Source organism: Calonectris borealis, chromosome 3 (genome assembly GCF_964195595.1).
Source record: "Calonectris borealis chromosome 3, bCalBor7.hap1.2, whole genome shotgun sequence".
Classification (NCBI taxonomy): Eukaryota; Metazoa; Chordata; class Aves; order Procellariiformes; family Procellariidae; genus Calonectris; species Calonectris borealis.
Genome location: NC_134314.1, coordinates 82,031,350 through 82,103,438, shown reverse-complemented (window position 1 = coordinate 82,103,438; position 72,089 = coordinate 82,031,350). Strand labels below are relative to the sequence as shown.

The following is a 72,089-nucleotide window of genomic DNA, read 5'->3' as shown; positions in this document are numbered from 1 at the left end:
CAGAAATACATGTGACCCACATGGAAAAAAGAAGGGGTGAAAAATGAATAAAACGTCATTCACATTTGTTCCAGACTTGCAACAAAATGATCACACTTCTATTTCTGGTCGTGGATGAGGCTCATTTGTACATTGGATGTTCACGCTGGTAGAGGTAATGAGTTGTACCCTCCATACCGAGTATGTCACTGCTTGGCCACTCCAGTACATCAGGGGAGGAACAGGAGTCGGAACAGCGGATGGAAGGAGAAAGGCCAGGAGTAACCATGCACAGTGAAGGAGAGGACAGGACAAGACCTGGAGTGCTTGTTTCACATTCCTACTGTTCAAAGAATAAGAGAACTAGACCATGTTTTAAGCTAACGCAGGAACCCCACATCTTACCGTGACTGCCCTTTTCTTCTTATTTCTGACCTCTGCCTTTATAGAAATACATTTCTCAGACATCTGATAGCATTCTCCTGATCTGCCATCTCTTATTTCACCCTAGGCAGATTTTGCTGGCCAAGGGCTATGGAATCACAATTAGAAGTGTCTGAAACCATCTCCTAAACATGAAAATGTGTCATTCTCCAACTATTACTCATCTGTAAAACACAGGGTTTCTGCAGCAAAGTATTTGTGGTATATATGAGGGTGATCCCATGCTCTTAAAAAGAACTGGGCTGATAGAAACCATCTAAAAGGAAAGGCCCGGGCTTAGACCACACATTCTGGCCAAAAAGGAAATCTGGTACAGGAAATTTTTGCCAAGAACACAAGTGTAATACCAGGTTCTCTCATTCCAGGAAATGGATACTCATATTTATTAACATTTAAGGGAAACAAAGAGAGCCAAAGTCTGCTTTTTAGTATCTGTTCTAACTTCTATCAGTATTTGCACTGTGGAGTGCTGCTGACCACAGGGGAATGCCACACCACTTAGGCGGGATGCCTCGCAGCAGGTGAGTGTCAAATTATTTCAAAATCATTTTAGGACCGTATCCTTTGCCTCTGAAACTGGTGGAGCTGGCACTTCATTTCTGAAGCACACATGACAGAAATCACGGTCCAGGAGGGAAGAGAGTCAGGGGAGCCCAGCCACTGGATTGAGTCTCACACACAAGATAGGACCATAACTCTTCTGTCCACATGGGGTCTGGACAAATCAGTAGTTGACTTCAACCACCGCAGTAAAGGACAGAAATGAAGTCCAGCAAAGAGTGTAATACTCCTACATGCTGTCACAGCACCTTAAAGCTCCAGACACGTAGGCATAGCTGTCAGTGGGTTTTACCTAAGGAGTTTAAAGGAAGCTCTGACTTCTTGCCATTCGCAGGACATGCAAACCAGCCGTGGACCAGTTTTAAATTTGGGTGCGAGCCAAGACCATCCTTATCCTGGACCTGAGACAGTCAGTTCTTTATTTTCCTGTATTTGAGGTTAAGTGTAGACAACGCTGGGAGGGACACCTCTTCACACCCAACGCTCCCTGCACATTCTCAACTCAGTGACGACACCGCTGCTGCGAGTGAGCCCTGCTGACGAAAGGCTGCCTGCAGAGGGATAGAAAAGCAGCACGGGGAAGGCAGAGTGAAGGTATGAGGTTGTCGTGCACCAGGATACGTCATTCCCTACAGAACCGAGTAAATCAGCTTCCCACTTCATAGAATCTGCTATCTTCTCAACGGCTACTGCACTTGTTGGCACCTCAACTTGTGACCTTGACCTCCAGCTTAGGCAGACAAAAAGCTCCTGAAATGAATTAACGGTATTTTGGTACTGGTTGTTAAAAAGTTCTTGTCAGAGACAAAATCTAAGACTTTCATAGATTATTTCAAAAGATGGAAGTAGTAGACACTTGTTAGACAGCAGTTCCCTGAAAGAAAAGGACCATAATTTTTTCTTCTTAAAAGGATGGCTCATTGTATCTCAGGTTGCACAGCCCAGCACACCTCAGAGCCAGTAAGACTGAGGAGCTTTGCCCACATTCAAGAGATCTTCATGGGATCTAGCAAAGGATAAAATAGGCTAAGACACGGTTTGAGGATACAAACCTTCAAGGAGTTGATATCTGCGGTTTTTTGAAGCGTACTTGAAGCTAGGATGAAGGAGACAGTTGTCAAATTCTGTCCATTGTCACGGAAGGGAAGGAAGTTTGTGGCCTCCACCTCTGGTGCCCTCACATAGAGGACACGCAGAGGACCAAGTGAGAAGCAAAACACCACAGTTCAACAGTTTCCTGTCTGATGTGCCTGATTCATGTTTATCACCAACAAAATCTGAGAAATAACTTTGCTTTCTGTAGAATAAACAAGTTCTCACATGCTTGAAGAAAATGGGAGCAAAAGCATCAACTATTTCAATATTCAGGAAAGTAAATTATGAGTGGAAATTCTAGAGAAAAAGGCTTCAAGGCTATTTATCATCAACACAGATTAAAAGAGATCCATATCTGATCCAGCTGTTGTTTTCAGCACACAACAAAGCCTTCTTCCAGAAAGAAGGCAAATAAATAAACTTTTGTTCACCAGTGTTAAAGAACCTATTTGTAAGAAACGGGGCTTCATGCAACATATTTCATAGCTAAAAAAAGAAAAAAGAAAAGAGAAAGAGGGGCAAAAATCCAGTCATACACTTGACTTCAACAACCAGCTGCAGAATATATAAAAAAGAATCACAAACTACGTTTGCTATATGTAGGCAGCTTGTTGCAAAACAGCATCTGAATTTCAAAATGGAAGACACTGGTAGAAATGTGCCAGCGTACCTGACACGAGCATTGCTCAGAGCAGCTGACAGTAACCAGGCAGTCACAAACCTACCAAAAAAATGCATTTTAGAAGTGCTATCAGAATAGGACTTGCTGGTTATTGGGGTTTAACTGCACTCAAAAGCTGCCTGCCTTTTTTGTTTTTTACAAAGCACATATCTATAACAGGCCCAACATAAAAGTTATTGCTATATTGAATATTTGTTGTTTTAAAGCATTTTTAAGTAGGAGATAAAAGGGTCGATCCTCTGGCTTGGTGCCAAAGTTCTTAAGGCTAAGCAAAACAAATACTGTATCTGCCTTCAGGCAGATAAGTCAAGCTTCCCTATTAAAAGATGATGAATGAAGCTAACCGAACTCTCTTACCTGTCTTTCCTCCACATAAAATGTTTACCACTTTCTAAAGCACATGGCATTTTCTTCAATGAAAAGTTTAGTTATTTCAAGTCCAATCCTTGAGCTGCTGAGTACTGCTCAAACTCAGTATCCCTTTAAAAAAAAAGAACTAAAAAAAAAAAGAAAAATCAGACCTTAAATCCATGTGTATGTCGCACACTTGTGGATAAAGAGGGAGAATATTAAGCAAAGAGTGAGAACTTCTTGTAAACTGAATATCTAAACTATCTATCACTGAACTAAACAGGGAGGATCCAGTACATCAACTAACATCAAATCAGATGCTTAACGCAAGCCGAGCACTACAGCAGTCAAAGGGTGGTAGCCTCTCACACACTGCTGTCTTTCCACCTATTCCCCTCATGACGGCTCATAATTCATGGTGTATTTCAAAAATAGCCCATTTATATTACATTTATATTCAATCCCGGATTCTATTTCCAGATTTTCCTCTGCTCAGTTAACCTTATTTTCTACCACTATGAGCATTAGACATAAATGGAAAAATGCCAGCAATTGGAGGCTTGTTGGGAAAGAGGAAGCTCTGCTTGAAGGTTGCAGCCTCCAAAAGCCCTCAGCCGGAAGGCCTACGCTGCCTAGACACAGAAAATGATGAAGTAACAAATAGTCTCTTGGTGCTGGGCCCATGTGCGATGATAGCAAGTCAATCTTCAGCAAACAGGACAAAACTTCTTCCATGGGTGTGTTAAATGACCCTATTAGCCTGGAAGAGATGGAAAATATATGCATGACCTAGACGACACGACTCTAGAAAACAAAACAAGATAGAGAGGCAAGAGATACTGGGTTTCGCTAGGAGGAGGTGTTGGAAAACACCAAGGCCTGCAACCCCATCAAGGTTATCGAGCTGGTGTATTTCTGGAGTCTCTTTCAACTAGGAAGTCTTAACTCGACACTGTGAGGCTGATGGTGGACATGTAACGGCTGGTGTTAGCAATTGCGTGCACCCTCACCATGACAGCGTGATGCACACAGGTAGATGTCAAGCGAACTGGGTGCCACCCAACCCAACTCTGTGCTTGGGAGAGAAACGTTGTTTGGGGAATCAGGGAGCCTGATTCCTGTACTTCCACTTATTCCGTCAAGCTTTTTGAGACTTTTTAAAATACCTTCAGTTCTTTGACAAGTTGGGAGATTAAAAAAGCAGGTCTGGTGTCCTGGCACCGATCCTCTTTAGGAACTGCATTGCATGTACAGCTTCAGTTATTAACTCCACGACTGGCAACGCCGCAATGAGGATAAGATAATGGAAGAGAAGGAGCAGTGGCACTCAACTAACTCTAGACATATGCTAAGAGTCACACGTGGTGCTGCAGTGTTCTAGCACTACGAAATGACTGGATCGTGGCTACAGGATGCCACGGTCCTGTTACTGCACATCTATTTTCTGTCACAGCCCTCCCACACAGCCAACATACTGAAAGGTGTTTTGAAAATGTAAGAGATGCTTATATTTTGAGAACTTACAGTCCTGGGCTACAAGTTCAGGAGATGAGTTTGGTGTTAGAAAAGATGTATGGGAAACGGTGGGGGTGAGAAAGAGGGAACCAACTGTCCAGAGATACAAGACCACTACATACATCCTCTGGACCACCTTGTCAAAGTGGTCACGTGCACGAAAGTGGGGCTGAAATGGTGAGAGTCCTGGATGGGTAAATCAGTATCTTCTGCATTCATCCTTGTTTTGCTTTCTCCCAAGTCCTCCAAAGAACATGAGGTGGAAGAGATCAACTTTCCATGCTTAAGCAAGCACAGGTAGATCACTACAGATCTCAACATCAGTAAACAGGGAAGATGAGCTGTGGCTGGAAACATGAAGCTTTTGGAGCAGGTGTCAGCAAGAACATCATCAGACCAAAACACTCACACTGAAAGCACTGCAACATCAACAAGGGATTCTGAGGTATGCAGACTACTCTCTGTTTCCTTGCCTCAGGATACCATACACCATGAGACAGGGACAGCGGCCAGGACCAATCTAATTGCCCTGAGCATGGTTTGCGCAGCAGTTATGTCTTACAAAGACGGCACTAGTGCAGCTCAGCAAGCCGTCGGACAAGAAGACAGCAAGGTAATAAAGCTCTGTAGGCAAAGCATTTGCAAGCCTGGAAAGTTGAACTGAAATGGCAAGAGATCGGCTGCAGTGGCTCTGTAACAGCAGCACAAGGCGGAACAATTAGTGAGGCAGGGCAAATGTCCAAGAATCAGGTCGAATGCCAGCAAGGGAGCGGAGGGAGAAGAAGCTATCAGATGAGGAGCCAGGAAAGGCTCCAAGGCTCAACAGCGCAATTGGAAGAACTAAAATGGAAATGGAGGATGCCAAAACGAGTGGAATCTCTTTTCTTCAGAAATACGATTTATATTAACTTCAGCTTGGAAGTCAAGGAGGAAGTCAGTTGAGGCAGATGCTTCCAAAATTAAACACTTTGCATCAAGTATTTTGATGACCCATGCTTTCTTTGGTTAATGGCTACACAAATGCTAACAGCAACATTATTTGTATCATAGCTGTATTTTGGGGGAAGAGGGGAAAGAAAACAACTTTGCCAAATTTCAGATGGACTCTTTAGCTGTTTTGTCAAGCAGGAAATTATTATTTCCATACAGTGCAGCACAACAACCTACAACATGCTTGCTTTCCTTCCGGATCCACATAATTCAAAGCAGAAAGCACAGCAGAGCTGTTTGAGACTGGGAAAGCTGAACGTATTTACTTTCCACAGTCATTAACCTAAATCCTTTCGCAACTAACCTCAGGTTTAGGTTTCCTTTCAAAGACTGCTTGCACAACCAAATTTGCTGTCTTGCGTCCTTCTATACCTCTTTTTCACCAGGAGTTATGGTCTATTACCAGCAAACATTTACCCAGAATTTCTGGTATCACAGACTAAACAAAGCTGAGCTTGACCATATGTTCTCTAACTGTAGATACAATGTGTGCACAGCACATCGTCACACCTTCCTGACAGGTGAAACACAGGTAGCAATCTTCTAGCATAAAGCTGGTCAGGAACCATGATGCCAAGTATCTATGTGCTTCAAACGCTTCTTACAAATCCCATTGCAAGGGATATTGGTGAGGAGGCTAAAAGGAGCACTGTTCTCTTTAAATTGGATTGATGATTACAAATGCAGAAGCAGATTATTTTTTTCTGGTAGAAGCCACATAAGTTAATTAACAATAGGTCACTTTAAGATATTATATGAACATAGTGAAAGGTATCGGCTCTGTAATCATACCAAGATGTAAAAGAAACAAAACAAAGGAAATCTCATATGCAGAATAAGAGAGAGACAGTATCTCAAGAGCACCGTCAGGTCTTTGCAAGCATTGTTAGACCTTCCTCTTCAAGGGATCACACTTGGTAACATGACTCACTGCTCCGGACCAGGTACCCTTATACCTATGGATTTCTAGAAGGGCTGCCACACTTCGCCATTAGATAGACGGCTCTCAGAAGATTCAAAATCCATACTTTTTGCCATCTGCCTTTCCACACCCTTGTTTTTCCTGGCATGTGACATGGAACAGGCCGCATATTTTTAAGGTGTCAGAAATATCAAGAGCTGGAATGTTTTCAGTGTTGTATTTTTAACTGTGTCTAAAATTAGAAACAAAAAGGAAAAGATTTAATTCAGTGTAAACATTCCCTACAGCCCATTTTCAGCAAGGGACTATTTCCAGAGCTAGCCACGACCGTGCCCCGCTTTTCGGGGGAGCTGATACCGGCTTCTTCTGTAGGTCTCTGTTTTGCAAAATCCACTTCAGATATACTTCAGCTTATCTCAGACAAACTCCGATTCGGTGCCTTTCCTGCTGTTACAATCTGAGCAAATCCCCTCGCTTACGGGGTAACACCGTGCCCTCCTGCATAGTCGCGGAGGGGGAAAAGAAATAAATCTCATCACCAGGGCAACTCCCCACGTAGCCAACGGCTAGAAACGCCCGCTCCTCTCCACAGCCCAGCGCCGGCTCGGCGGCGGCACAGGCGGGCAGCCGCAGCCGGGAAGCCGGGGCACGGCTGCGGCCACCGCGCCCGTGCGGCGGCGCGGCGGCTGGGGAGCGCCCCTCGCCCCCAGGCCCAGCCATGGCGGACCCCCCTCAGGCAGCCGAACCGCCGCGCCCAGGCAGTGCCCACGGCCCCCGCCCGGGCGGCGAGGCGAGAGGGGCGGGCCCCGCCGGCGCCCCCCGTCCTGCCCCCCCGCCCGCGGCCGGCGCGGCGGTACCTCGTCGCCGAAGTGCACCACCTTCTGGCCCGTGTTGAGGCGGAGGCTGGGGTAGGAGGCGGGCGGCGCGGCGGCCCGGGCGGCGCCGCGGTGCGCGGCGTAGCGGGCCTGGACGTGCGGCTCCACCAGGCACTTGTCGATGATCTCGTCCTGCTGGCGGGGCGGCAGCCGCTCCCACTCGGGCCCGTAGCGCTCGCGGATCCGCTCCTTCTCCGCCATGATCTTTCGCGCCATGGGGCTCAGCGAGGAGAAGTAGCTGAACCGCTTGCGCTCCCGCTCGTCCAGCGGCCGGTTGCCGTTCATCACCGCCGTGCGGGAGGCGGCGATCGCCGCCGCCATGGAGGCCATAGCCACCCCGCCGCCGCCAGCCCCGCACACACCGAGCCGGGCGCACCCGCACGGCGGGAATGGGAACGGGAACGGGAACCGCCTCCTCCGCCCTCCTCCTCCCTTCCCTGCTCCGCTCCCCTCCTGCAAACACCGCCTCCCCTCGCTCCCTATAAAGGCCGGCCGCCGCCCCGCACACCCCGCCTCCCGCACGCCCAGCGCCCGCGGCAGCCCCCGACGGCCTCCCCCGCGGCGGGCGCCGGCCGCCCGGCGCTCTCGGGAGGGGGGAGGCGGCCTTTCTCCCTCTGCCTCGCAGCTGGCGAGGGAGGGAGGCCGCCTCCCGAGCTTGCTTCGGTATCGTTACCGCCGATAGCGCGGGGCTGACCGGGTCGCAGCCAGCGACAGGCGTCCCAGCCGGAGCCGAGTCCCAGGCTGCGGCCACGGCCATGCCCGCCCAAGCCCCCCTCTGTGCCCCTGCCCGTGGCGCTCGTCTCCCACAGCCCTTCCCCTCCTTTCCAGAGGAGGCAAGCAGTGCTGCTCCCACACTGCCGGCGCCGGGAGCACCAGGAAACGACTTGCCTCAGGTGGCAGAGCAGCACCGGAGCCCAGAACCTGCCTTTCCCAACTCCTAAATAAGTCTTTCTTGTTTCTCGACACGACAGAAGGTCCAGCAGCTCCTGACAGAAGAGCCATCATGCCTGGGATGGGCTATTTCATCCAACTCAACAGGTTCAGCGGCAAGTCGGCTCAAAGCCTCTGTATGACTCTGGTAAAATAAAAATGTTGCAGCCCAAGTGTAACAAATCCATACAGTAGGCATTAGTTGTATCGGTAAAATAGACTTCACATAGGCTGAGATAACTAGGTTTTTTGGTCTTGCGTGTGCTGCAAGAGGAAGAATGCTTTTTTCCAAATGTTCAATGAATTAGGAGAATGGGGGGTAGAAGGTAGTTGGTGAAGAATAATTGCAGCACAACACCAACATGTTAAAAGAATGTTTCATTGCCAAACTGTTCCAACTTTCCGAAATCGAGTTGCCAGTGTTATGACCAGCTCGTGTCAAGAGCGGGGTTCTGTTTAGCCTTAACTCTTTTCTCTGAGTCTATTTTTCTAATGTACTTACAGGGAAATCCTAACTAACTTACAGTTAAATCAACCTTCGCTCCAGCACCCTACTCCTTCTATTGGCCCTTCTCCACTCTTGGTGCTGTCTGAAGTAATTTTTATTGACCACAGGCAGCTGGAGTTACCCACCAGAACTCCCCAATACACCCAGTATTGCAGAGGAAAGCCCATCAGTGCTGTGAACATCTTTAAAAAATTCTTGACTAAGAATATCTTTCCTGGCATACGCAGGCGTTTCTACATGCCTTTTCCACAGCCACCTGATCGTAGCAAATTTTTTTAGTTGCAACTTGTATTACCCACACTTGGAACTCGGTATTTGGAAATTACAGAATACTCGGGATGAAATTGTATTCAATAAAATCATTCCAGGTATTTTCAAATGTTGAGTTCTCCCTACTTGCTATTCTGTGCCTTATTTTATTAACACACCCAAACCTTCCATAACCTGCAAATTTGTTAATCTACACTACTAACCTTAGCTTGCCTGGCAGCTCACCACCTTGTTTCTCCCTTTCAGATAGCTCCTCATTCACTGTACAAATGCTCTCTTTTCCTGCATCAAGTCCTAACTTTGCGTGTGATACCTCTGCAAATGCTTTGCCAAACTCCCAGAAGACCCCCAAAGTCTCCTGCGGGAGGAAGCATAATTCCTTTCCACAAAAACAAAGGAAGCTTACCAAAGACAGGTAAATATGTCAGAAGATTTATCTGAGACTATTTTGCTTTTTGTCCTAAGGGAATAGGAATTTCTATTATCTTCGCAAATATATTACAAAGTCGCACAAATATTGAGGTTCAGATTAATGGGTTTTCATTACTTAGCCTGTTTTTTTTTCCCCTCATTCTGCTTTCTTTAATATTATTCTTAATAGATAAACGGTTCGGGCTGCAAGACATTAATATTCCCATTTAAGAATTCAAATGATATCGCTAGACCAGCTGTCTAAGATGACACAGAAGAGGATGGAAAATGATAATTAGATTTCTCCACATATCTGGTTCTCAGGAGGTAATTACAGTTCTCCAAGTCATCACATACCAGCCCAGTTATATAATCCTGTTTTGTTTGTTAAACTTGTTTGAGAGCATTTGACTTGAGCTTGCTTTCTTTCTTAGTCATCTGTATCACGCCCAGAGAAACAAGCCTTTGAAACACGTATACAGACACACACTCACAGAGGTGTAATACATGTTACACCTACCCTCCCTTGATCTCCCATTAATACCATCTTTTTGCCTGTCAGCCGGGGGATGGGTATGAAGTCAGACACAGGAGTAAGAGACATGAGGAGAAGGAAATCCGGACAGCTGCACATGGTTTGTTTGTCCAGGGAATTTTCGTCTTCTTCCCCACTACCCCTTCTCTACTCCCTCTGGTCTAATCCCTAAAACAAGAAACATCTCATTTTATCGTTCCAAGAACTGTCTGGTCAGTGCCAACATAGATGTCCCCTTTCTCAATGAATAATACAAGGTATAACAAAACTTACAGACTTAAAGGAAAGATCATACTATTAGAATACAATTGAGGCACAAAGTTAGGCATCTCTTCCTGGCTACTGTACCTGTGTCTCCATTAGGTAGGCAGAAAATAACAATTCCTTTCCTCCACAATGAAATCTAATAGACATTTCTGTCCTCCACAATGAAATCTAAGGGAGATTTCTGAAACTTCTAGACCTTCAAATAGAAGACACCATAGAAGCAAATAGTGGCTTATTTCTAGTGGGGTAGGGGAAGGTACTCAAGCAAAAGAATGGTGGGAAAATACCTTTGTCACAACTGGACAGCAACCCAATTCTTTCAATGAAAACTCATAAGCCTCCTTTATCCTTACTTGGAAAGAAATACCTACTTCGTCCTTTTCATAAATTCTGATCAAGAAAGTTTAAAATGCATGCTAATTAATACCAGCCAGACAGGTGGTCAAATTTGCCTTTATTATGCTTTGGTTAATGAACCTTAGGTCTGCATATGAAATTCTGCTTTTTTTTTTTTCCTGATGAGTTTTACTTACTTACTATCCTTCCAAATGCTTAGCAACATTACAAAGTGCATTAGTGCTAACAACTAATGGCTAACAACTTGTATTCCGAACAGGTGTTTCCCCAGTTTTCTGGATTTCCTTGCGTCTGTTATGCATTCCCTGGTCAGATATATTTACCTGAACTTACTTAATAATTTCCCTGCAAACAAGCAGGAGAAGAGAAAAACAGGCTTTAGGAAAAATGGGCTCAGACGTAGGCACACCATTTCCTTTCTGATATTTGCAGAACAAATGTTGATTTCTACAGTTCAAGATATTGCACATTAGATCATTCTTCCCTTGGCTGGGAGCTGGGTCACTATTTTTTAATCAAATCTAACCATATTATCACTGTAGCTCCAATACAGTCCATGCAATTTTTGAAATAGATTCTTGACCTACTCTCACACATACCAGAATTAGGATTAAAAACATCTAACAAAAAAAATCTGCTTCCTATTCCTTCCCCTGCCTTCATACAACATTACTTCTGCTGTGCTTACAAGTCTGGTAACAGTATCATAAGTTAGCATGGCAAGTTGTTAATACCCTGCTTGTTCTTAGGGAGGAAGAGTTACTACACAGACAGCAACATTTGTTTCAGCAATAGATGGTAAAAGGTGTTAAGTGGAAGGAAAGCACATTCTTTCCCCATTGTTGCATTTTCAATGTACAATCTTAGAATATAAGAGTTCATGGAAAAAAAGTTCCCACAGGTATATATGCACGCTTTTGAAGTGAGTCTCCTCATTTTTTTCACTTACCACGTTTTGGTTCACAGTGCAGAGAGGTTTCAGAATACATGTTGTTTCATCCAAAAAACGTCCAAACTGGAAGATGCATTGCTAACATGCACTCCAAATGCAATGAGCAGCCAGTTCATAAACTAAACAAGCAGACAAAAGTAAAACCTCTGAAATGCATATAATGTGGGAAGTGAGCTACTCATACTGGATGGGATGCACGGCTTGCTAATGTAGACATAGTATGCATCCACTTTCCAGGATTCATTTTCTATCTCTATGAAAATCCTTCATACATGTAAACACTCAGATCTCTAGCTACGCATAGCTGTCCTATTCTGCTAGTGATCAAGGAAACAAATAGTGAAATCTAACTTTAAATCAACAGGGCTTTTCTTATAATGGATGTCAATACTGACAGCTGCTTTTAACTTAACTTGCGGCAGACACACACAGACACACACAGACACAGTCCACTTTGAAGCCAATAAATCCACCCTGTTTCCGGTCCCACTATTAAAGTAGGTCACCTCTATCAACATTTTTGATGCTTCGCATTTCTTTGTTCATTAAAGAGGGGATTGAAATTGTTATGTGCTGTAACCAGAGAAAAGCAACCACACCACTGCTACAGGTACACTTGGGGTATGCAGGATGTTTTCCCCTCTCCCTGGGTAAATAATTTATTCTTTAGCGTATCTCATATTACATGGTTAGGACCGATATCTGCAATTGCCCAACAAAGCCCTAACCTCTGGAAAATTGGAAGCAAGCAAAGTAAAGAATAGAGTATTTGTGTAAAAGATGACAGCAACAGAATCACAGTTTAGACCATCAATACTAAACAAGTTGAAAGCTATATCTAAAACAGAACAGTTTTGTACATTTTCTGAAATGCTGAATATTCAGGCAGAAAAAAAAGTTGATCAAAGCCACTGAGGAAACCAGACATTTGCCCCACCATTACTTGCTGTTTCTGAAATCACTTAATCTGATGAAGAGCTCTGAAGTCACAGAGCTCAAGCTGTATAATTCAGTTAGGACTCGCCAGAAATAATATCATCACTACTACAATCAGAAATTGGTTCACGATACTGTCCATGTTGTTTGAACTGTATTAGCCCTGCCCTACAGGAAGCCTGCCTTTCCAGAACGCTGCCAGGCCCTTCGAACAAAAACAACTCAAGAAGCCCTAGCTAGCTCTCCCAATATACTGTCAATCTGTTGATATCTTTTACCAACCACCACCACCACCACCGAGTACTTGGAAAGGGAGACTGATGTACAGTTGCTGTGTTTCTGACATTTACTCACCAAGAGCCTAACTCCAAATATGTCATTTGTTTGTTTTTGTTTCCAAATGATGTTTTCCTGAAACCCATTCTTTTAAGCTGACATCTGTTCCTTCACTGGATTGCATTACATGAAATGCCTGTGTATTTACCAACTACTCACACATGTACAGCTCATCAAGTTTTCCATGCAGAAGACAGAGGCTTTGAAAAAAAACAAATGGGAAGTAGTATAGTGGTATTTCCAACGTAGATTACTTTTATCTTTTTTTTTTTAAATAAATTTTCACCTGCAGTATGTTCAGATTATAACTGTGATGGAAGTTTCTTATTGCTCTTCGGTTCAGTCCTTGAACAACTGTATTTCCTGTTAGAGTATGTCTCAATACAAGAAATCAGCTGTTCCACTTCTTTTTTCCTTTTAAATATTATTGGTCACAGATTCCTTTTATTCTAGTGATAACTAGTCAAGTAAGTTTACTCTATTAAAAAAAAAACAAAATAAAACAAACCCAAACCATTTCGACTGTAATTTCCCCTTCAAAATAATTTATGAAGCAGTACCTCTTGGCCTTTTATTTGTATAAATTATACAACAACTATAGTTTTTTTTAGACAATGAGATGAGTCTGTATTTAGTACTTCAATCATCGTTCTCAGGGTTGGAAAAGTCTCCGATACTGATGGTAGGGTCTTGTAAGAAGGTGAAATACTGAAAAGAGGAGAAAAAAAAGAAATTTGTCTTTTGCTGAGTTTTATGAGTTACCTGGAAGTTAACACATTAGCTTATACTTCTCTTCATCTCTTTCTCCAACAAATTTGAGAAGTGAAGTCAAGAATCTGTTGCCCACAAGCAGTTCTTGCTTCTCACAACTCCTCATTTGCTATACAGAATGAAAATAATGATTACATAAAAGAGCCTTCGGAAGTGGCAGAAGTTAAAGCAAAATTTTATTGCTTTAAGTCTTCAAACCTTACTTGCCTTACCCACTATTATTCTTCTACCACAGCCAAGTTAGCCACTCTGGTTAATTACCTTCATTTTATTACTTCAAGTCCTTTGGGCTGTGGTCCTACAGATATTTTTCTCAGCATGAAGCAAAGCCAACATTAGCATTTTCTCCAGTCTGGCTCATTATACATCTCTCATTTGAGCCAGCAATATGATCGGTGAGACTATGGTATGAAATGGTCTTGGTTAAAAATAAATTTTGGTTTTGGCAAGATTATTTTTAACACAAATCATTTCCCTGATCTGGTTTGCTAAGGATTCCTACAAATTTCAACAGTACAACTGAGAGGGTCAGAAACACATAGCTAGGGTTGAAATGGCTTAAGCTGTCTTTGCTCCCAAGAGAGAAGCTCTCCTTTGGTAAAGATGTATCTTAAAAAAAAACCCCCCAAAAACCAAAAAAACCCAAAACAAACACTAACCAAAACCATAAACAGAGGATTAAGAAAGAAGTTGAGTATATAAATTGGGAGATTTACAGTAAAAAATTGTGGGGACCATAAATGTTTTACATTTCCAAGACAACCAAGTCACAATATTTGTGCAGACTTCTTTTAATAAAAACTGCAACTTGCTACGCTGTAGTTTAAAAATGTCACTCCTTAATAAATGCTGAATTTGACTGCATCTACATGTAGATTTTTAGCTTAAGTCTGACAAAGATGTCCTTGAGTATTCTTAATAGCCGCCTTCATTTAGGAAGAGATTTTATAGTCTAGTGAAATTCACCAGGCTGAGAACCACTGATAATGAAGTTAAACAACAGTCATCAGTATGGGATATTCGGCACTAACAGCAGCTGCAGAGTTCCTCAGGCTCTCAGAATAACTCAGGTTGGACCAGACCTCAGGAGGTCTGTGATCTAACATCCTGCTCAAAGCAAGGTCAACTGCAAAGTCAGACCAGAGTGTCAGGGCTTTATCCTGTCAGGTTTTGAAAATCTCCAGGGATGGAGACTGCACAGCCTCTCTGGGAAGCCCACTCCACTGCTTGACTACCCTCAGGGTGAAAAGATTATGCTCAGTCTGAACCTCATTTCAACTCATGCATGTTGCCTTTTGTCTTCCCACCAAGCACTGCCCAGCTCCATTTTCTGTGAGTATTGACTCACAGGTACTGCAAAGCTGCTGTTAGGTCAAAGCTTTCTCTTCTCCAGGCTGAACAAGCCCAGTTCACTCCTTTTAAGGCACGTGCTCCAGCCCCCTGACCATCTTGGTGGCTCTCTACTGAATTTGCTCCAGTTTATCGTAGTCTTTACTGCAGCTGCCCCCAAACTGGATGCAGTATTCTAGGTATGGTCTAAAGTGCTGAGTACCCCCTAAATCTGATTATCCAAACAGCTTTTTACCCATCTAGCTGTCCATTCGTCCAGACCATAATGTGCTATCTTGGAATGAGAGTATTGTGGGAGTCCTTACTGACGTAAAAATAAACAAGATCAACTGCTCTCTTCTCATCCCCAAATCTAGTCGTTTTATCACAGAAAGCAGTCATATTGGGTCACAAAACATTTGGTAAACCCATGTTGACTGTCCCCAGTCACCTCCTCTTTCATATACCCTGAAATGCTTTCCTAGAGGACTCACTTCATGACTTTCCCAGGGACCTCCAAGTGAGGCTGACAAGCCTACAGTTTCCCTGGGTCCTCCTTCTGGCCTTCTGGAAGACAAATGCAAGATTTCCTTTCCTGCAGTCACCAAGAACGTCCCCTGATGTGCACAATCTTTCAGAGATTATAGATGGCCTTGTAAGGACATAGGCCACTTCTCGCAGCACCCTTTAAATGTCTTGACCCTGATTTGAAGGATACTAAAACTGGTTTTGTCTCTGGCCCAATTTTTAGATTTTGTATGGGGAATAACCACTAAGGGACAAATCAAATGCACCAGATTCATAGTATTGACAAGGAATTAACGTGTTCAGTATTCAAAAATCAATTACTATGAAAATCAAAATTTTAAAGCATTATACAAAAGTCATGCAGTTATACTAAGTAACATAATTCTGTACATTCAAAACTTCCATCTACTTTGAAAATACTTATTCTCCAAATTAAAATAGCATTAAAGGATAAGTAAATTACTTTTGAGATATAGTTTGAAGAGATCCATAAGAATGGGAAAAAAACCCAAGTTAAAATTTTCCCCTCACTCAATCGCCAGATTTACTAATGATAAAGTAATAAAAAGGCAAATTTGACCATTGAACAAAATGAAGAAAATATTAACCCAAATAATTTTCTCAGAGGCAAACGCTCACATAACTGAATGTCTAGACTACTAACTACTCTGTTAGACTAGAAATAAACTACTGTGTTTGTAATTCAAATCTTGTCTTATCAATTCCTAAACCATGTTAAAAATGCACTGAATCATTTACTGAACTCATAATTTCTAACATTTTTTATTATAGGTTTAAATTTTACATATAAAGTCTTTCATATTTTATTTCCCCACCCCCCATCTGAACAAAAAGATTTACCTTTTTAGATTCATCCAGCTCCTTGCTATTTTGCTAAAAGCTTCAGACCCTGGTGCCGTCATTGCTTCAAAATCAACCAGCTGAAAATGCAACAAAAAAAAGATTTTAAGAAATTAGAGAAGTTTTAAGTTCTCTAATTTCAGGAAGTTAATTCTCAAATATTAACAACATATAAATTCAACTTTAAAAACACATCCTTCCTTTTGTGACAAAATCCATTTTTTTCCCCTCTCTTAACAAGAAGTTTATGCTAATGAGTCAGTGCCAGAAAATATTGACTGTCTTCAGCCCTTTATTACAATGTCCAAATAAAATGGCGATATTTCTCATTTCTACATACTGCATTCTGCAAAATATTGTATCACATGATTGGTAGATTTATATTGGACTTCCCAGGCATTCTGTATTACTTCTTTCCACAGTGGGTTTTCAGACAAGTTTGACTACATATAGCCAAGAACTCTGTGCAACTTCATATCTACAGCTGAAAATAAGCTTTCAGCAAAACAGTGTTCAGTCAAAAACATTGGTTCACTAGTACTGAAACATTTAAGCTGACACGTTCGTGGTTCAGTGAACTTTGGCTGAATTCAAAGAAGGGTTCTGAGAGCATGCTATCTATATTCTTGGTAAGACAGGAGTAAGCTTACTAACTAGTCTGTGCCCAGACTACTTTGTCCCTCATCACCAGCTTGGAAGTCAGCATGCATGCCAGGCACTGAAGCTCCCTGTGGGTTTGCACACCCCACCACAACCGATACTGGAAGCTACAGCAGCGGTGGCTACTGACTGACCTGCCAGGCAATAACAGGACTCTTGGCTAGTGGGCATCTTTGTCTTCAGAGCAGTCTGATAATGCATGCTGTCATAAGCTTGGGACCAGAAATACCCTTCTAAGGAATCTGGGGGGAAAAAAAAAAAATCCCAGTTTCATTCAACTGGGGAAAACAATTTCTTCCAGCTGGTGAAAACTTTTCTAAAAAATGGGTTTGTTCCAATTCAGGCACTCTGCTTCAGGAAAAACCCTCAAATGTAAAAACGTTCCCAAAGCTTCCTGTAAGTCAGAAATCCTGCTTTTTAGTAATCCTGAAACTCTGCTTGCCTGCATAAAATCAGTCAGCAAAAAGCACTACTCTAAAGTCCTAAGAGGATGCGTAAGAAAACCCACATAAGTCTTTTACCTTAGCTTGAACTCCCACAGAACGGTGAAAATACCAGCTTAATGGCATACTGAAAAGAAAGCTTTCTTGCTACTAAGCAAGTGCAGTTTGCTCTTAAAAGCTACTAGGAGTTCATTGTACTGAAAGGACAAACTTCATTGTTTTCAGGGCTTTCTAGAACAAAAGGGAAAGTCACTCTTTCTTCAGTTATCCACGCAGGATATTTTCTTCAACAATTTTGATTCTCACTAGAATTTCACTGATTCTTTTGGCAATACATTAAAGAGACAGAGGTGCTGTTACTCCTTTCATGCTGAAAAGGTAACCACAGCTAACAGACCAATAGTTGAATAAAGAAAGAGAAACCCTTCATTGAGCAAGGTGGTATAATATTCAAATGTAGTCACTTAAAAACTAGGACTTACTTTAAATTAAGCGGAATACAGAGGGGAAGGAGAAATCAAGAGAAGTTGCAAATACGTTTCTACTTACCAAGCCCTAAATGCTCTGGAATACATTGAGAGCAAAGACAGAAAATTTCTGCTGTGTACCAAAAGAGTCATTAATTCTGTCCAAGTATTCTCAGAACCCTTCTCAAAGAAAGCTAGAAAGAGCAGCTCAGCACACTAGAAATGCTTCAGCTACAAATATGTAATTACTGTGGGACACAAACTGCTACAATTTGACTAAACAGAATTATTGCACATACTACCTCTAAATCTCACCTGCTGTCAGAACAGCAATGAAATTTTCAAAACTCTCTCAAGGTTGCAAGACACCATAGTATGCAGCTAATCCATCTTCAATAAACAAGTGTGCAACTTCTGTTCATTCTTACAGCTCCTTTCTCACATTTACAAGTATTACTTCCTCCATCAAGGCTGAACCAGTGTATTTTGATACTTGCCTTTCCTTTAGGGATTTTTCCTGATACTTCTTTTCCACTTGCCATTAGTGCTCCCATGATCACTGAATAAGCTATTACACTAAAAATGAAAAAAAAAAAATCAAAAACAACAAATGAAGTACAGTAGAAGTCTTTCTATAATACTATTTTAGACGACAAAACAAAAAATACAGTACTGTTTCATAGATGGCTAGTAAAAATTACTGTGCTAGTTACTTTATTTTATAAGTAAAAACAAGCATGAAACACTTAAAAAGTGAAATCACTGTTACTTTCCAACACCACTGGCATGAAGTTATGATCCTATGCAGTTTAACCACTGAAGAGCACTGTTTCTACAGTAGTCAGAATCATAATTTCAGACTTACGACTTAAGTCGTAAGACTGCATAGAGCTGAAAACAAAGCAAACTCCTGTTCCCAAGAAGCTTAGCTGTAGCCCAGAAGAGTTTATGAACACCTCTGCCAGAGCTAGAGGCACTGTAAAGCTGTTCAGTTACTTAACTTTTTTTTTAATTTAACTTAATTTCTTTTTAATTGTGAAACTTGGACAGAATTTCTGTTAATTTTTACATTCTGTAAGATAAAGGCAAAGTCCGATTATAAAAATGAAGGATTTTTTAAATTTTAGTGAATTTTGTTATAACAAGTTATCTCGAAGTATTTAATCTTAAATACATGTTTCAGTAAAGCTTCTTGAGTGAAATTACAGTGATGTAACATAATATGGATTAGGAACCCAAGCCTTACAATTTAAAAATGACACTTTTCAATCTGTGAGCCAAAGTCTATAAATACAGACTACTCATCATTTTAAATATACATGCAGCTATGAATAGTTACCATTAGCAATTACAGACTAGCTTTTAAAACAGTACTAAGTCAGTACCCATCGTCATGGCAGCACACAATGAGAGACTGTGCAGGATGCACAGCTCAACACAGAGCTTTTTTAGCTTTTTATATATTAAAAAAATATATTAAGATACTGCAACACATAGACATTTTACAGTGTGCATCCAAGGTAGCAGACATGATAAAGACAATCACTAACCTAGATCCTCTTGAAAGTGGCATTAAATTATAGAAGTAATAAACTAATGACAGGATCAAGTTGCAAACAGCATCTACTTCCTAAGCAAGAGAAAAAAAAAAAGAATTAAAGATAATTTAATAGCCAGGTAATACCATATAAAGGAACACATATTGGAAAATCTTACAGTACTGTGATTATTTCTTTTAAAGAACCATTTCAAATGTGAAAAATGTCAAGCTGAGAAGTTGTAGTCTGATTAACAGATGTTTAAGCAAATTATTTTGTTATATCCTTAAAATTTATATCCTTTAACTACACTGTGTTAAAAGGATGAAAAATGGAAAGCATAAGCTCAAATGCAGTCAGGTTCTCACTGCAATACAAAATCAACACAAACACAATTCTAATGCTTCTCATGAATTCATGTTACTCCTCATCTTATATGTAGCCACCATGAGCCAAATCCTAAGCAGTGCTTATACGGCTGATGAAACAGTGAACACAGACCCATGAGAAAAATAAAGAAAAAAAAAAAAAAGCAACACACTGTGATATTGAGACCTTGTCCAGACTCTCTCTATTACTGCAGCAAAGCATAGAAAATTTTAAAGTAACATATAGAATTATGGCAACTTCTTATGGTATTTGTCATAATTGGGTTTAAGCAAACAGTAGATTTTATTACTTAAGATCTCTGCCAAAAATTATTAGAATAATGACTGTTAAACAGAAGGTATAAAAACATAATAGAATTTTATCACAGAATTAATCATTTCCATTAAAATAGCCTTACCCCCAGCTCTGCAGACAGAATTAGAATTTTTCCTTTAGCTGTTAGATCCTTATATAGCGCATCTATTTCTGCATGATACAGCTGTGTTCTCTCTTCTGTTGTCTGAGTTTCTACCGAAAATAGTATGTTCCCCACTCTATCAAGTAGATGAAAGAAAAAAGAAGGTAAGAAGTTTTCTGAACAGAACTTGATGCATAATCTAACATCCAGGGTAAGTTACAAATATACTACAGTTAAATACCACATCATAACCTTTTTCCTATCATTTTTCCTTAAGCAGGAGACTATGTGCATTGCCCCCCTTTTAGTTAAAAAAAAAAAAAAAACAAACACTGAATTAAAAACTTTTTATCACATTGTAAGTTTGTCTGAAAGAATACATAAAGATTGCTGTCTAATCACAGATGAAGTATTTCCATTGAAGAACACCTGACAAGCATTAGCGTTTCACTTAAAGTGTAGCTAAAAAAATAAGAAATATGAAATTTTAAAATATCTTCACAGGCTTGAGATTTTTGTATAGAATGTAAAGTGTAGTTTTGTTAACTTCTAAACTACCAAAACGGAATTGTTTTGGTATAAAAGCATAGTTACAAACTATGGATCAAAACTGACTGACACAGAACAAGTTTGTACAGAACAAAGTTAGACCATTTTTACTGACACCAAAATATTTTCCCCAAAACAGTGAGGCCATATATTTAATGCCATTTCACTGTATATAGGCATATGATTTAGAATGCAAAATTAAAAACCAAGAGATATGTTAACATTTTAGAAGAGAAGTTTGCCTTCCATGCCACTCATTGGAAGCATACAAGTTTTGGGAAAAATTCCAATGCACAGAATTTTTAAATTCCATAAGCCAAAGTTTTTAGTTAGTAGTAGGACAGAGCTTCTGAGCTTCAGATTAATGCTCATTCTTCAGGAAGACAAGGAGCCAGTATCCAAAAAGTGAGAAATTTACTATTTCACCTGAAGACTGGCCCAAAGCCTCCCGATTGTATCCTCATACATTCAGGTACTATCTAAATTGGCATTTGCAGATAGGTGGTCTGCAAACATCTCAAAAATAAACATAAAAAAGGCCAAAAATCCAAATAGAAGAGAGTGTCTTCCATTCTTAGATCACAGAAATTTCCATTCCATTCAGGATTTTTCAGTCACCATAACAGACAAGGTCTCACAACAAGAAATGTATTTTGATATGGATAAAGACTGAGATTTTTGAGATTTTTCCCCTGTAGGCATTTTATAGTTTAAGATGAATAACAAGGTCTCTCTTCACTTTTGTGCTGTATGTTAGAGAATTATCTCAACTGGGCCTACTCCATCAATGTTATCCATATTCCCTCTTTGTTAGGGAACACAACAGGAATCAGAAGTCCTCAAATGAACAAATTTTTTAGTTATTTACAAAAATAGCACTAGTGAAAAACAAAACCCGCTTTATGCAAGTAGAAATGGCATTTGAGAAGATTAATTGCTAATACTTCATCTTTACTTAATGCACCTGAACGCCTGAAAACAGCAAACATACTTATCTCCTGTTATTGTAATTGTGAATCCATCATATTCTTTCCCTTGATCCTTGAGGCTGGGGACTTTTGTGTTCACAGTAAACCCATCTCTTGTTTTACTGTTAAACTGCTTTCAAAAGAAAAAAAAAAGTTAATATTAGAGTGAACAGAGATAGACTGTCTAGCTATTGTTTTGAAACACCTAAAATACATAGAGCAGAAATGAAAATGGACAAACTGAAGGAACAGGTCAAAGAGTTACTGTCAACTACGTTATTTCATTTATCCTTTATTTCCTACTGAACGGAAATCATAAATATTGAATGAGGTATATTGATATTCAACTTCATAACTATATAGCGAATACAAAGCAGCACTGTTTATGAAAAGCAACTGTACAAAGCAGTTTGAGTTGTACAGATTTCTCCCCAAGTTGTATGTTGATAGTAACCTTTTGGTGTAACAATGTAAATGCAAAAGCAGGAATTTGAGAGCCTGTTTTATGTTTACACTAAGAAATAGCTGCATTAGTCTAAGTGTGGATTCCAGAATACAGATCACAGCAACAATTTCTTAACTATGATCCGGTTTCAATTAATGTTTATCCTCATCAGAAGGGAAAATACCACAAAGTTTAAGAATTTTACAAAGCTACGCTATTTAAGTGTAATACTGTAGCCAGAGTTTTGTATAAACCAGGCAAAACTCTATTTAAGAAAAGGAAAAAGCCCAGCTTTTGACATACAACATTCCCCAGTTACCTGAATAACCAAACTGCATCAATATTAGCAGACATCCATTTTATACAGGCACTATTAATGACTATTATGCAATTATTTATTTTAAGATAGAACTTTTGATCCAGGATGCTTTATTTAAAAAGAATCTGCACTTATTTTAAAGAAACAAATCTAAAAGCCTCTAATGAGAAACAGCATTCCACTTCCACACAATTTGGAATGGGATACAGGAGATTCAAACCCAGAGCAAAATGTACAGGTTATGAAAACCAGGAAGAATATTCGTTGCCAGTTGAGAAATTTATTTTGAGATGAGTCATGTATAGTTCACTATGTTTGTATATTTTCATCATCCTCTTGGAGTAACCTATATTTTTAACTCCACTAATAGCATTTTTTCTGGCCTACAATTCAACAGTAGCCATATTAGGTGCTCTACAGGGCCCTATTTGCACAGTTGTGTGTCAGTAGGGAGCACTTAATTGTCCATCCACCCCAACATCTACTACCTCTTCATCACAAGTTTTTGTTTAGGTTCAGTTAGTATCCACTTGGCTTCATCTTTCAAGGCCAAGAACAAGACAGTTATATAAAAAGGATCTCCAAAATTATGGTATGTTCTTTGAAGACACTTACATTAGTAATACATATTAAAAAAAACATAGAAAAATTTAGTGCTTGAGCCATGTAGCTTCTGTAAAGATATCTGTAGTGCACAAGTGAGTGAGCACTAGTACCGTGAACAAATCCAAACCCAGACAGTCCATCAGTAGTAGCAGCAATATATCGTCAGAGAGCTCTGTTCTATAGCAAGCTGCCAGCTTTGCTTAGGTATGAAATTGCAACCTGGACACACCCGATAAGAAAGCAATGAGTTTGTCTCTATTTAGAATGACACTTTCTTCCCAAATTTTATTCTATTTTAAATAAAATCCTGTCCCATCCTTTAAAAAGAAGTACTTTGTAACAGTGTTTCCCCAAACCCAAATACTTACACACTCCTCATTCTAGATTAATTTGGGGGAGTGGGGGGAGAGGGGGAAGACCTTTTACTTATACGCAGCTCAAGGCTTATTACTTAAGTTGAGATAAGAGTATAAATCATTTTCCACATCATATATCCAAAGCCCTTCTAGAAAGAGCACCACCAGCAAGAAGAAAATCTGCAGGTTTCCCCACTCCTTTTCTGACAGTCTTCCAAAGCACAAGAAAGTAAGCCAAGATTTCATTTCAGATTAGCTATCAGTCACTAAGGGCAACTATTCCCTCGTTTCCCCCTGCCAGCCCCATCACATACTGACCTGTGCCAATGAACCTAAGGTAAAAAGAGCTTCCATGTTCCTAATCTTTCAGGCACACATCTTCAATTTTTTTCCTTCATACTGTACAGGCATACTGTGAGTCCATTATGGTGGATCTGACCACAAACCCTCCCGGTTGATACGGCTGGCTTCAAAGAATTACATTCAACATTTTGTTTTCCTGTCATTTTTTTGCCAATTCACAGTTAGGCCAAGCCTTTCAAATATACATCACACGTCTGCATATATCAAAGCGAAAGTCATACCCTACATATGCAGATTTGAAATAACCTGACTTAGTGTTTCCAGTTATTCATTTTAAGCTTATACAAAATGGTTATATTCTGAGGAACTGGGTATCTCCCAGAATACATTTTAGTATTTTTATCATATTTTTTCTTTAATTTACCTTCATTATGGGAAGAAGATCTTCTACTTTATGTACCTTTTCCAAAGCTTCTCGAACCTCTAATAGTCCTTTTGGATTATTAGCACTGGAAAAAAATTAAATATGGAATTGCAATGGTTGAACACATGTACCATTTCTGGAAATCCACCTAGCTTTAACCTAATTAGCCACAGAGGAATAAGTTATTGAAAGTTATTTAATTATTTCTTTTCTGAAAATTAGTTCCTTCATACTGGCCACACGCTTTCCTATTCTTCAAAAAGTAATTTCCTCCTGTATCAGCTCAGCTTATTTTTTTCAGCTTCAAACCTCAACTTCAAACTTCAGGTTTATCTTATTCATTTACTGTTGGCCACTCTAAAGCATTAAACAGTGTTTGCATGAATGTGTGTGGGCAGGGGGTTGTTGATGACGAAAGATGGAAGAAGAATAGAGTTAATGTTAGAAATATTCTTCTCTAAATATATGCATCTGTGTAGCCTCAAAGGTATGTAAATACTACAGATGCAGGCACAGCTGGACCGTGAAGAAACCTATTGAACTGGTTCTCTAATTATTGATTACTGTATACCCAGATTTTAAGAACAGAATTATTTTAAAAATCACAGCACAAATTGCTCTGGTTTAAGGTCAAATGCTGCTGACTCACTCTGAACAAACTTCCTCCCAATAGAGGATAGACTTCCCAGTTACCTCGGAACTTACGTATCTTCAACAACTATCACAAATTTTCTAAAACTTAAATGTTTTCAACTGTGATAAGGATTTTCTGCACTTTCATTTTTTGATATTTAAGTAGCATAATGAGATTGAAAATCAGAACTCAATATTTAATAAAAGTTACCAGGCCAAAGAAAAACTAGAGGGTTTAAAGCTAAAGGGACAAAGTCTACCAACCCATCTACGTAACAGGCAGTAAAGATTCTCTGCTTCTTTAAAACTACTTGTCAAACACCAGTTTCAATTAAAATTACCTTCCATATCATCTTTTCTCTTTTTTTCCTCACTCCTACTATTTAATAAATTAATGTCAATATTCAGAGAAACTGTACTCTATTCTACCAGGAGGAAACCCAATGTCTTTAATAAATCATATTTTTTAGAAAGAGTTGAGACCCACTAGGTTCTAGATACACTGTAATTCACAATGTTTTTTCCGATTAGCTTAAGTTTCTTTACATGGCAATGAATAGAATTTTGCATTTCGAATAGGAAGTAAGACAATTATAGATACTAAGAAAACTTAGAATGTACTAAAATCAAGAAAATATCCCTCACATTTTCTGAAATGAATATTATGTAAATTTCAAATAAGTATTACCAGGGAAGTGAAGCAGGGAAAATAAAATATCAGTAATTTACCCATGATAAACAAGGATCCTATCTTTGATAAAATGAAGAATTTTCTCAAAATATTCCAGGTACCGCATGTTAATGACCTGTCCCCTACAAAGAAGAGAAAAGTTTTTTTAAAGTCTTGTTTTTCAATTCAACATTCCAGGGCTAAGACACAAATATTACTCATTAATATTTGACATAATTTTATCCACAGATGCTTTTTAATTTAAAGGAATGAACTAGAGGTTTGTCTGAAGCCCATCCCCCATTTTGAATACAGATTCCATAGCGAACTTGCAAAAGCTCATGTATCATTAGTGTTGTTCTCTGATAAACTACATTTCATGCATATTTCCCCATTTTCAGTGTGCCCATGTCCAGTAAATCTTATCTAATTATCAATTTGTACAAGGATATAATCTTTCTCAGACAGTTATTTACACTTGTAGATATTGCAGAACTAGGAGAGAATTCTCAATCTGCACACTGATTTACTTTGAGAACCAACACTTTCCAGTTTACATATTTGCCGATATATATGCTGATCTGCTCTGACAGTCCACACACATTTTTCTTTATTCACCTACGTCCCTCTATATTGAAGTAACTTTGCTTTGACTCCTAACAGTTGCAAGTAGTAACTGTTAAACAAAAACATCAAAAAGGTGTTGTTTTTTCCCTTGGACTACTAAGGAAAAAAATATACATTAAAAACTTGGTAGAAACTTGCTAGGATTATAACCACTCTGAGAGGAAAATTACATACCATTATTGCATTTGTAGGAGTCCTTCTTCTTCTCCCAGTCTACAAAACAAGATTTTATAAAGCAAATGTTATCGCTCTCTGAGGAAGCAAAACCACTGTCAATCACAGGAAGGTGTGTACACCTAGCTTTTTTTCCACTCTAAGTGATTTTTGGCAGCTTAAGTCCCTGTCTAATGTCTCACTCGACAATCTCACACTTTAGTAGGCCTAGTCTCAGAATAATGGCAGAATCAGTCTTTAAAAACTGAACAGAATTAGAACACATATACGTATCTGCACATAGGAAAGGGAGGTAGGGAAAGCAGAAGGATGAAGTCAAATACATATATACATAATTTGCCCTTGTTGTACGTCCCATCATTTTCCATCTGTATTAAAAAAATATCTGTACAACAGGCAGAAGCGTGTCAGTATAATGAACTGGATTTTCCTTTAGTGGAATCTTGGAAAATACATCCAAACCAGACCTATCATTCTGTAAGTCCATCTAGAAACAGTAGTACCAAGAAAAGACTTTTGGTGGGAGGTCAGAAGTGATTTGTATTTATTTCCACTCTTTTTCCTTGTTTAATAAACACTACCACCAAGAATTCAAAAGTAGCACTGTTCCAGACTGTGTCTTCATTTTTTTTTTAAGAATATTGAGTATATCATTAATGTTTAGCTGATCCCAAATCCTTGTTTTGCCTATGAAAATAACTTAAGCTTTCAAAACCATTTTCTTTACTTTAAATGAAACTTGGTAGCTTTGATCATTTAAGCCAGAAAGAAGATAAGCCGAAGTTGCACTTGTCTATAGACCCATGAACAAGTAGTGACAGCTGATATACTTGCATCTTAAGAATGTTAAGATCTGGAAGCCTATCAAAAATTGTGAAGTGCAAAATGTTTCTTATACACCTTTAACAAAAGGTCCCCAAATTGTCTCAAAGCTAACAAAAAAGTCTTTGTTTTCTGACACTCTCCAAACATTTTGCCACTCTGGAAAAGAACCTTTAATTCAGCAATCACTGAATGCTAGTGCCTCCACGCCAAGACTCATTTGACCGGAATCACTGAACAATAATGGACTTTAAATGCAAAGAATTCTGAGTAAAGAAAAAGGTTATGTTAACAGATATCTAATTCAAATACTTTTGCACACAGAAATTACTGGTTTACAACTTAGACCAAACAAAACCTAGAGACAGCTTGAGCTCAGCACGACTAGATCTGTTATGAATACTAAAAGAACACCCAACTGCTACTGTTACACTTCTTATTTGACTGAACAGCTTATATCTTTGTATATTTAATAACAATGAAGGCTGCCATTGGTCAGCCTAAATAATCTATTGTTACACCTTTTTTGTTACACATGGTTTTCAGGTAGCCATGCTATAGAAAGAATTCAGCCTTAGTCATACAGTTATGAGAATAACTTTCAAATCATAAGCCAATATAAAGCAATGTATGTCTTCCTGAAAAACAGTCAAAAGACCATAAAGTGATCTCAATTATCAACAAAAAGTTGTTAGCTCTGTAGCCTATTAATATCTTCAATCAGCAGCCATTTTACAGTTGAGTAATGCAAGAAGAAGATTATACAGATCTGTATAATCCATTAATAGTAAATTGTCATTTAGAAATCATAATGGACTAGAACATGCTTCAAAAGTAAAATAAAATAAATTTAAAAAAGAGAAACCTATTACCACTTAATTTATTAATTTCTTTTATCCCTCACCTCTTGTGAAATCATCAGGAGGGAATCCAAAAGCAGAAACAAATCACTACAGAAAGCAGCTATTACTTGGGATGCAGAATGATCAAACAAGTATGGGTTTTGAGAATCAAAGAGGATATAATCACCATCCAGCACTAAAGCATGATCAACTCCTAAGGAGCAGTATTTAGGCTGTTTCAAATCTATTGTTCCTTCCAAAAAAGTAACAAATCAATAATTTTCAGAGAACCACTACGTAGGTATCTAAAAAGCATGACCAAAATGCTAAGATCCTCAAAAGTCAAGGCTGAGCCAAAACCAAAAGGTTAGAATTAGATTCACTGTGGGCCTGCCATTTTGAATGTTCATGAAGCTTATTTCAGATTTCTATGAAATCACCAAAACAGCTGGAAGAGTAAATCATGAGTTTTGCTAATATTCTCTCATGAGAGGAAAACAAGTAAAGTACTTTGGCCAGTGAAAAACAGAGTTGCTGACACAGAGATCCTCTACAGGGACACATTTCCCCAGATTAAATGTTCAATGTTATTTTCAGCATGGTAATCAAGTGTTGTTACATGAATGCCCTTCTGCCAGCACAGATCACCTAGGAATTAAGCTTTTACTCTCCCATTTAAAATAAAAACAGGAAGAAACGGATAAAGTATGGAATGTATCCTTGTCTCAAAGTACCGATGGTTGTGGTTTCTGCTGCATTGTACATGTGAGAAGAGAGAAATGCAGCAACGGCAAAGAGGGACAGAGCTTGGAACCCAAATGTAACACTTGGCTTGAGGGAAGACAGAAGCCTGAGCGTAAGACTGTTCAAGAAGCAGCACATCCTGCAAGGCAACTACTGATCTGCACTAGAGTTTAACGCTACATTGTAACAACTCCATAAAATAAAGCAGAGGCTGCTAGGGTCCATTCCATAGAGCGGAAGGAAGAGCGTGGACAAATTCTCACCAGCCTCTGTATGCGAGCATCAGAATATCACTGTTTTTCTCTGCCTGGAATAGTTCTTGAGAAGGCTTTGCTTCCCTTATCCTCCTTTTTCCACACAGCTTCTCAAAAAAGAAGGAAATAAAAGCAGAATGACAGATCAAAAGATTCAATACTTCCCGTGGCGGGGCGGAGGAAATAAGATGAAACCTGTCTACATATTTACTTACACAAACACACTCTGCTCCCGTGATTGACAGTGATGTTGCCACATTGAGTCTCTCACACTTCTACCACTTCATGGGCGGTAGCACTGTCATGACTACAATACTGAGTCTTGCAGCATGGGAGAAGATGGAACGTACAACAGTGGTTGAATCTTTTAAATTTTACCTTTGCTTGAAAGTACAACTGTTACCTTTCACAGGTTACTTATTTTGTCATTTTTGCTTTACTTTGGCCTGCTTTGAAAACAACTAAAACAACTATGTTTTTGCTCTCTTTTGTAAATTGGTATTAAAGTTAATAGAACAGCATTGTTTCGTTACTCTGCTGCTATCTTTGAGAAGCAGCATTTGCAAAAATTACAACTGTGACGAACTTAATCTAATTTTTACATTTAAGGTAATTTGGGAATTAAAATATGCATCTTCTGGATTATGCATCTTCTGGATCCTAGTTAGATCTTGCTATAACTCAGTTGTACAATTGCAATTCAGGAAAAAAAGGAAATGTCGTGAGGGAAAATTTGAGGAGCACAAAACCTAAGTGTTCCATTAGAAAATATAAAATAAATATTAAAGCAAAACAATAAGTACATGCAATACTGTAATATGCTGTTTCACGAACAGATGGTAAGTTTTGGTACAATCCCTTAGTGTGTGGGGGAAGGCTGTTTGGTAAAATTCTCATACCTGATTAAGTTAATGTGATTATTGAAACCTCTACTAAGGCTTCGGGCAGGCATTTGGTCCAACCAAAGCACAGGCTGGTCAGGATCAGCTATCCTACAAAGAAAAAAGACATTAATATTGGCACACATTTCACTCCATGTGATATTTTTAATTGAGCTTTGTTCACACACAGAATAATTTTAGGCAAAACCTAGAATTCAGAGATCACAAAAAATAACTTTTTATTGAAATGCACGTACGATTTTCGTAAGGAAAAAACCTAACTAACTCAGAAGCATTTTAAGTTGCTGGAGTTTGAAACTGTTAGTTTTTGTTAGCCTGAGCTGCAATGTATCCTATGGTCTTTCACAGCTTTGCCTCAATCAGAAAATGCTATTCCCAACTCTTTCCTTCTTTTAAAAAAGAAGAAAAATTGATTATTTTCAGAAGTGCACTCCTTGTACCTAACCCATCCTTCTCTTCTATCAGAACACTTTCTAGTTACAGAGTGGTAGCAAGTGTTCATTTTCTCCTCTGTGACTTCAGCCCTTTGGTTAACTGAAGCATGCATCGTTATTACAAGCAACATAAGGCTTGTTCTCTCTCTTCTTTTACCATTACCTTCGCCACTTCACAGCTATATCAAACATATCTCTCCACTGCATCAGTCTGGTTTTCCCATTCATCCGAACTTTTGAGTTTGCCCAAGTCCGCTGCACAGCTTGCATTACTTCTAGGGTGGCCAATCCCATTGCTGGGGGTGGAGGAGGAGAGAGGGACAAACAAGAACAGAAACAGAAAACCAATTATAGCCAAACACTCATTTTCGTACAGATAGGAGAGCTGAAGCAGGAAAGTGATGTATTTATAGGAGAAGAATTGCCAACATCAATAAAATCTGGGAGATCATGATTTCCAGTCCCCAATTAGGTCAAGAAACTGCTGACATAATGATTATTTTAATTTTAAACTTTTGATCTGACTTGAAAGGAACAGAGTATAAAACTAATTTGCAGATAGCAAAGGTATAGTATTAAGTTATCACCACACTGATTTTTTTTTTCCACTCAAATTTACAGAGCATTTTCAGTATACCTCTATGTATTCTTTTATTTGGAAGAAATCCTGGTGTCTCATACTGCATCATGGAACCCAGATGATCAGCTACACATATGAGTTCTTGCACATCAGGCTTATAGCTTTCAAAATTCTGAAATAACACATCTCTTACAGAGGAGAAAAACATGCATCAGACATAACTTGGCAACGAAAGTCCTCGAAGTTGTAAAACACAGATTTGTTTGTCTGATAATGAATACTGTTTGCATGAAAAATACTTAAAAACAGTATAAAGAACACTCATTCCTCCTCCCACCCCACTGAACATACACAGTACATGGCAGTTACAGTCAATATCTCAAATGAAATCCTGGTCTTACTGAATTCAATGGCAGATCTTATTACTGTCACAACCAGTTTTTTTACCTTCAGACTTGCTCATAGTAAGTGATACTAAATAAAGTTCACAGATTAATGTATGCTCCTTCAATGTTACACTCACCCTGAGGAACTTTAACACTAAGTAAGAAAAGAATATGTATAGAAACTGGAAGCCTTATTCCGTAACTTCTCCCGTAATTCTGTAAAAGCTTCTTGTGCTAAAAAGGTGGATTCTATTCCACATACACAAAAGCCATAAATTTTTTAACTCAGCAATTTTTTACGTAGATAAAGTGAATACATGAAAATATACCTAGAAACTAGTTTACAGCAGGAGAAATGGCTATCTTTCCTTTAGCTACATATTTTTGAAGTCTATTCTAATAAATTCCCTACTTTGTTGACTGAAATCACCCTCCTCCTAAAATACTGGTTGTTTAAATTACTCTGGAGAATAATTTTTCCCAGTGAAACCCAGCTGCCACTAAAAATCTATTAAGTATCTAGGAAATTACACCTATAACAAAATAAAAATTTAACATACAACAAGAAACTGTAGTAAGGGTGCTACATAACACTACACTGAGCATCTCAAACTTATCAACTCCTTAACATTAATTGCAAGGAAAAAATGAAATAGAATAGTTAATCAGTAAGGCCACAGAATATGAAACAACATTATGTGAATATTATTGATTATGTGAAGACAGAAGTGAAGAAAATCATCCTAAGTTTCATTATTCCTCTTTTATGAGCTAAACCAACTCCAATCCCTATGATTTTGAAAAGGTTTACACACTCAGTGGAATTCCACTTTCATATAGTATTAAATATTTATGCTGTTATAATGCCTCAGAATAGCACTTTAAAAAGTCAAGCTGAAAAAAACATTTGGAGTAGGTTTTTTAAAAAAAAAAAAAAAAATTACTTACTTTATATGTGGCTGTAACCCTGGCTGTTCTTCATAATTTTCTATAAGAAAAGGAAGATTTTTGGCCCAGTGGTCCTTGAAATTTCCAGGAAGATCTATATCAATATTATACTCTGTAAGAGGGGTATCCAAATGCGCGTGCAAGTACCTAGAATACTCTGGAGGAAAGAAATAAAATTAAATACTGTTTGCATAATCAGCCTACTTATGTAATTACATAAAAACATAAACCAGATTATATGTTTGTCAGTTATCCAACATTACTTTAATAAGTCGTTACTTTTAGACAATTTAATTTTGCTATTAGCTAATTTCCAAGACAGAAATAAGTCTATTTCAACTAAGTATCACAACACTCTTTACCATTATACAGAAATGTATATTTCATTTGTGGTCCTAGTTTTTAACTGTATGAACAATTAAGAATCAGTGTACATTTTTTTTAAACAGACATACTCAACAGTGCTCATGAGAATGTATGATGGTTTCTTTAAAATGGTCATAACTGCAAGCATGCTTGCACTTTTAGAGTTCTTGAAGGATTTAAGAAAATTTAAAAAAAAAAAAAAACAAACAAACAAACCCCACAAAAAAACAATTCCAACTTACCTCGGAGGTATTTCACTTTCAGATATTCTGGGCTGGCCTTCTGACCCGGTAGTGGATCATTTAACATAACTTTAGTTTGAGCTTTTATGCCTTCATAAAACTGTCCCATTGCAACATGGCTGAGACCTTTCATGTACTGACATACTTCATTGTATGGTTCCAGCTGTAGACACCTCTAGGGGATTAAAGAAACAAAGCACCCGTAAATCAAGAGAGAGAATGAGTATCTTCAAATAAACTACCTGTTTGGTTGGAAGACGGCATGAAAAGATTTACTGATTATTAAGATCCACTTCCATCAGAATTGTCTTTCAAATGATACTCAGCACTTAAACTGCTAGCAAATGTAAGGGAAAGAAAAATATTTTCAGCTTCATTAAAGGGAAAAAAAAAAGAAAAAAAAAGGAACTGTCAGTGCAAATATGCTTTTGATGACACTTTAACTGTTATGAAAATAGATCATGTTTGCGCTAATGATATCAGCACTACAGAAGTTTCAACATTAGTTGAATGATATTAGACAAAACATACTCCTGACAATATTAATAACAAGTAATTTTTGGCTAGTTCAACATACACATCATGCCATTTCTTCGATCCATATCTTCACTAGTTCATGCATTAGTACACTTCATTATGTTAGTCAATTATCTACTGTGTGTTAAACACATAGCAAATTCATATTTATCATTCAAAAATTAATGCTCTGATTCTTCTAGCAATTACATGTCTTTAGAAGAGCATCCCCATCTTAAAAGTTGAAATTTCTTTTCAATTACACCAGTATCTACAAATTGTGTTACAGAAGGTTAATACGTAATAAAGCACATAAAGTGTTCTCCTTGGGATAAGCACACACTTGTTCACAAAGGGATGTAATTGTTTCCACATCTTATTTCATTCCTTGTTTTAAGGATATGGACATATGATTAACATATGCCTTTATTGTTCTGTCTACAAAATGAGGCCATTATTTAATACCCATGGGGAGAGGCAAGATTTTGTTTACCTACAGAAATAATGCACATTTTTACAAGCTCAGTGAATCGCAACATATTCTGAGTATTTAAAAAAAAAAAACACACTCAGAAAAATTAGATAAATATTGGAACTTTGTATGCTTACTTTAAGCTTAAAATTACAGAGACAACCGCATTCCTTCTTCCATCAGGTATGAAAAAAACTTTAGGTTTCAACCCAAACTAAAATATTAGCAGGAAGCCAATTACCAGTTAAAAAAAACCCAGATAAAACATTTCAACTAGAGCTTTGTTTTAGAAATTTATAAAACAGTTAGAGAAAGTATCTTAGCTTTAGCAAAATTCCATTTTTATTTAAAAACTGTAAGGTTTTATACATCTTTTAAGACAGACTTTACAAAAAAAAATTTAGTTCAAATGCACGTACACATTCAGAATGAAAAACTTTGACATTTGTCCATTTTACTGCACTTGTTGAATACTAGTCCTTGTTAAAACATTTTAATTTTGTATTTACTTAGGGCCTGCTTACCTTAAAATTCTTTAGTGCTTCATCTAAGCTACCATGATGATAAAGCATCATTCCTTTGAGCTGTAATGTCTGAACATGATTTTGATTTAGCAGCAAAGCCTTCTGGAAGCTCTCTGTAGCAGCATCGAAGTTGCCAAGTTCTCTAGGCGGTTCCATAAAGTGGAAAGTGAAGAATATAGAAGACAACAGTGACAATGAAATTACTTGTTAGAAGTTGTTTTAGCGTGTCCAAAGGGGATATCATTAAAGAGGAACACAGTACTAATGGAAAATTTCTTTAATAAAAGCAGTAATTCTGCAATTGTTCTTCACTGGTAATCACAGAACAGCTGCACAGAGTTTTTCACTCCCAGAAATGTGTACTCTGAAATACAACCCCACAAGACCACAAATCTTCACAATCCTCAGCGGACATAAACCATAAAAACACATACCTATGGTATTTCTTCAGAAACTAAAAGAAACAAAACTTCCACAGAAAGCACTCTTGGAAAACATTATCTATGACAGGTCTTTCTAACTTCTAAATATAAACACATTTAAAAAAAATATACTAACTACTTAACTGCTGAATAAGAAGAAAGCATATGGTGTTTCAAAGCTGAAACTAACTAAAAACGTATTGACTGCAATTACTCCATGTGCAGGACAGCTTTTCGTAAAAATAGCCACAGAGAAACTACAATTAAAAAAAATTAAAATAGAAATAGTACACAACTTAATTTTTATTCAATTTTTTTATCCAATACACTGATTTTTTAAGTTTAAGATCATGAAATTCTTTCCACATCAAATTATATTAGGTGAAATTAATCCAAACAAGAGCAATGCTAGAAACAAACAGGATTTACTAGTTTTAAATACATTTGCCAAAAAGAATTTTTAGACAGAACAGTGATTAACCACAGCTCTTTAGTTTCAAATAAATGCATGAACACCAAAGTCACTACATTTGAAACAGGAATTAATAGGTAAAATGCTATAACTCATGTTGTACAGAAGGACAAATCAGACTAAGAATTGTCTACTTCCACTATAAAAATAATTCTTTAAAAGGTATTTTTTAAGCATTGGATTTGAAACTTATTTGATGCAGAAGAAAGAAAGCGTGAATGTAAAATACAAGATTTTAGAAAGAGAGAAGAATTTGACAGCTGAAGTGAACAGTGCCTGGAGAAATGAGATTATTATTTCTGCCTGTTATAAGACCTGAGTGTTCATGGGAAAGTAATTCAGACATCATAGTTGGTCACTAGCTACAGCGTCCTCAGTTATTAAACAATATTCTATTCAGCTTCTGACCTTCTCTAAATGCTCAGCAGTTAGAAGAGTCAACAGTAATTCTGCTTTGTACATTAAGTTCTAAAAAAAGAAAAAAAAAAAAGGAAGAGGTAGATTTCTTTACATTCCTTCCCCTATTATTTCCTGAGGATCAGAGAACTTTCGGAGGCAGAGGACAGCGAGAGGGAATAAAAGCAACAAATTTAAGCTGATTAGGAATACTCTGGTGTCGTGGTTTAACCTGGCAGGCAGCCAAATACCACGCAGCCGCTCACTCACTCCCCCCACCCCCAGCGGGACAGGGAGAGAATTGGAAGGGTAAGAGTGAGAGAAACTTGTGGGTTGAGATAAAGACAGTTTAATAGAACAGAAAAGGGAAAATAATAATGATAATGATAAAATATACAAAATGAGTGATGCACAATGCAATTGCTCACCACCCCCCGGACCGATAACCAAGTAGCGATCGGTACTTCCCGGATCACGCCTACCCTTCATATACTGAGCATGAGGTCACACGGTATGGAATACCCCATTAGCCAGCTGGACTGGCTGTCCTGATTATGTTCCCTCCCATCTCGTGTACCTAGCTCAGTCAGTAGGCACGGGAGCTGTCCTTGGACTAGGAGGGCACTTAGCAACAACTGAAAACATCAGTGTGTTATCAACATTCTCCTCGTACTAAATCCAAAACACAGCACTAGGAAGAAATTTAACCCTATCCCAGCCGAAACCAGGACATCTGGTTAAATGACTTTTGCTTTGTAAAACAATATTGCAGTGCAAAACGAGACATTTTAAGGCTTGCTTTTTTCTCTCCTTCAAAATAAAACTTCTTCAGATTAAAATTTCTTGGGCACAGAGTAGAACTGACCAACTAGAGAGGCAGTCCCACATCCAAATACAAAACAAAAAAGTTAAAGCATTTATTGGAAATGCAAGAAGGCAACTGCCCATCTTCCAGGCCAAATTACTGACTATTATTTAGTATCTTCAAAGTACTCATGCACCACAATAACTAGTGCCACAGAAAAACTCATGAGAAAATTACCGATTCTACATTGAGTTCAGAATTCAGATACTCTGATAAATAAGGCACAAATCCACAAAGCAAAAAATAACAAAAAAAAAATTTAAATGACACTGCCTTCAGTGAATATTGCACATTCTGTATGCTGAAGGAAGCATAAAGCCTGAAGAAAAGGAGCACATGATCATGTAATGCTTGCATACCAACCTTACCCAACTTAACCCTTGCTACACAAAAACCGTTTCTGTTGCAGCAGCATCTATGCTGTAGATCAGTGCTTTCCAAAAACAAAAATGTAAAACAGGAAATAAAAAGCTGACAAGACACAGCAAGTTGGGAAAAGAACTACAATGGGCAGGGATATTCAGTTGCTGACTATGTTATGTTCTTGTCTTGTTATGTACAAGCTGTATGTACTTTTCTCCTTCGTAATTACCTGTAGACCTCCTTTAAAGTAATATATTTTATTCAACTATAAATTATTTTATCCTTAATGTAAATTAAAAAAAGAAAAGTGACTAGTTACCTTACTAAATAGAGATTGCTTTTTTTTTTAAAATTATTTGATTAATAGGTAAGAAACTACATGTCTGTAGTAAAAATACCCTAAACAGGAAATTAGCTAAATTCTCAGAACTGTAAGTCTCTTTGGTGAGAGATTAATTTATATAGAACCTAGCAGTTCTATGAAGTGATACGCACTATGCAATGACTTTTTCATAAATTTAAGTAGCACAATAATCTCATATGGCAACTAATGAGCATATTAATCAACAGTTCATATTAAACATTTCCATCATTTAAAAATCATTTAGCATAACTAAAACACATCGTACTGAAAACTGCCATTTACCCAACCTTTGAGCCTGGGAGACTCAAAGAGCTACTGGAGACAGAATTAAAAATACAAAGTAAACCTAGAAATTATTTATATTGAACGTATCCTGACATAGCCATACTGGCTGTAGAAACTACCAAATACACATATGATTCTGCAGTTTTGTAACAAACGTGTAAAGCTTTAAGAGTGCATTTTAAAGAACACAATCAAATAGAAGACTGACTTTAAAACTATTTCTGAATGCAATTACCTGTAGGCTTGTCCCAGACTTTTATATGCATCTATAAAGTCTGCTTTCTGCTTCAGAGCTTCTTTGAACGATTCAATGGCTTCCTACACAAAGACACCAATGGAAAAATTTGTCACTTACTACACTCATTTAATTTTGGCATCCTCAGTAGTTACTAGCCATGGATTTACAGTTATTTGTCAAAACCTTTGGAAGGAACAAACAAAGCATGAATTTATTACAAAATCTATAGAGTAATAATCATCATATAACAAATAAATATTGCAACATTCTTTACGGTAATGACAGATATAGCTGGAATTCCTTTGTCTAATATGCTAGGGGAATGAGTGATTCTTTTAGCATTTTAATAGAATTCAGAGATGAAATCGCTTCAGAGTTTGCTTTCAAAATTCAGTCTGGTCCCTAAGGCAAAGCAGTCTCTCCTTACAGTCTTCTTTCTTCATTTATAATACGCTTCTTAATTTTTACAGTCCAAAAGACTCCTTCAAATCTGCACTCTGCCTTTCATTGTTTTATTGCGTTCGTGTTAGTTGCACAGTTAGCAAACACTTTCTTGAGGGATTACAGAGTAAGTGATCATTTTCACACAATAGCATGTACTGCTGCTGTGAGGAGTACAACATAATAAAAACAAAATACCTAAAAATAATTATATGCATACGTTCAAACTAATCTTCCTCTTCAAAGCATTTGATCAAGAACTCAGGTTTTTAAACTGGACTGGCTATATAAATTGGCAAATGCAGTACTGAGACTTAGAATTAAGGATGGAATAATCAACTACTTTATATTATGAAGGAATGCCTGAAAAGTATATTGAAGTCTATAGTGCAAGAAATTAAATGCTGTAAGGAAAGAATCATTAGTATCTTCAGCAATTTAGAGATTCTTACTCAGAAAAACTATCAAATATATTCTGACCACTACAACATGCACAAAAATATCTATTGAGCAAAAATATAAGATAATCGCCTACCATTACTGATAGGCTCATGTCCTCTAGATAAGTTTTAAATCCAAGATGATTATTCCCAAAAGCAATGATCCAAAAGCAACAATCTCTTCTCACTCAAAAATGAACACTCCGCCACCCTCACCCCAAATTCAGTTTTCAGCAAGCCTAGTAAAACCTAACAGATGACAAGTATAGCCTTCCTTTAAGAGGCAGTCTGAACCTGACTGGAAGCTAAGGTATACCTGGGGATGAAAAGCCACTCAGTCACAATCTCTCAGAACTTGAATATTAGAGAGGGAAGACACTTCTTTTAAGAAAAGAAATTGGGTGGAAAGAGGTGGTGGTGCAGAAATGTGTTGATCTACCTATCAGAAAGAAAACATTGCTTCTATTTTGCAAATTGAGACATTATTTATCCTTGTCAGTTGTATTTCCCCCATCACTTTCTGGGCTCTCTGCTGCCTGCACCAAAAATTAGAAATTCAATCAGACTATTATTTGCAAGTAACTCATTTGACTGCAATAAGATACAGTAAATTCAGTGACAGCCTGAAGTTCTTACAGCATACACAGAGTGTGGAAAAAAATACCAGCTTGGGTACTAAGAAAATGGAGAGGTAGCCTGTTTGCTAAAAAAAGAAGGAAAAAATTAAAAAAAAAAAAAAGATCACGGATTGCCTATGAAAGATACTGGGCTGAAACTCAGGAGTCCTGGATTGTCTCCAAGTTCTGTCAGGATTTCTTCATACAACCCTTAATGAATCCCTAGCTGTTATCAGAGGTTAAAGAAAAAAACTTCCACTCTGTGGGAATTTATGAATCACACAGCTGCATCCTCACTTTTCAAACTGAGGATTTCAGACCACTTGTCTAATTACTCTCCCCTCAGAAAAACTGCAGCAGTATCTCCAAATACTTTACAAGCAAGAAACAGGTGCAATATTACTACACCTAAAACATAGAAAAGTTTTGACTCAGAAAATGGTGAAACATTAAAAGAAGCATGCGAAGAACTTACTTCCCTGCTGATTTTAGAATCTGAGGGAGCAACTATGTTCCCTCAATTTAGATACGAGCATTTCAGAATCAACATATAACTGAAATACACATGGACAGATGCAGGGCTTTCTATCAGCAGTTTCCTTGATTACCTTCTAGCTCATTCAAGGAAGAATTTAAAATTGTTTTCCTCTTTATTCCTTTCCCCTTCACAAAACCTAGGGAGTTTCCATTTCATGGAAAGAAATTTTGCATATAACCATACAGATATTAGCAGATACAAACATCTTTCAAAGCACTCCATCAAAGCACTGATTTACCAAGATCCAGCAAGACCAGCAGTATTGACATGTCATACCATGAAGTATTACAGTCAGTAATGGCACCTTTTCATTTTGCTTGCACTCTTTTGCCTTAAAAAATCTTCCTTATGTGAGAGAAAATATGTATATCAACACCTATGATATTTCTACTATTTTATAGAAGTAACTTCAAATAGAGGGTATTGTTCTACATGAACTATTATTTAACATAGCTTTACCTTCAAAAGTCCTCTGTGGAAAAAGGTTAAGCCTTTATAAAGCATAGCTATAGGCTGATTTTTGTTCAGTTCCAGTGAGTGCTGAAAATCTTCATGGGCTGTTGCATAATCCTGCGATAAAGTAGAATTTAGATGAGAGGAAACACCATCCAAATAAAGAAGAATACATACTTTTACTTTTATGAGAATAAACTACAGAATTTTGTTTAATATCTGAAGTCAGTCTCAGGGCTAAGCAACTGCTTAGAGATTATCAACTGCCAGTCAGAATATCAAAAGAATAAGGAACGCACAATACGCTTCCAACTTTTAAAGCAAGCGCTATATAAAACGTAGTAAAGTAAGTGGAAAAATAGCTGGAAACAGAGCGAAATCAGAAGAATAAAATGGGAAATCAGCTATTTAGTATTCACGCAATGTTTGAAGATAAAGTTACTTGTTTTACATCAAAGTGTAAGAACAGCACACACAGATTACGGAGCAAAATAGGATGTTAGCATTTTTGTAAGGTTTTTTTGTTTGTTTGTTGTGTGGTATGGGGTTTTTTTTAAGTATATAGGACAATTACTGCCTTGGCCATAACTGTTTTCCTTTTTAGACTGGCATTCAACAATACTACTTAAATGCAGCTGTAGGTTATAAATCAGCTCAAATTCTTTATCCATATCCTACTCCTCAAACACACAAAACAAGCCGAGATGTGCATGCAAGGTACTTGCCCTCTGATTCTCTGCATTAAATAGATATGCAGATGAAATATTTGAAGAATACCCCTGAACTGTCAGAAAGTCAACTACAAGAAAATCAGGGCTGTTGTTATTTTGATTTTTAATTTAAATAGGAAAGAAGTTCTTGAACAAAAGTAACAACTGGCACAAAAAACAACAACAAAATAATCAACAGCATCCACACAACCAAAACCAAACAGAATTCCCAAAATCCACTAACCTCAGATATGAAGTAAAGGGTACCTCTGTGCCTGTAGAGCCGTGCTGATGGTTGGAGCTGAATAGCTTTCGTGAGATCAGATAATGCTTCACTGATTCGTCCTAGTGGGGACAATATCTAAGAGTATAAAACAAAAACATAGTTTAGAGCAAACAGGCTGAATAGATTTGTTTTAGAAATATGAAGATTATTCTTTTTCATGTTCAGTTGTAACAGAGTAACTATTTGCTAGAACAGGCTGGAAAGTTCTACTATAAATTTCAGTACTTATTGCTTTCAAATCCCTATCAAAGGGAAAATCTGAAAGCATTTTTCTCTAAAAAAGTATTGGTGTACATGAATATCACCAATAACATTTGCAGAAACCTAGTATTCCAAATAAAAACAAGTCAGCCAAAGCAAAATACTCTATTTCAAGTTATTTCAACACATTCAACTGAAAATGTAATTAAAGTACTCTCATAAACCTTTTTATTTTGACAAAGTAACCCCCAATGGAAAACGGTCTATTTCCCAATTATTCGAATGCCTTTCACATTTTTAGATCAAGATTATTAACAATTGTATTAACAAATCATTAAAAACATGAAAATTGTGAATTACAACTTCATATTATGGCAGTTATTATACAGTATGCCAACTTTAATAAGTATTTATGCTTTTGATTTGTCTACAAAGCTGCTTCTTGAACATTTTTGTAATTTAATTAGCAAAATAAAACATGATTTTCAAAAAGAAAAAATAGCTGTGTATCTGAATGATATTTAACTTATACGCACAAATATAAAACCAAAACATTTGATTAAAACCTCCTTCTTTACAAGTTTGGCATTTTACCAACTAGTCCTAACAATAAACTTACTAAGGTGACACTAAGTACAAACAGTAAGGTTCAAATGATATTTTGATTCATTGTTTTAAAAAAACAAACCAAAAGACACATGATCTTGCTATACAGTATGTCAAAAACTAAACACTTAGACATAATATATGCTATTCTATTGGCTATAGTAACTCCATATGGTGTATGCTTCATTTTAAAAATAAACATCCTACAAATTACACTGCTTAAGAGCAAATATGTATATTTTAAAAGAAAGCAGGAATGTTCACAGAAAAACACAGATAAGAGCTTTAGTCATTAAATCAGTGAAGAAATACTTGAAAACACTGTATAATTGCAATTTCTCCAAAAATCTGAAAAGATGCAAAAAATGCTCACTTCTGCTCGCTGTTCAAATACTTCAGGATGATCTGGTTCTAGACTAATCACCCTACTGAGCTCAAACAGAGCAAGTTCAGCATTTTTCATATCCTGAAAAGGAGAAAAATAAACAAGGTAAACAACTGTACATACTTAAAGTAATATACTCTGAAGACTGAAGGACAACTAGATTGGCTAAGTTTCTGAAAGAGTATCAGTTTACATTAAAAGCCCTTCACACCTTTGCTAATAACATTAAGATGCAGTATTCTATAAATAGCTGAAAAAAACCCCACCTATCTGCTATAAACAAGAAAAATAAACTTTGCTTGTACACATCATCTTTGTGCTGTACCTCTAATAATACATTAATATAACTCTGTGAACAAACATTAGGTTCACGGTACCTTTCTTGGCAACAAAGCTGGCTCAAGCTCTCACAAGAACTCCAACACACATGCATACTCTCACCCACCAGTATTTTTGTCAGTACTATCTGTAACTTAATCCAAGTAGTACTGGTGAATGAGTTGATGCCATCAGCAACTCGTCTATCTAAATTTTCGTATTGTCCTCAATAAATTGTAGGATGGAAGCAGTTACTTAATTGGAAACAAAAAATCCAAACTGGTTATATAGCAAGTTCTGTATTAGATTTCATTGACCTTTTTTCTTCTTTTTCAAGGCAAAGAAATTTTGCATGTGCTTAACATCATCTTTGTGTCTTGGAAGTGTTGCTCACAGAAACTTTTATGAAGTGAAGCTGTTTCTACATCTAGCCAAACTCAGAAAACAAACTCATGCTGGTGTTAAAAGCATGCAAATATGAGGGACTTGTAGCTCCTGTCAGCACCGCTAAAGAATTAAATACTCTACACAAAGAAAATTTTCAAGAAGTTATTCAAGTATTCTTTCTTCTAGAATTCCAGCACACATTCAATCACGATTCAACAGGCCACAAACTCAAACTAGAAGGACCATAGTCTACTTTTAAACTTATTTTTGCTCAGGAAATTGTTTGAGCAGTCAGCTGTAACTGTAAATAATTTAACTTTGAATTTTTTTGAACAAATTCAAGGTGGTATACGTATCAAGAGGCATAGGCAATCAAGAAGCAATATAAAGCTTGCTGGATTGCAAGAGCTGACAATGTTTCAAAGCTGCAATAAAAGACTCTTTCGTTTCCAAATACAGACTAGATGTGGAGACAAATTAAGTGGGACTTCATAAACCTGCCTCTCAGAGGCAAGGTACTGCCTGTTATCTAATAAGATAACTCTTTCAAGTGGCTGTGGCTCCCAGCCTTACTATCCACCACTCAGTTGTGCTTGCTTTACTTCCACAGTCCCACAAAGCAAACGTACCCATGGCTTGAGCAGTATGATCCACTAGATCCCTCTGTGTTATGGAGCACCTACCATGGGATGGATATAGTAGGACAGCACAAAGACTTTGGGATGTACCTATCAAGTTCTAATCAGTCTAGCTCCTCCTGTTACAGGCCTTCTTATAGTTTGGATTCAAAAAATTCAGATATCAATTTAAATAATTATCTACTCACATGTAGTCCTTTTTTTCCATATGCTATTCCTCGTCCATAAATTGCACTAACCAGCTCTGGTTCTTCCTGTTAAGATTTGAAATGAATACAATAATCAGTTGTGTGGTTTTTTTTTTAAAAGGTATCTTTCTTCAATATGTATTTAATTCTTGCTAATCTTAAGTAGTAAGCAATGACAATCACAGCGAACGTGGCTGGGGGCCCTTCATCTACGGGCGTCACGTTGATGGTGTATCCGTCCCCCAGGTAGAGGGCCCAGTGCTGGTAAGCTGGCCGGAAGATTTCGATCAGGTCCCCAGGCTGGGGGTCGGCAGGGTGGGTGGCACTGAAACTCTCGATAGCTGCCATCTCAAGAGCGTGAGGTCAGGACATGTCCCCCAATCACAGTTGTCAGGCAAAGAAATTGATTGTATTACAGCCCATACTTTCTTATGTTCACATCTTCCAATTCAATTTACTAGAATTGTTCTGGAGTATTTGTCTGGAAAATGAGCTAAACAGAGTGCAGTTATAGTGTCAGTGACCACCTATCAGAAGCTATGTACACATCAGTATAGTCTGTTGTCCAAACTTCATTACTTGTAACCTTACTGGTAATTATATGACTTCTTTTGTCTAATGTCACTGAAGTGATAATAAACAAATACAATTCAGCCATTCAAAGTTTGTTTTGTTTGTAATTTAAATTTTAAGATTTAAAATTAGAAAGCAGGAAATTGTGACATCCTGATGAAATTTGTATTCAGGCAGCAACTAAAACTAGAGGTATTCTGCCAAAATAGTTCTGCAAAATCAAACAAACCTTCCTTGGCTTTCCATGGCTTTAAGTCCATGGCTTTCCAACTCGGGCACTTAAGGGCATGCATCTTACATAGTGAATCTACTTCTTGTTCAATGTTATTTACTCCAGTCATGGTTTCCCATCCAAATTTGAAGAACTACAACAGCAAACCTGGTTTTCTTGGCACAACAATGCCTATGCAGTCAGTTTCCCTGAAAACCAGTCAGGAATCACGCCATCTTCACACCTGCAACCAACACAGCTGTGCTACAGAAGTTTGTAGCATAGGCCTGGTCTCATTTAACTGGGACAACTGCCAAGAAACAAATTCTTTCATTTACAAAACAACAGATACTTGGCACACCAATGCTTGCCAGACATGAGCTGATTCCAAGTGTACACTTGCCAACGTCAACTTCAGGTAACTTCCCTACTTTTAATACAGCAGCTAAGCAAGGCTGTTTTGTTCTGTTAAATGCTTTAATACTCACTTTATATGTATTTAAAATTGCCTTGTGGAAGACAGAGTGAACAATCATAACCACTTTACAGCCTTTCAGGCATACAATAAGCGAGATATTAATTTCAAATGAGATGTGTGCCTTGCAAAGGTACTCTATGATATACACACTTCTCACAGTATCTTTCTACAGTTGCTGTATCTTGCTTATCTTCACTTATATTAAATTTCCTTCTTAATAAAGAGAAGGCAGGAAACATTATATAAGTCTAGTGGTTTTTGAAGCAGGATTTCTCATTAGGATTAAAAAAAAAAAAAAAGGAAAAAAAGTCATTCCTCACATTAAAAACAAATTGAAGACAGAGATCACTAAACACCTAAAACAAACAAAACCAACAAAAAACGTTCTGATCCTCTGATAAATTCCCTGGAATAATTCCATTAAATTGCCACAGTTTCACTCAATTTAAGTACAAGCCATATGACACTTGAGTTAAACATACATGCTAATATTTACAGTATTACTTTCAGCTTGCATTTGTGTACTACAACCAGTTTAGATCAAAAAGCAGGTCCATGCTTCTGGTAGTCCCACATTCTTAGCCATAAAAATACACTATTTTGAAATCAGCTTTAGTTGAAGCTTTTAAACTGTTGGGGTTGGTTTTGTTTTAAAAGTAGCTACCTTCTACTTCATAGAAGAAGATGTCTAACCAAGGTAAAGAATTCAGAAAAAAAAAAGTTGAAGTATTAGTTATGTTTTACTTATATATTAAACTCACCAAATGCTTACCCCTGAAGAAGAAGGATAAATCCAGCATACAAAATCATTTATCATCATGAAAGCAATGTGGTGCTTGCCACTAGCAATAAGTGATCTCTGTCAGGTTTTTTTTTCTGATGTTACTGGCAACATGCTAACTGTCACCCAAAAAAATCCACATTAAAATATCTCAGCCTACACATTAAGAGGGCAATTAAAGGAACTTCAATTTTGCACAGGTCAGGTTTCTGAAGATGCTTTTTTTTTTAATCAAAGTACCATGAAAAGTTTATTCCTACAGAGGAGAAAAATACTCACCAAATAACCAAGATACTGAATCACCTGATTTTAAGAGTACGCTTATGTTTGGATGGGAAAAAATGAACAAATAATAGAATAATTACTCTCATAGAATAATTACTCTCATTTTAAAATCCTTAATTGAATCTTTGTTTTAGTAAAAGCCATATGGATAATGTAATGGATAATTTCATAAAGTGATTTTTAACGGTCCAAACAGAAAACTTACCTGCAGCATTGTTGAAAAATGTCGTATGGCTTCATCATACAAGCCGTTGCCAATCAACACGTAAGCAATTGCTAACAAAAAATTACAAATGTAAATAAAAGAGAAAAACACATCTGATTTTTTTTTCCAATACATTTTACAATTTAGTTGTATTTAATATAAGTTCCTACATGGCACTGAAGATTAAAGTAGTCAAATGATTTCTGAACTGCCACTGAAATGACTTCCCTCAACTGTTACCTAGCATTCGTTAATTATTCAGTTCATACTGTGCTCATCCGAATTGGTTTTCGGTTTTGTGGTTTGTTTGGGGTTTTTCTCTCCTTTTTACAAGTTCTTCAGGAAAGGGTCCATGTTTGCTTCTAAAGTACTTAGGACCAGGAAAGGTACCATGATCCCATCAGCTGCTTTCTCAATTATAAGTGAGCCTGGCTAACACTGGCTAATTTTTTTGGATAATTCCATTACAGAACATCTGATTGTACTTGTTTGTAAACATTTTGCTAAACTTTACTAGTTCACAATAAGTTTTTCCTTCACTTGAATTATCTAGAGAAAACTCAACTAAAGTGATTCCATTATTTATAAAAAGGAGATTGAAAAACTATAGAATCTTTACCCATGTTAAAATTACGAAAAGCTTTAAAGTTCTTGCATTCCCCGCCGCCCGCTTTGGAGTAGAAGCCAAGTGTTTGAAAAAGAAACAGACCACTGTTTTAGAAACACATTCCTGTAATCTCCACAAGATATAAAAATACAGTCAAGTCACAAGACTGGAAAGCTGCGGTTGTGCTTGCATGACTGAAGTTCAGTTCTGACAGCTCAAGATTGTTTCATTTCACATGTTTTAATCTCTTGCAGGTCTTAACTCTGGACTAAGCTCTGTCTACGCTGCCCACAAAAACCAAGTATCTTGCAGACCACAACTATGAAAGTTAAGGTACAACTTTTCCCCAGGCAGTTCGCACGAATGGCTGACACGCGTGAACTAAGAGCAGGAATTCACCTTTCCCCATGCTTCTAATGAGTTTTAGCAGTCATCCAAAGAGAATGGAAGAGGCATCTATCGGCTTAATTATTTACTCAAACATGAGAAGAGACAAATAAGCCAGTTAGAACAAAGGTATTTTTAATAGGACACAGACACTTATCTTTCACACAGGCAGAGCCACATTGTTTTGGCAGTGTCGCTAAGCACTGATCATTAAAGGAGGAGAAAAGTTAAATGAAAGAGAAATAAGAAATGTATTTAATCCACAGCTTGCCTCATTCTTGCAGCATTTCTATTATGCAGAAGGAAGTATTTGTGTGCAATATAAACTTTTTCCTCAATACATAAAAAGCTTAACTTGGTACAGATACATAGCGTTGCCAAAAAAGGAAAGAATATTGGCAGAGTAAAGGACAGGTTAAAGAGCTCTTGAATTTTCCTCATTTCATTCTCCTCCATGAGGACACAGTTCCTAGTATCACCTTTATGGTTCCAATCCCAGAACACAGAACAGTTGGCATTTAAAATAAAATCAACTCATCCATGCCAGTATTAAGGAAAGAAGTGGAGGAAGCAAGATAACGAAGACTCATTGTCCTGCTGATAATGAGTTTATTTTGTTTATCCAAGACTCTTGGCAAAACGCAGGCAGTCGTAGACTATGTCTGTAAAACTATGGCAAGTGATTGGCAGCTAGTAGCTGATACAGTATCAGCTTCTTTTTAAATTTTATCTCTTTGATTAATCTTTTAATCTTTAATTAAATACTACAAAAATACAAGTAAGTACTTTACTATGAAAAAACTAAGGGTTAACAATGGTCCAGTAGCCCAAGCATTCGGGTACCAACATTGCTTCAGAATGCCCCACACATTTCACACTACTTTTCCTCAGAACAGTTAAAAGTAACACACAAAACCAAGAAGGACCCAGGCTTCTCACACCATGACATACTTGAAATAAAGTGGGTAGGCAGGTGCCAGCCTACAGGCTAAACATGAGGATAGGGACATTCTGGCATAGTCTTCCAAGTCTACAGAGCAGATACTAAAAGCATGAAGTATTTTCTGCTGGATGGAAGTTCGGTATTCCCTCCAGGATTCTATGAATATAGTTAGGTATGCTAGGAATATGAAAAAAGATTAAGCCCACAAATTTTCCTGGATAAATCTGTGAAGGCAGAAATTATGTCAACAAAAAACGACTCAATTGTTTACTTTATGAGAAAAGTCTCCCTTTGCTCTTATATAAAAGACAGTCTGCTGCCTTCCTTGACATACATCCTCAACAATCTCTTTGCTGCCTCATAATACCTCTGCTTTCTATAGAGGATACCAGTTTGGAGAAGCAGTGTAACTAACTCCTTCCTCAAGTCCTTTGAGAAAAGTATTTCCTGTTGCTTTACTTGAAATGCCTCCATTTTCTGCCCTCAGTGTGCTTTGAAAAAACATCAAGTAGCAGCCTGTATAAGGACATAATTCAGAAAGCCTTCCTGCTGCCTATAAGCGTTGATGGCAAGAGTGTGCGGAGAGGGGAAGACAGATCCAAGATCTATGCTTGATATAAAGCATATTCCATTGGTAAAATTTTCTGGATGTTTAAATACTTTTAGTCATCAATAATGACAGAAAAAGGGAAGCAGGAAGTAGCTGAGACTGTTTAACAGGATTTAATCAAAATGGTTTTTGAACATCTGCTTAAGCAGACATGGTGAAGAATTCTAGTGAGCAAAGCAGAAAAGATATTTAGGAAGAGAGATACATATTGTCTTTGTATGACCAGAGAAAACTCACTGTATTTTCAGGCTTCTTAGGATCACTTTAAAATTAATACATCACTAAGGAATCATCAGTTTAGTTTCAAAACATTCAGTGCTAATAATTAGCACATAATTCACCTGCACAAACCTTATATAAGGCATCTTACCCAATTCTTCATTTGTGTTGTCATTATCAGTAGCAAATGGAAATCGTTTTTGCTCTGTAAGCAACTTCGCTTGACTCTGTAAAACATCATGTTTTTTAAGTGTTCAGCAAACAACAGTAAAGAATTTAATAGAAAACCTGTGTCTTAAATCCTTAAGAGAATGCCTTAAATCAAAAAGTTAAGACTAATGTGATTGCTTTAAGGTAACTGAAAACAAATTCATACCTAGTCTTCCACAGGGAGAAAAATTGCTCTTCAGTCAGATGCTGCTGATATCCTCTCTAACATAAGGCTAACCAAACCTTTCAGACGAAAGGACATTGTCAGCATTTTACCAGTGGCTGATATTTCTATATTACATCTGCTTAACATGAAGTTTTGAAAGTCTGTCTAAGACACATGCTACTTCATAGGAGAGTTTATACTCTTTACCCTGTTATTTATTCCTTTGTCTCCTGCAAAGGGAAGGGTACTACAGAAGAGTAAAACACTGAAAATGAAACACTAAGAAGAATATCGCTCCAGCAATAAAGACAAGTTTAACTTAACAGTGCCATATTAAAGTAAAAAGGCTGTCCTTTTAACAATAACTTTCTATCAGTTATAGACTTTGTTCAGCCAATTGTAGCCTCATGTAAGATTTCTGTTCCCCGAATAGTGCACCTACAGAAACCAATATTGCCAAAGACAACCCCTCAGAAATACTGTATTCTGTTCATTTTCACAAGTATTTTCCATAGGCAGCTGTAAGTCTACCAGAGCAGTTTATGTTAGAAAAATACAAAATTCTCATTTAATTAATAGGCCTTCCAAACTGTTTTAGGAAGCAAGAAGGGGAAAAAATAACTTCTCTCACTGCCCAGTTCTCTCAGCTAAACAGCACATATGTACATCTTTAACTTCAGAGAAGACAGTTAAACACCTTAAACTTCAGAGAACATATTTAACTCATCGTTTCCTCTACTGAGAGGACTGCACTTTGTCCTCTTCCCTTCCACTTTTTTTGGCTTGTTCAATCAAAAGCAGCCTCGTTTCTTGTGTCCATGACACAGACATTTCAATGATCCACAAAGCGCAAAAATAACTGGCCATCAATGGTCTTCGGGTAATTTCCAGAAAACCTACTTCAGAAAGTGATCTTCAATATTTAACTCTGCAAAACATTCTTCTTCTATAATTGTCTTGACATCAGAAAAAAAAAAATTTTCACTAAAGTACAACCTCTTCCTTGGTGGATTTACAAAAAAGGCCTACACTCCTTTGTCTGTGGACGAAAGATAAGATATAGCAAGGTTCCACACTGGGTATTGGAAAATAAGCTACAACTAAAAGAATCTGGCATTACATTAATATCCCTTGAATTACAGAGCTGCATGTGACACTCAGCAAGAGAAGTACCACACAGTTTCTCCCACCCTCATCTACCTCGTGTGTTTTGTTATCGTAGAATAACAGAATAGTGTTTGGTTCTTGGGGTGGGGGAGGAATGGGATTCATACTCCAACAAATTCTGAATCCAGTTATAGGTTATAGACATCCTGCAGCTCTACATGCAAAAATTGCAAGTCATTCTGCCTCCAAGAAAAGAGAGAAGAATTTTCATCACAGTACCAGTTCCCGATAGGTTGAATTGTTGCTCTCTTCGAAACAATTTTTTTTTTTAAAACAGGGAAATTTCTAACAAACTAATATATATTCCACTGCCTTAGAAAGAATTGCTAGTACTGCTAGATTACACTAGACAGAAGATCTGACCAATATCTGATGAAGTAATGTCTAAGGAGAATATTCAAGTTAAGTAATTGGCTTGGTGGATTTGCAGTAGAATAGTTTTATTTCCAAATGCCACCTCTGGAAAAGTTGCTTCAAATTAGAACTGTTTCCATGCTTCCCCATAGCCAATAATTCTACAATATTCACATGGGAATTATTTGAAGATTTTCAATATCTGTGACTCTACTGGACTGAAGAAGTAACATCAAACCTGTGTTCTGATGTAGACTGAAGATTATATTTGTTCAAGATCAATAAGTTAACAGTAGCGTTGCAAGAAAACCCGAATTCCAAAATAATCCTCTTGAATTCTCTCTACCAAGAGATACTCTTTTTTGTTAGAATATTCTCCACATACCATGTCTGTATTACATTTAGTGAAATATGGTCTGAAGCCTCTAAGTCTATCATCTGTGCACAATGTTATTTCTGTAGCAATTGCAAGTTATCACTCTTATCCTTACACATATTTTGTGGTAAACCTCCTCACATAGTTAATCTGGATAAAAAATAACACACCTTTCCCTTTTTCAGCCATAGCCCCTGCACCCCTAAAAATAAAAAATTGGTAGACTAATCCCGGTGAAGGTTAGCCTTCAGTGGAAACATCAGCTTCAATTAGTTGAAACTGCTGACAGCCCCAGAGACTCGTGATGGAGTACTACAAAATCATACTTTCATGAGCAACTTGAGTTCATTCACTCTTAAGCCTTTTGAGAACCTATGCCTACTGATTAATAGATTCTATCTGTAGTTATTTGCCTGAACTTCATTCTAACTGGTTATGCAGCTAAAGTGATCTGCGACTTCAATAATCTATTAAAAATTGTTTTGTACGTTATATTCTTGATAGCATACCAGAATTTTTTCTGTGTTGAAAGAAAGCACAGATTCACAAGATGAAGACCCTCCTATGTCACAGTCTGATTCATGGAAGTGCAAAAACGATGAATCTGGGGGAAAAGAGAGAAAATATCTTTAGGAACTCAAAGAGTTACATGTATGTTCTATTATCACATTTTAAATTTCCTCATGTTCATCTGAACAGCTTCCCCATTGGGCACTCCACAGGGCAGAACCTTCATGAAGTGCTTTCTGCACACAGCACTACATCCACACAGCCAGGGAAGCAATAGTTGACAAGACTGCTCTTATATAATTAGTTTTATCACTACTTCTGCTTATGCTTTTGGCTAAAAATACATGGGGGGGGGGCGGGGGGGGGAAAGAAGGTGCTAAAAAAAAAAGGGGGGGGAGGAATAAAAAGGGAGGAAGTTGGAAGCAAATAAGAAAAGTTTGGGGTAGACATGCCCCCATTTGGCATTATGGTTCCATTCTCCAGCCCAAGAAATTAAAGAGAAAATTATCACTCCAATCCCAGAGACGAAAATAAATGGAATGGACCGTACACAGGTAGGAAAAGAGCTGCTGCTGGAAGTCCAGGAAACAGAGGTATAAAGACTGTAAAAAGCAGACAAAACAGTAAATCGTAATTGACTGAACATATACAAAGGTCCTCACAGGTATATTACTAAGAAGGCCATTACAAAAAGTGTAAGATTGATTCAAATCTATGAAAAGTCAAACACCACTTGTTGGCATAGCAGAGAAAAAGTTTAACAAAGGAAACAAATAAACAAGTAACAACAATAATCAACAAAACTGCCTAGATTGATAGACTATAGAAGTCTCTATTTCACCTACGCGGTGCTTTAACTGTCATCCCAACAGAACTGTTAGCTTTTAAATCTTCAGATATTAAAGCTTCTGTTAACTTCAAATACTTCAAGAGTAAACATGGAAAAGCAAACAAACAGTATTATCTCTTTGATTTCATGTCACAAATACCAAATTTTATCATCTCCCCTAATGTTTGTAAATATAAGCTTGATGCTAAGTTTGAAAGGCTGGGGGCAGTGTGTGTTTCTAATTCACTTTTACAGGTATCACTATTCTTATATTTTGATTATATAGGGGTTGCAGTTAGTTAACTCCCCATTTCTCACAAGTACAGTGCTAAAAAAGAAAAAGAAACAGTCGTCTTATAAAGAGAAGTCAAAATAGCATCTAAAATCATTCTCTGTAAATAGAAACTTGGAACTAAGTTGAGCCATAAACAATAACTGGTGGGAGAAGTTTTACAGCAGAAGCAAGAGTGGTGAAAAGCAGAAGGTCAAAGTTTAAAGTCAGAAAGTCCTGTAAGAACAGTGGCTCACCACCCATAGTTTCCAGAAAAAGCATTGCCAGTAAGAGGTTTCAACACTGCCCTTTGTTCTTCACGTTGGCCAAACACTCCTGTGCTATGGCAGCATTATTAACACATTACTTGTTCTGTGTTGGTGCTCGTAAGTCAGTGACAGTTAAGAGCCATCGCTGTGGATTCACTGAGCAATTTTTGCTTCAGAAACCAAAACAAAGAAGTGCAGGTATGGCCTACCTCCAGAATAATTTTCTGCATAACAGCAAGAATTTAGTGAAGGAATTTTTTAATAAGGTGGCAGGGAATAAGAACAGCCTACCTGTTACAAGCTATAGGGGGAAAAGGACCTTTCAAATCTTGCAGTTCTTGGGGCAACAAACTGCTTTACTCATAGGGAAGAACGGATCTACCTTTGTCTGCAAGTTAGATACAGTCAAACCTGTACCACATTGCCTCATTAACAACTTCATTAAAAAGTAGAAACACCAAGCAGAGAAATTACCCTGGACCTTGTATTAGGCTACAAGAGAAACTATTTGGGATAAAAAGATTCTCAGCTTCTGGGAAAGTTGTACTAAAACAAAGATTGAGAGCTTAAGTGAATTTTTCAACTGGCAATTTATTTAGCCAGGATTTAAATAGTAAGGAGTGAATTGGTATACAGCTATTTCAGGGCAAGTATGCTGTTCTGTAACTAAGGGTTATCTTATTATCAGTGTATGCAAAGTACCTGAGGTACCTGATGATTTAAGCAGAATTCCTTGTATCAATCCCAATCACACTGGTTTCTTTAAAACCACATCCACCATTAAATCAAAATCTAATCTTCCAAACACACCTCTAAAGGAGTAGCCTGAGTCAATCATTCATGTCTTCGTAACAGAAGAGATGTAATCAAATGCTTTGCCATTTATTAACTTGTATGGTATACAGATTTTATCTCAACACTGTGTGAAAGTCTTTTTGGTTTTATGCTTAAGCTTGAATGATTTGGAGCAATGGTCACCTGAAATAAACACTAAATCAGATCGTAAAAGTTATGTACTATGGCTCTCAGCCACTGTAGCCACCCCCCCCAGAAAAAAAAAAAAGCAGCTGATGTAAAATACCTACTTAACACAGATGATATAGATAAAAACTAACCAAAGAACTTTAAGCTGTGATGACAAAAGCACACATACAGAGGACAAAAAAAGCATTTGTAGGAAACTCATAACAAGGTATTTCTAGAAAGTTTGTCGTTTTGAGTGGATTACACTAGCTGTACATTGTCCTTAGGGACCACAGCAATTGTTGATATGAGCACAGACTCTATGAAATAAGTGGGGAAAAAAATAAAACCCTGCAGACAGCTAAGGAGTCATAACACATCACTGGTTATTCACATATAAATAGTTGAGTGTCCATATTGCATTGAATTGATAAAATCTTTTTCTTCATCTGTATTACACGTACATTGTGATTCAGACTGGCATTTTTGTATAGTACATTCACACTATGCTCATGATCAAAGATCGTTACAGATTACTTAAGTCACATGATCCTGATGCAACAGATATTTAAGCACATAAAAATAGTTTTAACTGTGCCTGTATTATAAGCCATCAATTAACTTGAAAAGGACCGGCAGATCTACTACTCGAACTTGGCGCTCCTACAGAAAAGCATCCAGTTCACCTGCAAAATATATATAACTGTAGCTGAAAATGAATCAAGCCACATTCAACTCAGTAACACGAGCACAAGGGGGTGGCATGTCTGCGTACTACCGAGCGCAGGGATTAAAAAGCACGCAGAGCCCAGCAGCTAGACTTAGCAGGTTGGTGAGGGGGACAACAGGAACCCTCCCGGGTGACGCTACAGGCCCTACGGTTTACCCGTTCAGGGGTGAGAGCTCTTCCTCCACCCGGTGCCACAGCGGCCGTCCCTGCTCCGCGCTGCACAAGAGCACAACGCTACTCGGGGGCGCAGCTCACACAGAAGATGCCTCGGTATGAGTCAGCTGAACAGCAGCAACGCGTACAGCCGAGCCGCCCGTCCTCCCGCCGCCGGGACCCCGCACCGCCCCGGGCCAGCGTCCCCTCGGCCACCCGCGGTGCCTCAGTGTGAGGCGAGGCCCGGCCGCGCCTTCCTCTTCTGCTCCCGCCGCCCTCCGCAGGAGCGACGGGAGGGAGCGCCCGCACCGGCGCCCCCCAACACCCCCCCCGGCCTCAGGGCTCCGCAGGGCCGGCCGGACTCCGCGGTGCCGACGGCCTAACGGGCTCCTCGCCCCCGCCCCGCGGCTGGGGGCGGTTACCACACCAACGCCCCCCGACTCACCGCATTCGGCCGAGTACTGCTCTGCCCACTCCCCCGCCGAGGCGCAGCCCCCCGCCGGGCCCTGGCGCTGCCGGTGCAGCTCCTGCTTTAGCAGGGACAGGGTCGGGTACTGCTCGGTCAAGGCCAGCGCGGCCCGGGCCAGGGCCAGTACGGCCAGCGGCACCCACAGCCCCCTCATGGCCCCGGAGCCACCGGCAGGTGCCATCTTCCCAGGGCGCATGCGCACCGTTTCCCACTCGGCCGGGGACAGAGGGCGCCCCCACCCTGCCCCTCCCACGGGACGGGCAGGAAGGAGGGCGCCGCCGCGTTGCACCCTGGGACATGGAGTTCCGCGCCGGCGCGGCCTGGCCGACGGCGGCAGCAGAAAACCACAACTCCCAGAACGCACCGCGGCGCGGGGTGGGCCAGGCTCCGCCTCCGAACGCGGAAGCGAGGCGGTTTGAAGCGCTGACAGGCCGGGGCGTGCTCCTGCGTGTCATGGCGGCGCTTGGCGCCTACCGCTGCATCGAGTGCAACGGGGAGGCGGCGGAGCTGTACAGGGACTACCAGCGCGGGGTGCTCCGTATCTCCATCTGCGTGAGTCGGGGCGGCGGCGGCCTGCGAGCGCGGCGGGGGCGGGGCGGCCGGGCAGCGGGCGAGGGAGGCCGGAGGGGAGGGGAGCCGTAGCTGGGGGGAGGGGTGCAAGCGGGAGGCTTCGACGTCAGCAGGCGGCGGTGCGCGCGGCACGTGATGGCGTTCCCGCCTGGCCGCGCCACTTCACGCGCCCCTTCATGCGCCCCCGCTGCCGGGCTCGGGCCCTGGCCCGCCGGATGGCGGTTTTCCCCGGATCCGGGTGTAGGTTTCCCGTTTGCCGTGCTTCCCGCCGCCGTTCCCTCCCGTTCCTCGAGGGCACCGGCGTGGTGGCGCTGTCCCGGCCGGCCTCTGCGCTCCGGGACTGGGCGCCGCGGCGGGCCCGTCGCCGTGCTCCCTGGCTTTTCCTCGCCGGAAGGCAGATCTGAGCGCAGCTCCGTGGTTAGACAGCTTCAGTGACAGGTGGACATAAATGTCGGGTCGTGACTGATGATTATTCAACGTTGGCACAAGGACTTGGGTATTACTTACCCAGCCACAGCGGGTGTACTTGCCAAAATGGTACCAGCAGGTTCTAGGCTGTTCACTGCTCTCCCTTCCCACTCTGCCTCTCACAGGGCTCATTTTTTTTTTTCCACTGTGTTTTCATGACATTAAAATAACTTCTCTTTTAGCGTCTCCCACATTTTCGTGGAGACTTTGCAGCTGCAGCAAAGAAGCATTTACCTTTTTAAGCAGTGTTTTCAATTATTTCTAAATTACTGTTTTCAAATTTTGGTAGGGTTTATGTAGACTTGTCTCCAGGGGTTAGTTTTGACTTCTTTTTTTGTAGTGTGTAAAAAATCGGACCACTTGGCACCCTATATTTTAGTGTGGGGAAAAAATAAGAATTTTGGAATGGAGGGATCTGCAAATAGATTTTGACTAAGCCTTTGATTTTATCTGTGATTGAGTTTCACAACATCCTGTCTGCTCCTTACAAAATTGGGAAACCTTGTTTTTGAACAAATTGTTGAATATTTTGTGTTTTGTAAGGAATTAGTTGTGTATCGTTCAAACTTCCTTTGTGGTTGTTTCCCCCAGTTTTGTAGCCTTTGGCATTTTGAGAATGCTGCTAGAAGGTGGGTTAATTTACTAACCAGGAAGCTATAAACATAACAGATGACCAGAAAGCTTTGTATGAAACCTGTAATGAATTCCTTTACAGCTTTATAACTTTGAGTCATTCAAGCATTTCTTAGATCAAAAATAGAGATTGTAGGCAACCAGATCATAGAGATCTGTGACTAGTTTATATTTGGGGAAATAGTGGTTAGCTCAGGCTGGAAGACGTACATGTTAGATCTCAGCTTCTGTTATCAACAAGAGGCTGTGAAAACAAGATACGTACAAATTACTCATGATAGTAGAAAGAGCTGATCCACATCCTTCTCTTTTCCCAGCCCAGCAACAACAGTTGTTGCTGTAGAGCACAAACCAGCTGAAAATGTACACAAAAATCTCTGCAGATGTTTCAAAAACTGGAGAGATCAGCAGTTTTCTTAGGTAAAAGACAAACAAATAATAGAGGTTGATTTCTACTGGCTTTAGACATGCACACTGCAAGGAAAAATTTATTTTTACTTGCCTTTTCATGTTAGTATAATGTGTCATGTTTAGTAGTGGATATAAACTACATCAAATTATTGGTAGTCAAATCATGTCAAAATTCATCATTGCTACATGATAAAAATGTAAATGGTTTTCTTTGGAGCTCTTTCATGTGGAGCTTCAAACTTGTCTTTGAAATCAAGGACAAGCTGGATACGAAAGGACAAGTATAAAGCTTATGCCTGCAGCTATATCACATAAGATTTAGCACGTCTTGTAAACCCAGGTCATCAATTACGGTTATTAATTTGGCTATGATAATCTCTAAGGGGAACTGGGAGCCAGTAGGTGGCACCCGCTCCTTTTAGCATTTAACCATTTGAGGACTGAAGTTCCTGGTTTTCCAGAGTTGTGGCATCCCATGTAGAAACAAAGACTTAAGTCCCAGTTGCTGTGTTCATCACAAACACCAAACTCTTAAGAAAAGAGTAAACAACAGAGTAAAAGCAAGAGTGAAGAATCACATTTTCCTAGCAACTTGGAATTCTGTCCACCTTTCTTCATGCAGGTCCAGATCAGTACCATTTTCACTTCTACCAGTCTGTTTCCTCTGTCTATGTTGTGGGTTATCATAGTTCAGTTTCAGTCTTAGTCCTAGTTGCTCTTATGTGGTGCCGTGTCATATCATCTCTAACACTTTCTCTCCATTTCTGGCCACCCAGGAAGTGCTGAGAGTAGGAGCAGTCCACATGAGGAACAGGCAATACCAAGCACATTAGTAAGAATGTTAGCTCACGGTTTATGAAGTGGAGATGAGAATGTTAGAAGATTGCCAAGATGCCAAGATCAAAAGATTCCTTCAACTGAACTGATCTGAGTTCAGCTTTATGTGCGTATTGCAGGAAAGCACTGATGTCGTCTCCAGCTAGAGACTGGAGCTCATGGTTTCTAATAGGGGAATTCTTGTTTTACTTTTTCCTTTTAATCTGGAAGAGTAGTTTTGTCACTGTACTAACCCTCTGCAAGCATTCTACTCCATGCAGGCAATGCTGTGCTCCAGCCAGAGACCTGAAAAGTTGGTCAGCACCACGCTACTGACAACAAAAAGTAGTCAAGTACAGAATGTGATTTGATACCCTTCACAAACTTTCATGAGCAGTGTAATAACGAGTTTGTCAGTGTTATGAATCATCTTAACCTGAAAATGATAGAAGTTTTCTCCACTTTAGAAAATACAAAGATCCCACTTACCAGTGTGAAACATCATTTATATCAGGTGTTTATAAAACTAAGAGTGTAGGCCTCTAAAAACTTAGGAAGACCTGAAGGTATTTAAGAAAAATTTGAGGTCTGAGGTGAGATTAGAAGGTGTGACCACTCAGCCTGAGAACGGTTTTCATCTGTCTGTGGAATTAGAACATCGAGTACTGCTACTCCATTGTAGCACAAGGGAGAAAAAGTGAAAAGTATGTAGAAAGATTGTATAGAGATAGTCAAAGTGAGGCCAAGGGACATCATCTAGATAATTTTTTTGTTAAAAAGCTTTGGGATACTTGTGTTTCATTCCTATTTTCAAGAAGTACATGAAAATACTGACACATTAAGGGGAAAAAAAAAATCCCCACCCAACATTTGTTCCATATGATATGTAACATAAAGGGTTTCTTTCCTTATTTTGGCCCCAGAAAATTAGGAACAAGCAGAACATTGCCAAGATCATCACTGTTTTATACTGACCTACAGACTTGCCCCATGCTAGTTTAAAGTTATCCTTGATAAATTAATAAATCTGCATCTAAAAGGTCTTTGCCATTCTCAGGATGTTCCTCTCATTCAACGCCTTTTGGAACATCATCTTGAGGTTGAAGAAGCTGAGTTCTCCCAACAGCATCTTCTATCTAGTCCTACATTTGTTTTTAGGGTGTGTTTAACCTGACCTGGGTCAGATTTTCAGACGGAAGATTTAAATTTGAATGCCTAAGCAAAATACCATGATTTTGTATTCTGTTATTAATCTGTTGAAGAGAAGAACGCGTTTTTTACAGAGGCAAATACTAAAAGCTTCTATTGGGGAACATCTGTTTCCAGCCCAGAATATTATAGTACAATTTTGGAAATTCAGCCTAATATTCATGGTGCTGCTTCAGTTCAGTTCCTGCAGCATTTGTTACTGCTCTTAAGATAATTAGAAGTTTCTTTGAGGTCCATATTGTAATTTTAATGCGGGTAAGCATTAAAGACCTCACAAGCATTAATATCCACTCTGGAAATAAATTTGCAGTGGATACTGAAGAAGCTAGAGAAACCTTCTTCTATCAAACATAGAAGTCCACTCAGCACCATGAAACTCGGGATGGAAAGGTCATGTCTTTTGTTAAGAGCTCTGCAAGGTGGCCAACTGCCAAAAATTCTTCAAGTTCTGTAACTTTTTTTTAATCTGTTTTGTTTAATCAAGGCCAGTTTCAGCAGAAGAGTAGCCTGGACCTCTGGTATTGTGCATTCCTTCTTGCTCGAGAGTCGCATTTAGTGAATGAACCTTTTTCTCATCCTGCATATATTTTGCTGTGGAAATGCTATTACGAGAGACAGGTGGACTATTGCTCCTTAAAAAGAAATTAAAGGTACTTAAAAACGGGTAATCAAATTCTGAGGAAATTCACCTCCTCAGGGAGACCTGTTCAATATGTTTTTTCTTCAGTGTGATAACTGGGGGGTGGCGCGGTGTGTGTGGGGGGTGCGCAGGTGTGTTAGGATTGCCTCCAACGAAGGTGACTTCTGGGGGTTGCTTTGCAACTCATGGGTCTGGTTCTAGTCCTGCGCTGTGAACATGCTGACGTTTTCCTGTTCCGAACCAGAGGTGATGGTGAAAGTAAGCCTAGGTGGTTCTTTATAGAGGACATTTTTGTTAATTATTTCGAAATCCTTAAAACTTAAATGATCTGTAATACAGCAATCTTCACTGAATATATTACGAACCAACGATTAACAACAGTAACAAAAAATACTGTTCCGATAACATTGTCACTACAGTATTAGTACCATAGGGGAAAAAAACCACATTCGGTTAACCTGGAATAAATTCTGCAAAGTTCAATGAATATAAAAGGAAATTAGCAAACTTGACTTATTCAAAAATAGAAGAAAAAACATGAATTTTTTTTTTAATTTAGTTTTAAATTACATATATGTTGTTGTGTTTAAAAATAAAGGTTCAAAAATGTTAATCGTTCCAGTCCCTAACAAAGGGAAAGAAATTACTCATTGCAATATGTAGAGCTCAGTCAGAATCCCCTTTGTGTTTTGTAATAAGAAAACCAAATTGCCTGAGCAGTGCGCACTTCATTTAGCTTTTCTGCAATTAAAAAATAATTGAAAAGCTGTTTTATTGCAGCAAGGCAGAGAGACTGTAAATGCTTTGAATGCAAAGCATTTACGTGGTAAGGTAAAGAATCTGTCAAGAGTACAAAGATCATTCTGGAAAATAAAGTATGTTATTTTTCTTATTTACATAACTCAATCTACAGGCCAACTCACTACTGGAAAACATATCATATAGGAAAAATTATAAAACAATATTTTTAATTTCAGTTTTCTGAAATGGAATGCATCTGAAGCTGGGTTGTTTTGTTTTTCAGCTTATTATGACACTTAGCTGCATCCCTAATAAAGAACCCATTCCTGAAAGCAGCACAGCTAATTACATTTTATTGTTTAAGAGTGCAACTGGGATTAAGGGCGCTCTCGCAAGACGATAGGTCCATGTTCGTTTGCCCTGTGAACCTATGTAAATGGACCTATGTTCATGTTGAAGCTATGTAAATGTTGTTAAAATTTGCTGTATATGTAGTCCAGCAAAAAATTGTAGCTTAATTTGCCAAACTCCGATCCCTGGAGAAAGGAATACTAAAATGAGACTGTTTCACAGGTGTTTCTAATATCCAGAGATTTGCAAACATATTCCTGGTGTGGTTTTCATGTTATTTTTAGTTCAGGATGAAGCCTGGTTATTTTTCTGTAGTGTCCTATGGCTTTCTCTTCAAGAACATTTTTCCCTTCCACCATCCCCATCCCAAAATACTTAAAAATTCAGTTATGTTTTAAGGTTGGAGAAAGCACTCTGAAAAAGTCATGTTCATATACTGTAGGAACTTTGCCCCTTCAGTGATAGTAGGTATTTCCTCACATATTTGTACACTGTATTATATTTGGCATACATTTGTGAACTGTTTGGAGTTGAGGTATGCTTTTGAGTAATGTTTTATAAAAGGCTGATAAACATGCAGTCAGAGTTAACATTTCAGTATTTCTTTTGTCTTATTTAATACAACTGAGATGTTGAAACATATGTTACTTTCCTTAACTGTTTTGGATTGCTTTGATCAGAAAGAATCTGATACACTACACTATGAAGAACATGGTTGTGCTAGCTTTTGAAGATTTCTTTTTTTCTTAAAGCTGCCTTTGCTTATTTTTTTAAATAATTTTTTCTTTTAAGATAACTAAGCAAATTTCTACGTTACGAAAATGGAAGCTGGTTTTTTTTTTCTGAAACAACAGACAAGCATAGTTAAATGTTCCTAAATATTTGACTAGTCAAACAATTCCTAAATGAATATCCATTTAAATTCATTAATGAATTTAACACCCTTTTTAGGCTATTTTTTAGGATTTTTTACAGTATCTATTGGACTTCTGTGTGTCAGTATCAAACATTCATAATTTTTCTCAAAGTTATCGATTTAGAAGAAGATGCATAAATAGAATTTATGGTGTCAAGCTTGACCTTTCTCTTCTGCAACATAATCTGGAAGTACGTTTTCATCAAAGCAATGTCTATTTTTTCAAGGAAAGATACCAGTTATTTCCTGTTTCTGAGGTTAGTTACACATTTAAGGAAGAAATTAAAGACTGGTTAAAAACATAGAGAAATCCAGTTACGTCTTTCTGTCATTTTAGAACTGGTTACGATAACGGAGGCGTTTCTTTGAGAAAGCCCAAAGAAGATTGAAAAAGCCCGGTTTTGTTGAAGATGTGCCTTCTTCAGCCATGCTGAACAGGCTGTTGACTACAGCTGTGCAGAACTGCAATTGGGAATGAGACCTGAGCACCAGTATCATAGTTCACTCCGAACTGCCTGACTAAAATCTTAAAAGTAAGCGTACAAGCAGTTCTCCATAGCTGAGGTGCTCATACTGATTTTCTCTGAAAGTGTTAGTGATGATCAATGTCTGTAAAGTTACATCACTTTAACTACATAGATCTATCCAGTTAACCCTATGTGTGCTTAAACTGCATTAACTCTGTTTGCATTGATTTTGCTGAAGTCAGTCTCTAGTCACAAGTTTCCTTTCTAGGCGTTTAAGGTTAGTGTCAGATGTTTTAGTAGTACAGCTGGAAAAAATAACAAAAAAGCAAGGTGTGGAGAAAATTTCATCCTAGAGGGTCTATTAATTCTGTAATGTTCTCATGGTATAGCAACTGTCATCTTCATTTTGTCCAGTTAGCCTATGGCAGCGCACACGCAAGTCTTTTGCAGTAAGGTGGTTTGTAGGTCTCACAAGCCTCTGAGTGAACTCACACTGGCTGGATAAGCACAAAGGACTCTTCCTTCATATAGTTGAGACTCCAATAGAAATAAGTTATATTAAGAATAGGGCTCTCATCTAACTCTAGAAGACAGGCAGACATGAATGTGTGTGTGTGTGTGTGTCTGTGTGTGAAAAGTCCTTGGAGATGGCTGCTTTTTTGTGATACGGCAGATTTTCTTTTCCTGTTGGAAGTAACATAAGAGAAATAGGATTCTTAAATGTTTGGTGGTGGTATGCTGAAATACTGAATTAAACATCAGCTGCAGAAGATTTGGTTGTGGCTGCCAGAAGCTGTGGAGCAGAAGATCCATTCTTATGGGTAACTCCACTATTTGTGTATTCATTTGTAGCAGTCTCCTTATATATCTGCAGTAGAATTTCTGTATCGTTGGTTTTGCCTGGACGATTGGTCTGATACATTTTAATTGTCTAAAATTCATGTGAGCTGTCAGTGAAAATTTTTCAGTACCTCTTAACTGCAGGTGTTTTGATTGGTGTTTGGTTGGGACCGTCCACTTGAAAAGATCATTCTTTACTCTTCTCAGAAAGATTTTTGATCCTGGTCAAAAAATGTTCTGTTGTAGGAAAATTTAAGAGCATAATAAATCCTGGGGTATCCTTCATCTAACCCTTAAGACACCCATTGTGTTCAAGAATAATCTTCTTTTGTTTGTGCTTGTCCAGTGCTTGTGTGAATAAGCCTATGAAAAAAAATTGAGTTTTCCTGTGCTACATCAACCCAGAGATTTGAAATACGTAAATTACCACCTATAAGAATATCTGTTCATGATTTCCCTGTAGAAAGAAATGAAGCAAGACACTGACTTTAATTATAGTTGCAATTTCTTTTTCTCTCTATTAAATGCTGTAGCTGTGGTCTTCTGTTAATTATGTCCTTTCTTCCATCTCTCTCACTTTAATTTTAGACCTATCAAACTGTTGGTTAATTGAGTCAATTTTTTAATTTATTACCTCTGACTTTTGTACTGTCATACACAGTATTTTCTTTTCTAATCCAAATGAGTTTGTTGGGTTTTTTCCTTGAGCTGGACCAAGAAACACTGATTAGTGGTAGGAACATTCCTTACACACTATTCAACTTACTTGGATGTTTTTCTGGATATTGGACTTTTGAGTCAGTTTGCTAGTAAAATTTTGCTTCTCAAATTCTCCAATAATAAATCTGGTAAATAGCAAGGCAAAGTTAACTTTGAACACAAGGAATCCTTATAAAGTTGGAAAAAGCTTTTTGTTCTTTCCTGGGAGTTTGTCTAATGTTGCATTTTTGACTGTTACGGCATTTCAGGAAGCTGTGCACATAGATTTATCTTCTGGCAGTGCACAGCCATGCACTCATTAAAATGGAAATAGAGATTGTTTCTATGACTGTTGTACTCTGAGCGTAGCAGCTAATGTGAAGGCCCAGGGGAGTGGGATTAGCTGAGGACAGGTCGGACAAAACAAGTAACTGAACTGGAGGATGGGCGTCAGGAGAAAGCTGACCTGCAGGCAAACCCCCTTCTGCAAGTGCACTTGTTTGAGCTGAAGGGGTTGCTGCGAGCAACTGCTGCTGCTGCTCCTCGGCTCTCTGCTGGAAGTTATTTCCCCCTCAGGTCTGCTAGATGGGCCTTTTGTAAGACTGTTATTTAACCGTCCTGTTCAGTTAGTATAATAGCCTTTTGTTAGCCTTTCTCATTTAACTCAAGTCAAGGAGTGACCACCCCTGCAGGTGAGTCAATAAATCTGAAGGGGGTTGATGACAAGCAGTTCCCAGTGGTCTGAGTGAAATAAGCTCTAGTAGGCACAGCGGAAACCAGCAGATGTATTGGAGAAGGAATGGTCTAGTGTCTTACCACCGTTCGGTAGCAACTTCCAACTCTTTGGCTGTATCTGTGTGTGAAAACTACATTATCAATATTCTAAATATATTGGTGTTTGTTCAGTAATGGAAAATGAATTGAAACATCTGGACTACTTACCAGTATGGAAGACCAATGCAACAGGAAAAAACATTTACTGTTTTTCCTTGAAAGAAGGAAAAAGGTAGGATAGGAGGATAAAGCATGTCTTTTCAAAGAAGGAAGTAATAAAAGAAATTAATTTTCTTTCCAAAAAATACAAAAAAAGAATCCCAAAATACCCAGTAGACGGGCCATGATCTAATAACCTTTAACAAGATACTGGTGCATTTCTTCAGTGTTGGGAAGGCAGTTTGGGTTTTTTGCATCTGTAGGACACAAAATGATAACTAAGTACATCCTTGCATAGTTTATTATCTGTGTTAATCTGAAGCCTATAAAAATCGATAGTGTATCTTTATGTTTTGTAAGGGAAATCCTTGTGTCAACTGTAGCGTCAAGGGCGGGAAGCAATTTTTCTGGATGGATTGAAAACGAAGATTACATTAAGGAAAGACTAATAAGAATTGAATAGCTACTTTGGATTTATGTAATTGCGCTAAGCGTAGAGGAACATTTAATAAATGCTTGCTTTCTTTTTTTTTTCTTCTAATTCTTGTTATTTTGTGATTTTCAGAAATCCTGCCAGAAACCTGTGGACAAATACATTGAGTATGACCCTGTAATCATCTTGATTAATGCTATTTTATGTAAAGCACAAGCATACAGGCATATTCTTTTCAATACAAAGATAAATGTAAGTTGCTACGCCCCTATCCTGTGACTTTTTTTTTTTTGATAAAGATTAATTTAGGTTTGGTAAGTTGATTGTAGTAGTTGTAAAATTTTAGGAACTGTTTTTCTGCCCTTCCACAGGTTCCATCAAGCTGAATCAGTTTTGTTCTTGAGCAGGTTAAGGGTCTAATATCATAAATAGAACACAAGAAACCTCAAACTCCAGGTGTTACTAAGAAAGTTACTGTCTCCTCAGTAGCAATATCACAATACCAGCAAATAACAGCAGTCAGCCTACATGTTAAAGAGAGTCTTAACTGGACTCAGTGGAAGAGAAAGGTCTAACTTCAAGTTCATTTCCAACCTAAATTTCTGTTGGAAACAGTTCTTTTTGAAAGGAGCTATAGCAGTGTAACATACCATATTAACAATACTATTCCAGTTAAAACTACTATACTAATTTCTCATGAGTTTCCTCCTGAGTAATTAACCATGTCCTCAAAATTACAGCAAAAGATAGTGGCTTTCACATGAAGCATTGTTGATGCAGTTACGTAGTCAACTTAGTTGTGCTGGCCCGGCTGGAGTGCAGAGGTGTAGCTTTTCTGACAGAATTGCATATTTTTACTTAAGGACTGATTTCCCAGGAGAGGGAAGCTAATCTAAAACAAACTATCCAAGCATAAGTGTACGCTGTGTTCATGTTGGTACCTCTTGGCCAGTCCAGCGTTAAGCCATGTAGATAGATACACGCACCTCGTCTTTGAAGCGTAAATCTGACTAAAGGTTTTTAATGAATTCAATGCTTCTGGAGACTGGTAATGATGTTTCCCATGAGGCTTCTGGAAGAACTATTCCATCTGTGGAAATTTCGTCTATTCAAATAAATTGAGTTGAATTTTAAACTGGCTTAGCCTGTGCATGTGTGTGCAATTGGCATAACTAGTCTCTAATAGAAGAAGTAGAATCCACGCACAGAAATTGCATTGGTTTATTTAAATCTGTATAGAATCAGAATTTACCCACATGCACACTGGTTTACAGACTATTTAATGTGGAAAGATGCTAACTATGGACCCTCATGACGTCATTTTTGTAGTCACTTCAGAGGATACTTTTAAGTTTTGTTTCGTTACATTGCTCCATTTATTTTTGGTTCTTCACCCTTATCTGAACTAAGAAATGTTTTTGGTATAACTACCAGTTTCTTCTAATGGAGGTTGTCCCAGGGAAAAACAGAAACAAGGCTATTTAAACCAGTTCACTGAAGGGAGTAGTTGCCCTGAAACTAAAAATTTTGATAGTATAGTTCTGCTAGCTATGGCACAATTTTGGTAAAGAGCGGGCTTTACAAACTACAGTTATATGCTTTCTTCTGTATGGAGCTGTTCATGCAGTTTCCTACCTTCTCCAATTGGTTTATCATGTCAATTTATGTTAAAAGGATGATGTGCTAAACTAGTGGCTCAACAGAAGTAATTTGCTTATATTTCTAAACAAAAATAGTAAACCTACAGAGCTTGTTTGTGTGGAGATGTAGAAATGTATTTTAGATACCAATTTAAAACTAATAATTTATGCTGATTTAATACTAATGCTTTTATTATTCTTTCATTTACCAGATTCATGGGAAGCTCTGCATATTTTGTTTGCTCTGTGAGGCTTATCTCAGGTGGTTGCAGCTACAGGATTCAAGCCAAAACATAGATCCTGATGACTTAATCAGATATGCCAAGGAATGGGATTTTTACAGAATGTTTGGTATAGCTTCTTTAGGTAAGATTGATGATTAGTTTATGTAACTATTTACTCTTTAAGCATTGAATAACTTCATGAATCTTTCATCAAGCCTGTATTGCAAAAATTAATACAGAATGGATGTCATGTCCTACGCAGTATGGTTAAACGATTATACACATACTCTCTCATTTGCCTTCATTTAATGCAAATGCATATTTCGATTCTGAAATTCAGACTGATATAATAAGCATTAGATACCAAAACACTGGAAAGTGCTAATATTCAGAAATCTTCATCTGAATCCATTTACATAGTTTTGAAGACCAATGTAGAGCTCAGCCTTATTCCATATTTCATGTTGACTCCAAGGTTTATTATTCATTAAGGCGATGCAGCATTAAGTATGATCCTTTCAGAAGTAAACAGTAATCGGGAAAAGCTGTATCTATTTATTTTTTTCACGTGAATACACAAAGATACAGAGCAGTGTCATCACTGGTAAAGAGTAAACACTTATGTGCTGCAAGACTAAATTTGAGGGCAGGGGAGGGTTTTTGTTTTATTTTGGTTAATACTTTTATTCTCTTTTTTTTTTTTGGTGATAGAGTTTAAATCAAGCCCGCAGACTAAAACTAGTATTTCCCTTAGACATTCAGAGTTAAACTTCAGTCATTTATTGTCTATTGTTGCTCAAAGTAGGCTTTCATAACAGGTCAGTAAAAATGTTGGAACACATTTTTCAGTAGTAATTCATCTATTACAGTTGTTGTGAGTGTTGCTTTAATCTGCATTAATACCAGTGTTATGCAGGGATGCGGTGTCAAAAAAAGTCTAATAGCTCAGTGATATTTTTGCCTTAGTGTTCTTTCTCATGCTGGATGGAAAGGGTTCATTGCTGGTGACCTTTTCAAAAAAGACAAGTATTGATTTTGTTTTACAGGCTAACAGGCAGTTGAAAAAAAAAGTCTCCTTTTGTTAAAGGAAGTTCATATGCTAAACTTCCTGTGCTGTATGGTGTCAGAAATTACGAGTAGGACAATCCTACAGACAGAATTCTGTGAGGAAATTATTTTGAATGTCATGAACGAACACAGAAGATGGAGGACATGTTCATGTTTGCATATGTCTTAAATAGCAGTGGCTCAGTTGCATTTGGGACTCATCATTTCACTGAAATTCATTGAATTCACTGAAAAAAGGACTTGATTTTGGCACTTCATTCTCTCTTTCCAACTCCTCTTATTTCCTCTTAGAACAAACTTCATTTTTGGTTGGCATTTTTATTACCTTATGGTGGATGAGGCCTGAGATGCTGAAAACAAAGTCTGACTTCATTTTACTTCTCAAAGCACTGCTGTTGTCCAGCTATGGAAAGCTTTTGCTAATTCCAGCTGTTATTTGGGAACATGACTACACGCCTTTGTGTCTTGCGTTTATAAAAGTGTTTGTCTTGATATCAAACTCTCAGGCAATTAGAGGTATGTTTTTGCTTTTTTATTACTACATTATTTGTATAGAATGTGTGTGAGAGAATGCAGCTGTTATAGAAGTCATTATTATTGCTGTTATATTTTTTTAATCCGTATCAGATATGTGACTGAAATAGCTCTAGCTTAAAACTGTGTTATTTAGACTTTTATAGAAAGTGAATGAAACAAAACACTTTATTAAAAAAAAGAAAAATCACCTCTTATCTCACCATCATCTCTTTGTATATGCTGTATTATATCTATCAGATCCATCAGTTAGAATTTGAGACAACTCATCATGTATCATTGAAACATAAAGTAGAATTCTTTGTGTGTCTGGAAGATGAAAATTTCGTATTAATTTTATGCATGGCTTTGGAATGCAGACTTTAACAGATTTATGTGATTTCTTATACATACAAATTAATATGAATTCTCACACGGTTCCTATGAATAAATGGTGATAAATGGTGATAAATTTGTTCTGTTTTCTTTTGCAGTTACGTTGAACTTGAACCGAATGCTCCCTTGGTTGGCCATCATCTTTGGATTAATTTTGGAAAATGGTGTGGTCTGCTTGTTCCAGAAAATGGGATGGGATGTTTGAAACGTTAGCCCAGATCTGAAGAAATACCAAAAACAGGATGATAATTTTCTAAGAATGATCTCTGCCAACAAGCTCCAAAGACACTATTTTCATAGTGATAAAGAAGGTTATAGATAACAAAAACTTGCATAAGTGGTGAGTGTAGACAGTTTTAGGATGAGTTAAAATGAAAAACTTCAGAAGTTTGACTATTTAATGTGGTGAGCCTTAAAACCTCTGCCTTAGCTTGCTTATTTTCCCATTAAAAATATGATTGTGTCGCCATCCTAATAGCTTTATATATCTGGCTGCATACAGCCAGATGTACAAAAAAAGGTACACTAAAAGAATTCACCACTGCTACCAATCACTGCATTTTGGCAGAAAGAGGAGGATGAATTGTTCCCTTAAGAGGAAAGAAGAGAGTCAGTGGGAAAACGTAAAAGCCAAAATTGCTATTTCCGCAAAAACAGATTTTCAAAGAGAGAAGTGAACATGTGCAAACAGATTACTAGAGAAAATGCAAGTATTGCAGAGTAATACTACAGTGGGAAAACTAAGTTGCGTTCTGTGGAATGTTTACATAACAATCTAAAATAAAAAAAATACCTAGTTCTAGAGTAATCTCTAGGAACTGTAGTTTTAACTGGCTTGAAATTTTATGTGCTGCTTTGTTCTGAAAGCTGAAAAGAGAGTGAAAGGACTCTGATCCCCAGCATACACGATTGTTTGGGATAATGCTGCTTCTGCATTTAATATTAAGCCACATCGCCCGCACTCAGCCCTCATCTGGCAGCAGGTTTAGTGGAAGCAAAAAGTGAAGTATGAGGCTGCTCAGCAATAGAGTAGTACTTGTTAAAAAAAGAAGAAAAAAAGTTTAGGCCTAAATTAGTGAAGAAACATTTACAGTTGTTCTGCACCATTTTCCCCAGCAGGCAAAGAGAGGGCTAGATGGCCCACAAAGGAACTGGCAGAATCGGTCTCCGCAAGACAGTAATTAGGACACGAACCTACTTCTTTTTCCATCCAATGTTAAATTCTCCTGCTTCAGTTCTGGAAGGCTGTACTGTCTACAGGTACTACTTCCATTCTTCATTTTCCTCAGATGCAGGCTTCTATCTGTGTTTTGCAAAATGCATCAAATAACGTTTTGCAACATCTTCAAATTAATTCCAAACAGGTTTAGAATAAGTCTAGATTATGACCATAGAAGACATCAGACATATTTGTCTGATGCAATTGCCCATGCCACAGTAAGTTTTTCGGTCAGAAAAGCAAATGGTTGCTGATTGTGTTTTAATAGGTCAGAGGCTGGCACCACTCATGTGCCATTTGTGTTACATTTGACATCTTTTTCAGCACCTGATGGTATGGCTGGAGAAGGTATCTCCCCAAATCGCAACCTCTTTTAAGAACATGAGACCTCTTTTAAGAACATGAACCCTGCAACTGCCCCAGCAAGCCCATAACTGTGAAGGTGTATGTGGGATCCACCTTGCTACTGATGTGAATCAGTGGCCAGACAATTGAGTGTAGGTGTGCAGTTGCTCACTGGCTCAGCAGCAGCTTTGGCAACCCAGTACCTAGAACATGCTTTGCTTTATGTAATTAGATTTGGGGAGATACTCCACCCCCAAAAGCTTTTTTAAAAACAGTATGTTGCCAAAGGTGCTTTGAGTAGTGCTCATCTTCCTCCCACAACACCAACACACAGCGTTGCAACAGAGCCTGCAGGGTTGAGAGGGTGCGAAGGGAAAGAGCAGTAGATCTTTCAGAAAAGCTTCAGGGATGCTGATCTGGCTTGCTTTCATTTTCCTCCTTCACCTTCTTCCTTGAGTTTAGGAGGGAAAGAAGTTGTGCTGCAGCAGAGAGGATGACAGAAGAATATGCGCTAGGAAAATGCTGGTGCCTGCTGAGCCAAACCCTGTTTGTTATTGTAGCTGTCATCTGGCTTTTACCCAGCTTTCTGTTCATCTCAGTACAACCTTAGTGTTGCAGCTGATAAAGTTTCTCACCACTCTGTATGTCCCTCGTCAGGAAACGTACATTCTTTCTACCGCGAATTTTGTTTTTCTAATGATGTAACAACAGTGCTTGGGTTTGTTCCTCTTAGGTTAGATTTTTTTTTTTTTAATTCATCTTATGTGTCATG

At 38.3% G+C, this 72,089-nt stretch overlaps 3 protein-coding genes across 11 annotated transcripts in view; 1 reads left to right on the top strand and 2 right to left on the bottom strand.

Moving 5' to 3' along the window:
- Positions 1 to 7,863, bottom strand: part of C3H1orf198 (chromosome 3 C1orf198 homolog) — a 23,672-nt gene extending 15,809 nt beyond the window's left edge. The window contains exon 1 of the mRNA XM_075146396.1: positions 7,397 to 7,863. Within this exon, the coding sequence (XP_075002497.1) occupies positions 7,397 to 7,744 (348 nt within the window). The 5' untranslated portion in view covers positions 7,745 to 7,863. The remainder of the gene's footprint in view (positions 1 to 7,396) is intronic.
- Positions 7,864 to 13,148: 5,285 nt separating this feature from the next.
- On the bottom strand, positions 13,149 to 56,070 carry TTC13 (tetratricopeptide repeat domain 13). 9 transcript variants are annotated; one of them, XM_075146392.1, is made up of 23 exons: positions 55,762 to 56,070; positions 52,101 to 52,195; positions 49,470 to 49,545; positions 46,553 to 46,623; positions 44,020 to 44,085; positions 42,477 to 42,569; positions 41,255 to 41,371; positions 40,307 to 40,417; positions 37,809 to 37,891; positions 34,407 to 34,548; positions 32,895 to 33,069; positions 32,287 to 32,443; positions 31,010 to 31,140; positions 30,536 to 30,668; positions 29,936 to 30,028; positions 25,633 to 25,716; positions 24,271 to 24,355; positions 21,841 to 21,950; positions 20,301 to 20,436; positions 19,526 to 19,605; positions 18,473 to 18,551; positions 16,406 to 16,485; positions 13,149 to 13,624 (listed from the first exon to the last, which is right to left on the bottom strand). In XM_075146392.1, exons 1-23 carry the CDS (start codon positions 55,979 to 55,981, stop codon positions 13,501 to 13,503), a joined length of 2,541 nt encoding a protein of 846 aa, XP_075002493.1. In that variant the 5' UTR covers positions 55,982 to 56,070; the 3' UTR covers positions 13,149 to 13,500. The 9 variants fall into 9 exon arrangements, with proteins under 9 accessions (XP_075002493.1, XP_075002492.1, XP_075002494.1 ...); XM_075146391.1 differs by having other exon boundaries at positions 20,301 to 20,443; positions 21,845 to 21,950; XM_075146393.1 differs by having other exon boundaries at positions 21,841 to 21,947.
- On the top strand, positions 55,938 to 71,321 carry ARV1 (ARV1 fatty acid homeostasis modulator). The gene is given in 6 exon segments (XM_075146398.1): positions 55,938 to 56,018; positions 56,020 to 56,337; positions 66,045 to 66,164; positions 67,765 to 67,918; positions 69,136 to 69,360; positions 69,852 to 71,321. Coding segments are annotated over 6 exon segments (1,005 nt in total). The 3' UTR covers positions 69,959 to 71,321.
- The last annotated feature ends 768 nt before the right edge of the window (positions 71,322 to 72,089 follow it).

Coding starts and splice junctions, on each gene's coding strand:
- TTC13 (XM_075146386.1), bottom strand. CDS start 55,981: ATGCGCCCTGGGAAGATGGCACCTGCCGGTGGCTCCGGGGCCATGAGG. Junction 49,546..52,100: donor TCAACACAGAAAAAATTCTG/GTATGCTATCAA, acceptor GATGTTTTACAG/AGTCAAGCGAAGTTGCTTAC. Junction 20,444..21,844: donor CACAATTACAATAACAGGAG/ATAAGTATGTTT, acceptor TCTTTCATCTAC/TTGATAGAGTGGGGAACATA.